We start from the raw sequence: 72,089 nt of genomic DNA, 5'->3' as shown, positions 1-72,089 counted from the left end.
AAATAATGAGCCATAAACCGAAAAGTCATCCATGCAACTTTCCAATGGTGGTGGATCGGATTGCTCCCATCGAGGATTAATGTCATCCACATAGAAACATTCATCATTTTCTGTCGTTATCATGGCAGTATTAAAGATGTTTAATCACATTTTTTTATTTCCAAATTAGACATCCATTGCCCTAGTATGACAATTAATGCAACCATTGACAGTGGCCAAGAATGGTCCGCCCAAAATAATAGGGTCCTGGAGGATGATATCAATGCCTTCCATGTCTAGAACAATAAAATCAACACAAAAAAAAATCCTCGACCTTGACTAATACATCCTCCAATATTCTTCGAAGAAACTTGGTCGATCTGTCGATCAACTGTAGGGTGGTCAAGGTGGGTTTTATGTCCTTAATCCCAAAAGTATCATACAAGGAACCCAAAAATATATTTACACTGGCCCCAAGATCGATCAAAGCACGCTCGATGGTTATATTTCCTATAATACAAGAGATGATCGGTGCCCCAAGATCCTTGAGTTGGTGGAGCTTGGTGCCGAAGCACTGAGCTCACCTGCTTAGTCAAGAAGATCTTCTTGGGCAACAATCTTGATTTTTGTTTCTGGGTGCAAAGTCCTTTAAGAAACTTTACATATGCATACACTTGTTGGATAGCATTTAACAGGGGGAGGTTTATTTGTACATGCTTGAATATCTCAAGCATCTCTTGTATTTTTGCCCCCTACTTGCCAAAAAATCTTGGTTTCTCTATGGCCTAAGGAAAGGGGCTCTGGGTATGTAGGAAGTAGATGGAGCAGGTTGTGGGCCCTGACCACTTTCCGTAGACCTAACAAGAGAACCCGACTGATTTATAGCTCTATCCTTGGATTTTTTGGTCGTCTCCTGAACTGGGTGAAATTTTTTCTCACTTTGAAGGGTCATAACAGACTTGGCTTGCTCTTGATGTGACTCTGTCATATGCAGGCCATGGTGCATGGGTTCCTTACCCCTCGGGTTGACAACAGGCTGACTATGAAGGTTCCCCTCGTTGCTCCTGCTCAAAGCCTCTGCCAGTTGTCCCATATAAGTTTCTAGCTTCACTATCAACTGTGTGTGAGAGTTAAGGTTGTTGTCCTTGATATCAAAAAAGGTCTCAAAGAGCTTCTCCTAAAAGGATTGGCTCGATGTGGGTTTCTTGGGAGAAGGATGGCTAAATTGGGGTGGAGCCAAGTTACCTGGTCTAGCCTATGTCTGGGCAGGAATAGGAGATGGGTCTTATGGATTTCTCTACAAAAAATTGGTGCGGTTTCGCCATTTCGGATTATAAGTAGGTGCATATGGGTCATGCACCAGTCTGGCGAACCCTCGGACAACATTCACCTGCTCCTAAATAAACTCATGATAGTGAGGTGCTGTCGGACAGTCAGTTATACAATGTGCAGGGCTAATGCATAACTCACACACTTTACTCACTTGCTTTATTGTAGTTGGGCCGGCTAATAGTTGGTCCACTTTGATTTACAATTCTTGGTTGAATTTCTTCTAAAATCTTTCTCTTTTTAGGACCACTAGGATAAGAGGTGGTCCTATCAAACCTCAAAGATAAGGCATGGTGCATAGAGTTTTCACTCAAAGTTTCAAACAGAGTCCATGTCTCATCCTCACTCTTGAGCATGAATGTGCCCCCACACAAGGAATCAACAATTTGCTTGTCTTTCTCAGTCAGGCCATCGTAGAAATACTACATCAACTGTCATTTGGGCACTTGGTGGTGGGGACACTTTCTGAGTAGGTCTTTAAGCATATCCCAGATCTCATGAAATTGTTCTCCTTTAATCTGAGTAAAACTAGTAAGGGTCTTTCTATACTAGTTTTTCTTGCTAATAGAAGAGTATTTTTTAAATTTTTTTATATTTATTCTCATGTGGCAATCATTACCGTATCTAAGGATTTTAACCAGTGTTTCACTTTGTCCTTAAGGAAGAACATGAAGAGGGTCAACCTTTGAGTGTCATCTCCAAAGTTGTTGATCCCCATTGTGGAGCATATTTCAAAAAATTTGTCAAGATCATGATAAGGGTCCTCGTTACTAAGGCTGTAAAATGATGGGAGCATCTTTATGACACTGACATTAATCTCAAACTGATTCGCTCCTACATCAGGTCTCATAATGCATGATGTGGGAGTATATTTATTAGGGATGAAATACTTCCTCAGAGTATGGTTGATCTGCTGATCTTCAGACATTGTGGCCGGATCTACGGGCTCACCTAATGATGGATTCTAGGTTCTCTAAAGGTTCAATGAGCTCGAGGTCTTGCAAGCATCGTCCTTGCATACACATTATATAGAGACCAGTGTAGCAACCATCCTAAAGGTTTTGTTTTCTACCTAATCTAGCGTGCCAACGCGATCAAATCATACCATGAAAGTAGGCAAAGCAAAAAAATAAACAAGCAAGCAAATACTTGCACCCAAACAGTTATCTTGTAGAAATTAAACTAGATGCACAATTACCTATGAAATGTATACCCTATTAGATGGTCCGAGCAAGAAAAGTAAGATAACTCTAGGGATTTCAAGTAATGCAGTCCTAACAATCCTAAATAACTTACAAAAGCACACTAAGCAATCCTAGATAAAATAACAAGAAAATAAACTAAGCAGTTCTAAATAAATACAGAAAATCAAATTAGCAGTCCTAAAATCATGTGAACAAACACTCACAATAAAGTGAATACTTATTCCTCAATCATTGTACCCTGGGAACAATGCCAAAATTTGGTGTAAGTTTTATAAAAGATATTTTTAAAGGAATATCTTCAATAAAAATGTTTGTGTAAACCGAACACCAAATAATAAAAACTGGTTCACACTAATGGTGAAATCCGGGTCCAACTCAAAGAACAGGACAAAATATAAGTATTCCAAACAACACACCTTTATTGCCTTAAAAATAAAAAAATTAAAGTGCAGCCAACAAACGCATAAACCCTATTACAAAATGTTGAGCAGAAGAGAAATTAATATAACCCAATTAAATATGGCCTAAGGCCCTACTTTAACTAAATAAAAAATAAAAAAAAAGAAATAGAAGATGAAGACACCTCTACTCGTGAACCACGATCCATGAAATTTGTTGTTATTATCCTTTTCATTTCATGCAATTTGTTTCATGATGAGCAAACTTTTTCTAAAATACTATCTTTTCCTAAAATTTTAGAATGTCTTCCTAATTGATAAGGAGACTAGTCGTCAATCCTTCAATCATGTCAAAGCCTGCAAAGATTTATCAAATTAAGGCAAGAATAGATGACAGTAAGACGATAAAGCCGTCAGAAGAACTTGCAGAATTTGATTCATCTCTTCAAGAATTGCCAGAATTCACAGCGATTCAAAAGCAAGATGAGCCATCATCTCCAGTTCATGATCCAACTGAAGACATCAATATTGGTTCAGAGGATAGTCCGAAGATTCTCAAGGTCGGCACTAGTCTGAGCACAGATGAGAAGGAAAGGCTCGTCGATTTTCTCAAGTAATATCAAGAAGTGTTCGCATGGACTTACGAGGATATGCCAGGTTTAGACCCCAAATTGGTGGAGCATTGCCTTATTTTGAAACCGAACGTCAAGCCAGTTAAGCAGAAGTTGAGAAAAATGAATCTCCACATCGAGCAACAGGTCAAGGAAGGACTTGAGGATTTACTCAAAGTTGGATTCATTCCGGTGATAGATTATCCAGATTGGTTGGCAAATATTGTAGCAGTTCCTAAAAAGAATGGTAAAGTTCAAATTTGCATCGACTTTTGTGATCTCAACAAAGCTACTCCAAAAGATGACTATCCGCTCCCAAACATCGATCTTCTAATTGACAACACAACTGGTCATGCCATGTTCTTCTTTATGGATGGATATTCCGGGTACAATCAGATCAAGTTGGCTGCTCGTGACCAATCCAAAACATCCTTCACTAAGCCATAGGGCATCTTCTGTTATACGGTTATGCCATTTGGGCTCAAGAATGCCGGAGCAATCTATCAACGCGCAATGGCCGTCATTTTCCATGATCAGATGCATAAGATTATGGATTCATATGTCGATGACATCCTGGTGAAATCCAAGGAGGAAGAAGACCATATTGATGCTCTAAGTCAAGTCTTTAAGCGACTCATTTTATTCAAGCTGCAACTCAATCCTCAGAAATGTGTTTTCAGAGTAGAGTCAGACAAACTACTTGGTTTTATGGTCAACAAAAGAGGGATAAAAGTAGATCTCACCAAGGCAAAGGCTATCATTGATATGCCACCCCCGACCAATCTCAAAGAGTTACGCTGTCTTCAGGGACGTATGCAGTCGATCCGATGATTCATATCCAATTTAACCATGAGGTGTGAACCTTTCAATCATCTACTCAGAAAAGGAGTGAAGTTCGAATGGGGGCCAGAGTGTCAGCAGTTGTTCGAGCGCATCAAGAAGTATCTTCTCAATTTTTCCATTCTAAAGCTGCCAGAATTGGGAAAGCCCCTTTTGTTATATGTTTCAGTCAATCAAATTGCTTGTGGCGGATTCCTAACGCATTACGAAGAAGACAGTCTGATAGAGCACACCATCTATTATGTGAGAAAAACCTTCATTGACTATGAAAAGAAGTATTCTCAGATAGAGAAGACATGCCTAGCACTGGTTTGGATGTGTTAGAAATTGAGGCATTACCTGTTAGCATCAAAAGTTAAGGTTTTATCAGAACTTAATCCTCTCAAGTATATTCTTAAACAATCGTTTCTCAGTGGATGGATTGCCAAGTGGAAAGTTTTGTTGATGCAATATGACTTGAAATATCTCTCTCAGAAGTCAATTAAAGGTTAGGCTATTGCCGACCAGCTAGCATATTTTCCTTTGTCAGAAGATGTGAAAGTCGAGGATGATTTCTCCGATGAGCGCATTCATAATGTTCAACAATCTCCAGTTTGGAGTCTATTCTTCAATGGTTCCAAGAACATGGCCGGTATAAGGATCGAGATCTTATTGATCATACCCGAGAAAAAGATGATTCCTTTTTCTCTCAAACTCGATTTCCAATGCACTCATAACATGGCTGAGTATGAAGCTTTAATACAAGGTCTAAAGATTTTGCAAGACTTCAATGTTAAGAGAGTGCACGCTTTTGGCAACTCGTTGCTCGTCGTTAGCCAAGTAAAAGCCGAATGACAAGTAAAAGATCAGAAGTTACTTCCTTATCAGAAGATTGCTCTAGCTCTCATCGATAGCTTCAACAAATTTCAGTTTTTTCATATCAAAAGAGAGTTTAATCAAATAGCTGACGGTTTGGCCAACCTAGGCTCCATCATGTCCTTCAGAAATGACGAATCATGTCGCTCTTTCAAAATTGGCAGACTCGATCAACCTGCCTTCATTCCAGTAATGCAAGTCAACCAGGCGGAGCAAAAGAAGAAGCCTTGGTACCAAGATATCAAAAATTTCATCAAAACCAGTGAGCTTCCACCAGAATTGTCAAAGAGAGAACAAAAAGTGATTCAACGCATGTCTGCTCGTTATTTTATTCTTACCAATGTTCTTTCTCGTCGTGGGTTCAGCGCCGAGTATTCTAAATGCCTGGATGAAGAAGAAGCCAAGAAAGTCGTCCGAGAAGCGCACGAAGGCATTTGCGGTGGCTATGTCGGTTATCAAACTCTTGTCAAACAGATCATTCGGGCAGGGTATTATTGGAAAACCATGTAACAAGACTGCTATCACTTTGTGAAGAAATGTGTTCAATGCCAGATGCACGCACCTTCCATCCATGCGCTAGCCACATATTTACAATCAATTGTATCTTCGTGGCCATTTTATATGTGGGCTTTCGATGATGTAGGCCCAATTACTCCTTCTTCCTCCAATGGCTATAAATATTTTCTTGTTGTGACAGAGTATTTCACCAAGTGGGTCAAGGTTGTCACTTTGCGTATAGTGGAAGGCCGACATGTGGTCTCATTCATCCACAAGAATATTTTTTGTTGTTTTTGTCATACCACATGACATATTTTTAGATAATGGGACTCATTTCAAAAATGAGAGAATGAAAACCTTTTGTTCAAAATTCAGAATTCATCATCATTTCTCAGCTCCCTACTATCCTCAAGGGAACGGTCAGGCGGAAGATACAAATAAAATTTTGATTCATATCTTGGAAAGAACCATTGAGACGAGTTGTGACTGGCACGAGAAAATCCATGATGCACACTCTGGGCATACCGAACCACCATTCAGACCCCGACCAATGCAATTCATTCAGAGCTCGTTTATGGGACCAAAGTGGTACTACCTCTTTATGTTCAGAAGCCTTCCCTCAAGTTTGCATATTTACTAGAGTTATAACTCGATTAGTATCAGCAACAGAGGTTGGTATAACTTGATCTACTTGATGAAAGAAGACTCAAAGTGGCAGAGCATGCTTAGTATTTTTGTCAGAGGATAACTAGGCAATATGCCAAATCAGTTATCGAAAGAAGATTCTGAGTTAATGATTTGGTTCTTAGATCAACGGGTCATCTCAAGCACCGCCCGCGTGGCAAATGGTCACCAAACTAGAAGGGTCCCTACGTGGTCAAAGAAGCCTTACCACACAATTCATATCGTCTGATTAATGCAGACGGGGTAGAATTACCTGATCCTATCAATGCCCGACATTTAAAGAAATTCTACACTTAGAAAACTTCTATTCTATCTTTTGTATTCCTCAATAAAATCTCTTTAATAAAGATGAATTACTCTTTTATCTGAATGTTGTTCTCCCAGAATACATTGGGGCATTTTTGTTATAAAACTCGTCTTTTATTCAAAATATCATGTATGCAAGCAGGATCTAAAAAAATCTTTCACCATTCATTAACATTCATTGGCATTCATTTGCACTTTGCATTCATTTGCATATTCGCATTCATTAGCATTTGTTTGTATTCGATTATATCCATTTTGCATTTGAGTCAAATTCCCAGTCAAGGCAGGGGATAAATCCTAAGACCCCGACAGTCATTTATGACGATCAGTCATAAAGCTAAAGATTGAAAATCTTCCATCATAACCAATTGGTGAGTTTTCAGAATCCAGTGTTCGTACTGGTAATTTTTTAAAACCCAGTGTTCGTGCTGGTAATCTTTCAAAATCCAGTGTTCGTGCTGGTATTTTTTCCAAAATCCGGTGCTCGTGCTGGTACTTTTCAAAATCCAGTGTTCATGCTGGTACTTTGTCAAAATTCGGTTGTCATACTGGTCGCAATCCAAACATTAGTCTCACATTGAGATTCAGGTTTGATGTCAATCTTCAGAACGGTGAACCAAACGATTTTCAACAGGCTTGCGGGTCACCTATTGGGTCAGTCAGACCTCCGGTCATCAATTTTTATCAATCAGACCTTCGAGTCAATCAATTTTTGTCAAACTGACCTTCAGGTCAATCAATTTTTGTCAATCTGACCTTTGGGTCAATCAATTTTGTCTAGTTGACCCTTGGGTCAACAATTTTTGTTAATCGAACCTTCGGGTCACTCAAGTCTATCAATCATATCTTCGGGTCACCAATTTTGTCAGACCTCTGGTCATCAAGCAAACCTTTGGGTTATCGAATTCTATCAAAGTCAATCATATATGTCCAACCTTTGGGTCACATCCAGCAATTATGGTCTTTCAAGATTCGACCTTTGTGTCGAACTCGTCTGCCAATTAGCTCATAATCACTTATCAATCATTTTTCTTGCGAGGGACCCTTTTTCCAGGGAGAGTTCGAGGGAGCTCATCCTTCTCGCATGTCTTTATTGTTCGTTCATTGAACCCATTTTTCTAGGGAGAGTTTAAAGGGACTTGCGCTTCACAATTAGTTTGCAAAATAATCTTTATTGTCACACAAGGAACCCTTTTTCCAGGGAGAGTTTTGACGGAAACTCATTCTCCTTGTAACCCTAAATGTCTTTTATTAGGTCATCCCATCATCGACGACCCTTTTTTAGGGAGAGTGTGAATGACTCGCTCCTCTATGATATCCTTCCCAACTTTTGTCATCGGACACCTTTCCACAAGAGAAGCCTATAGATAGGGAGTTTTGATGAAAACTTTATTTCTCTTCAAAAGTCATTTTTCAAACACCTCCTCTTCAGGGAAGAGAGGAGTATCTTTTATTACTCGTTCAGGTAAGGGTCAAGCCTGAGTCTCTCCATTGGGGAAAGGAAAGGAGAATCTAGCCAAGGATGTGTCATTTAGACCTCAAGCAATTTCTTTCACCAAGGATTCAAAGAATATTTTGCCAATTTGTCATGAAAGACAATTGTTGATCTCAAAATTTTTATTGCACAAAAGTTTACCTTATATTACCTTCAGTAGTCTCTCCAAAAAGACAAAACTTTTGTAAAGAAAGAAGAAAATTTAAGCTTTTCTGTTGGTCAACCAAAAGAATGAAGAAAAATCCTCAATATGACTGGCAAAGGAAGAATTCAATGATGTTGAGAAGCCATAAGTGAATTGATATTGATCATAGCTATGGCACATTTTTAAAGATCATTCTTTTGGTAATAAGGCAGTGAAAATATCCTGGGCGATATAAAAAGAATTCACTCAATCTTAATATCTCTTTAATCAATCAAGCTATAATCAACTATCTGCAAAATGGATCTCTCAATCATTGTCAAGTTGAAGGCTGATGGATGGGTTAGACCCCCGAGGCCAAAGAAGATGCAGAACATCTTTGAGTTGAAGGAGTATACGACGTGTCCTTCCAGGGAAAGTTTAAATCATCATCAAGTTTAAGGCTGATGCAATAAATCTCCTCGTCAATCCCTAAAAGATATTTAATTACTGTCATCATAAAGAGATTTTCAACCGAAGAGACCATTTTATTAATTTTCTTCCTGAGAATAAAAAGGATGCAAAACATCTCTAAGTTGAAGGAGCTTGTGGCGTGTCCTTCCTAAAAAAAATCAGAACACAACTAAGTTGAAGGCTGATGTGACGAGACTCTCGTCCAATCCCAAGAAACTCACTTTTCATGTCTCCAAAGCGCACAAAAGATTAGCAAGATACTTCAATTAAAAGAGACAACATCCTTAATATAATTCTTGGGACTAAAGAAGATGTGGAACATCTCCGAGTTGAAAGAGTTTGTGATGTGTCCTTCCAAGGAAAATCAGAACACGGTTAAGTTGAAGGCTGATGTGATGAAGTTCTTGCCAAACCCCAAGGAAAACTCATTCTCTATGTCTTAAAAGAGTGCAAAAAGATCATCATGGGTAAACCCCAGATATCAAACTGCCAAGAATTATCTTTATTTATGTGAAATTCTTTTATCAATATCCTTTTCGTCAATTGCTTTTATGATACTGAAAACAAATTTCTTTCTTTTCATATCAAGGAAATGGATAGCTTCCTCGAAGAAACTCAACAGCAATAATTTGATTTTGATTTTGGATTCTACCGAGTTAGCCCAGTTGGAGGTAATATTCAAGGTAGAAGATGGAATATTTTCATATAAATGTGCTTATTTTCAATTATCCTGAAACAACTATAATTTTTATCTTATTGATGATCTTTTCAAGTTATACTGACATGAAGTGAGAGCTTGATGTCTATCTTGATATATCCTGGCGTTGGTTTTTATCTCTTTTTAGGACTTGATAACGGGAGTTTTCAAGGTCCTTCCCTTCTTGTTTTAATCTGAGCGCTTGAGCTCTCAGATTCACACACTTCCTTATGTACCCCACTGTCCCACCATAGACAATTCCCGTTCAGGGTAAGGGTTAAACCTAAATTGTTTATGCAAAAGGTCATCTGTCTTAAAAGCCATTCAGTCTTAGCAATGAGACGTTCAAGATCAACCCCTTTTCAAGCTTTAGGGAACCTCCCTTCTTCCTTTTGCAAACCCCTCTCAGATTTATTGTGCAAAATTCGAAGGTCCCATCGTGATTTCTTCTCTCAAGGATTCCATTTTCCCTTTCAGGTTAAGGGTTATGCCTGAACCTCATTTTTCCATGAGGTATTATCCTCTTCAGGTTAAGGGTTAAGCCTGAACCTCATTTTTCCATGAGCTATCATCCCCTTCAGATTAAGGGTCAAGCATGAACCTCATTTTTCCATGAGGTATCGTCCCCTTCAGGTTAAGGGTTAAGCCTAAACCTCATTTTTCCACGAGGTATCGTCCCCTTTCAAGTTAAGGGTCAAGCCTGAACCTCATTTTTCCATGAGGTATCGTCCCCTTTTAGGTTAAGGGTTAAACCTGAACCTCAGTTTTCCATGAGGTATCATCCCCTTTAGGTTAAGCATCAAGCCTGAACCTCATTTTTCTATGAGGTATCATCCCCTTTCAGGTTAAGGGTCAAGCCTGAACCTCGTTTTTCCATGAGGTATCGTCCCCTTCAGGTTAAGGGTTAAGCCCGAACCTCATTTTTCTATGAGGTATTGTCCCCTTCAGGTTAAGGGTTAAGCCTGAATCTCATTCTTTCATGAGGTATTTTTTGTCCCATCCAGGTTAAGGGCTAAACCTGAGCCTCGTCTCGATGATGTGAATCATCTTCTTTATTTTCCATTTCATATCTACCACTATCATCCGAGCCTATTCTTTCATACCCATTTAGATTCTTCTAACTGGGGCATTTTTATAGTCCAAATTTGGTGTGTGTGTTTTTGCCACTAAGCTCGGCTTTCAACCGACTTAGTAGAAAAAAGGAGCATCTGTAAACACCCCAAATTTTCACCCTTATTTAGTGTTTGCATTTTATATGCCATTGCATATCACTGCATGCATTTGGCATATCATTTCAATGCATTGCATCACATTGCATGTCATCATATCTCATTATCGAGATCCAGTACTCCTGTTTTCAAAATCTTTTAATCCAGATTCGATTTTAAAACTCATCTTTCAAAGGCAATTTCAAATACCTAGGTTTTGAATCGACATTTTGCCATTTGCCAACCCCCAGGATCTTATATTTTAGATGTTTTTCTCAGAAAAACAATCTGAATTCTTTTTAAACTCAATTTTAATTGATTTCAATTCTCAGATGAGACCCATTTAGGTGGTGTCACTTCTGGAATATGTTATTTATCAAAAATTCCAGAGTCCTAGTTGAATCAGGACTCTGTCTTTTCATCTTTTTAAATCTTTTCAAAACTCCATTTTGATTTTAAACCAGATGTAGTCACATCCCTTGCCCATTCTTGTCATTCTTGGCCAAAATCTCAGAATCCTAGTCCAATCAGGACCCTTTTTCCAGAGTCCTAGTTGGATCAGGACTCTTTTTTAAAGTCCCAATCGGATCTGAACTCTACCATTTTCATCTGTCTTTGAGAAAACCTTCAAAATCCTTCATTTTGACCAAAATTCTAGAGTCCCAGTCGAATTAGGACACTTTCCCAGAATCCTAATCAAATTAGGACTCTATCCCGATTTCACCCTTTACTCTCGATCTTCACTTGTTTTCAAAACCTTCTCATCTGATTTTCAAAATCTTCCATTTTATCCAAAATTCTAGAGTACTAACTGGATCAAGACTCTTTTTTCAGAGTTTCAGTCGGATTAAGACTCTATCTTTCATTGCTATTCTGCCTGTTTTAAACCAAATCTTTCAAAATCTTTCAAAGAGAAGTCAAAAACTTAGAATTTTAGTTGAACTAGGACTCTGTTCAAAGAGTTCCAGTTGGATCAGGACTCTGGCCCTGATTTCAATTTTGAGAGAATCTTTCTAAAATCTCATCATTTATCTTTCCAATTTTTAAAATTGTTACACTTCTATCACAGAGCTCCAAAATTCTGGGATTCTATTCCAGAGTCCTGATCGAATCAGGACTCTATCTCAGAGTCTTAATCAAATCAGGACTCTATCGTGAGTTCATTTTCTCACTTCATTTTCACTGGTTTTCAAAAGTTCTTTTTAAAATCTCATCATTTTCTTTGCAGAAAACCAAAATTCTCAGAGTTTTAATCGAATTAGGACTCTTCCTCAGAGACCTAATCGAACCAGGACTCTAACCTGACTTCAATATTTACCTCATTTTCACCTGTTTTCCAAAATCCTCTCATCTGTTTTCTCAAAAAATCCAAATTTCTGAGAGTCCTAGTCAAATTAGGACTCTGCTTCCAGAGTCCCAGTTGGATTAGGACTTTGTCTTGATTTCATTGTTTATTGCTATTTTCACTGGTTTTGCAGAAATTTTCATCTATTTTTTAGAAAAGACTCAAAAACTAGAGTTTCAATCCGATCAGTACTCTGTCTCAGAGTTCTAATATGATCAGAACTCTATTTTGAATATTGTTTTGCCTCCATTTTCACCTTCTTAACTTGTTTTTTAAAAGAATTAGGTCAATTTGCAGAGTTCTGGTTGATTCATGACTCTATTTCAGAGTTTCGATTGAGTTAGGATTCTAACCCTTACTGTATTTTCTGACTAATTTTACCAGTTCTGATAAAATCTTTCAAAAACTTCTTTATTTAGCTTTCAAATTTCTAAAATCTCAGAGTCCTAATTGGTTTAGGACTCTGGTTTAGAGTTTCAGTTCGCTCAGAACTCTATTTTCAAAACCTTTGAATTTCATCTATTGATTTTAACCCCTTTTCAAAACCATTTTCAGTCTTTATTTCAACTTTTTTTTCAAAACTTTGATGTGAGGCCCACTTAGTTGGCGCCATCTGGAGGAGTTCTGACCCAGTTAGGATTCTGTGTCATTTCAAAACTTTCAATCTCAAGTCTACTTTTGAATCTCTTTTATAAAACCCCTCAGTTTCAAGTTTTAAAATCGTTCTTAAAAATTCAAGTGGGGCCCACTCGAGGTGTCGCCACATTTGAAGAAATCAGGGTTAGACTAGGGTTAGTCAGTGTCCTAGTTAGATTAAGGGTTTAGAAGAGTCAAAATCAATTTTGAAAATCCATTTCATTTAGGTTTTTAACCATTTATTTTTAAAAGTTTTAAATTAAAAACTTTACCCACATTAGGTGGTGCCACATTTGGTGTTTTCTAGGTCAATCAGAAGTCTAGTTAGAGGTTAATTAGGTTAGTTAGGGCTAGGGGTAGGATAGAAAAAAATCCAAAAAATTGCCCCCCCCCCCCTAGACAATCCAATTAAAGAAGAATTTGTTTTTTTTTGGACTCATTGGCTAAACCTAAAAATTTCTATTTAAGAGAGCCAAAGGGGGGGGGGGGGTCTACCCCTATTCTTCTCCTCTTTGAATCTTGGAGTTTCTCTCTCCTCTCCAGCACCTCCTCCTTGTCCATTACAGCTGCAGCCCCCAAGGTAAATTCCCTTAACCTTAGTTCATATTTTTTTTATTGAAATACATGTATTTCCTCATTGCCCCCCCCCCCCCCCCCTTGTTCATGGTTTTTAACCATGGATCTCATCAAAGAACCTCAAGTTCGATCAAAGAAGATGATCTAAACCTGTTTAATGCTATTTTTCTGGATTTTAATCCATTAGAATAATTTATATTGCTGTTTTTTATATTCTTAATCAATGAAATATGAGATTTACCCGTTAAATGGGTTAAATCCATATTTTCAAAGGGTAAATCAATTCCATCAATAGATTCCCTGTATTTTTTTTATTTTATTATTATATTAGTGTTTATTTTATATATTTCATCATTAAATTAAGTTTTGTTAGGTTGTTCATGTATTTTTTATTAGTTTCCATGTTTAAATTAGTTGTTTTTAGTGTTTTATTAGATTTTTGTATGTTTTGATTCTAAGTTTGTAGAAATCATGCTCTTTCACGTTTAAATATTCAATAGAAAATTCTGATTTTTTTATGTTTAATCCAAGGATTTGTCAGTAAGTCTTTGTAAAAAAAATCAGAAGCTTTTGGGTTCGAGAACCCTATCAAAAAAATAAAAAGTCAAATCGTGATTCCTGTAACTTAAAATCGCTATTGATATTCAGGTATTAGTTGCAGATGTGATATTTTTGTCATCCAAGATCTGATTCTTGATCTGTAAATTGCAGTAGCTTCATACTAGAATATATTATTTACTTTAATTTTCTCATAATTTTCTGTCATTGTCTTCTACTTTTCCTATGTCAGAAAGTAGGACCAACTTCTTAGAACTCGTTATGCTTTATTCAAACCCTAAGTGAACTTTCGTTGATTGTATCTCCCTAACTGGAGATTTGATCTATGATTTGTAAAAAGAGAAACTCTTTATCTATCTATCTATCTGCTATTTACTTCTAAAGTTTTAGAATTTTCGAATGTGGTTTGTTATTTTTATCTGTATTTAAAACCAGAAGTATCTATTTTGATAGATTTTATATTTGTTAAATTCAAATACAGATTGCCAGAACGATATCTCCCTAACCAAAGATGATTTTTCTGGTATTTAAAAAGGAAAATCTTTGTTGTTTTGTCTATTAGTTCTCTGTAAAATGTTATGAATTTCCATGGTGAATTGGCCCCTGGTTCGGGTCTGACTCTGGGACAGGTACGTGCCCATGAGTAGAAATAGCATATTTTAAGGTTTTTATGCAAATTTCATATTGGAATAATGTCAAAAATAGATTTTTTTGATTCAAATTTAATTTTAGGGTTATCAAAAGTACAGGTGTTGATTTTTATCAATTTTGAAACTCATTTGATGCTTGAATGGATTATATTGCAAAACAGGGTGCCCGTAGGATCCCGAAACACTGGCAAAATCGTGTTTTTCTTGATATTTTTAATTTTTTTCATAAAAGTTCATATTTTTAGGGTTTACACATATTTATAATCATGCTAGGACATTTCATATTTGATTTGGCTTTGATTTAAGTCTTTTTAAACCCTAAACCCAAAGTTTTACCAAAATATTTTCTAAAAAACCCTGATTTTAAGGCCATAGTCTTGTTTTTAAGGGTATTTTTGTTATTTTTCCTTAAATTTCGAATTTCAAAGTTATTTATTTTTATTATTTCTTTAATTTTATTTCATATTTCATTATGTTTATCTCAGGGAAATCATGAAAAAAGGCTTATATCTAGATAAATTTAGTAATTTCCAGATATTACTGGATAAATCTAGAAAAGCCAACATATCTTCAGTAACATGCTTTCTAGTTTTGTAGGGATGTTCAAGGCTGTATTTTTCTTTATTTTTCTTTATTTAAATTCAATTAGTAATGTAAATTGTAAATAAATTTGGAATAAGAATTTCAATTCCTGCTTAGAATTAGGGTTTGCTTTGCATATAGTTTAAATTTTGCTATATAACTGTCATGTTTGTCATTCATACACATATTTCAATTCCACTATGGTCTACATGAATGACACGTGCACTAGCTTCTAGGGAGTTGGTAAACTCGATCGATTTCGTATTTATGGCCATAGTCAGAATATGAACGAAATCCAGATTTACCTTCTTCTTTTAAGCCATAATCAGCCTACACTCTTAGGCTATCTTTAAAATCATTGCATATTTCAAAGTTTTATAAATATTTTCTCCTTGTACAATCAAATGAGATATATTTAATCCATATCTGTGGTCATAGTCAGGGATATGAGGCAAATTTATTTCATTAAAGTTCTATAAGTCACATAAAACTTTCTTTTTCAAACAATTTTCTCAGAAATCTTCAGAAAATCTTTTCTCAAAATCATATTCATCCATCATCTAGGTTTAGATTACATCATGAACATAACTCACAGGGCCACACGCCCATTCTTCTGATGTTTTTTCCAAATTCCATCTCATAAAATCGATTTTCTCAAATTTGCTCTGGTTTTCCTCAAAATTGATTTTCTCAGGAACCTTTGGTTTTCAAGGATATTTCAAGTATTTACCAAGTTCAAAATCATGATTTCCCAAGCTCTAGCATCTTCAATTTTAAAGTTCAAATTCAGAGAAATCAACTTTCTCTAAGTCATTTTGAATTTTCTCAAAAATTGATTTCTTCAAAACTTCTAGATTTCTTTAGAAATCGATTTTCATTTTCTTCATAAATGCTTTCTCACCATGATTCACAATTTTCAAAGTGTTATCTTTTCCAATAACTTTTGAAGTATTTTAAATCTTTGAAGCATACATCATGTTTTTCAATCAAAAATTTCTTTAAGTCATAGCACATGCCTGATTCTTTGTGCATTCAGGAATAGAACACCGATTTAGACAAGTTGAGCAAAGCAAAGCACCAGATTGATCCTTGGTTCAATTACCTCTGGTAAAGGTGCCAGAAATGGTTAAACATTATACCGACAGGCAAGTCCCATTCTTTAGAATTATTTTGCATTTTAAAACGGATGTGAGTTATTTTCAAAATCTTTTTCAAAGATTAGTTTGACTTGCAAAAGTAAAATTTTGCAATGATAACAGTATGAAAATTTTTAGGGTCATGAGTATACTAAAGCTCGAAACTAAGCATGTGGTTCTACATAACCTTTGTAGTGTCACACAAGCACTTATGAGATTTTTATGTGTGACATGCTATGCATGTGTTATGATGCAATGGTGTGATACCTGTGCCTGTGTGTTTTACCATAACTGGTCATATGGTAAAAAATGATCAATGGGGTACGATACATACAATCAAACTTATAAAATTGAATAATTTATGCACAAGTGCTCAACTCATATATGAGCCTATGATTCTGAGATTTTTTGTTGGTGCTTAATGTGGATTAGGTTGGTAATGTGCATACACTTGATCACCCCGAGTGTGGGTTTGGGATTTTGAAAATCCCTCGTGGTGCAATAATTCACACAAAAAAAATAAACAAGATTTAATATATGCACATAGCATTCCCTCCCTCTTGAAATGTTCCTAGTCCTCTAGGAAGGAATCTTGAAAACTTCTTTCTTAAATTAAAATCTCATTCCCATGAGGTCAATGCTTTGCCCTCATGATTTCATTCAACCAATTACATTGTGTGCGGGGTTTCCTTACGTTAAGAACCCTAGTAGGTTGTCATGGTAGAGCTGCTGGAGGTGTCTCATTAGGGGTCGGGTTGTGGTATGCTTTCAATCGAGAAAGATAAAAAATAGGGTGCACATGTAGACCATTCGGTAACTTCAACTTATAAGTCGCAGGGCCAATGCGCTCTATAAATTGGTAGAGGCCAAAGTATCACGAAGTTAGCTTCATAATGAGCGCTCTACTCAAAGAGAACTGACCATGGGGAATGCGCTTTAGCCACACCCAATCACCCACATTGAATTCCATGTCTTGCCTTGGTCGGTTATGGACTTGTATCATACGGTTTTGTGTTTGCTCTATATTTTGCTTTAGGACCCTCAATATCTCATCTTGATGTCGTAATTTCCTATCCACTATAGGTGTAACGCCCCAAATATTTAACTCAAAAAATTTAGAATAATTTTTTTTTTAAACTACAGTGAAAATATTTTATTAATCCCTCAGTCAAATAATTTGGGCGGGTTACAAGTGATAACACAAACTCAATATCATTATGCAAATTAAAGCCTTGCCTTGAAATATTACAAGTCATAAATAATACAATTAATGAATTTAAATTCAGAGTTTCTCAGAACATCCACATAAGATATGGTCTCATGGCACCGCTCGCAACGACGACCACAATTGCTCCGACATCTTTATTTGTTTTATGAAAAGTAATAATTCAGATGGGGTCAGACTACTCTCTGTCTGAGTAAGAAGCATAATATCAATATGAATGTGCCCAGTGTCATGTATACAAGTATATGTGCAACATATTTGAATATTGATATAAGAAATGCCAAAATTCATGCAAGTTCTATGCGGTTCACCCAATACAAAACAACTCATTGTTTAATACATAAAAGAATACATTAATGAGCTATGCATCTCATGAATGAATCTTATTTATATTGTAATAATTGAAATATTAAGGAAAACATGAATAAGCTATGCATCACATGAATGCAACATCAAACATTATATGTACTTAAAGACATTCAAAAGTGATCTGACTTCATGTTTCTCTTGTTAATTCCTTTATGGGTACGCACAGACATTCAACATCATAGCAGACCGAGACCACAAGGGGGTCTGATATGCCTTTTCAATTCATACCCTGTGTGACTAACCGTACGAAGACCCAAAGGGGACGGTTCACAACCGAGAGAGTACTCCCCAATAGCTAGAACTAGAAATAGGATGCACCTTTAAAACTTATGCAGAAGACTTGGATCTACCACCTAGGACGTATTGGTAGTCCTAGCCCCTTAACTTCGAGGACTGGAGACCGGGTGAGAGGCTTCGCTCTCACAAAAATATAATTGTCCCATGGAGCTTGTACCATCTACCCTCTACAAGGTAGACCATGGGTCCAGTAACATAAATTGTCTTTCAGGTATACCCAGAACCTTGAGAAATCGGTAATATATACCATTTTTGGGTATACCTAGAATCCCAAAAAACCGGTAACATATACCGACTTTCAGGTATATCTAGAATTCTACAGTTTTCAACATTGGACACACCACTCAGTGTGCACAACATAGACCTGCCTGCATGTGCTCACTCGACATGCGCATGTCACAATCACAGCGTGATGCATGCCAGCTCCTAAGGCCTTGCCCAAGGATGGCGAGGTCTTAGCAACATGTCATAAGGATATGTCCAGCAGGATTTGATGCATGGGCCACCCAAGCTTGGCGCCAACTCACTTGTAGGCACTATAAATAATGTCACTCTTTATATTTTGGGGATTATGGAATGTTTGAAGTTGAAATTCAATTGCCTCCAGATTTCGAGATTGACCTCATTTCAGGATCGTCTTTAGATCTTTTAAGTTCTAATAAAGAGATTTATTTCTTCTTTAGTCTTTCACCGATATCTTCTCCACTTGACGCGACACTTCAACTGTTGCTGCTGATCACATCTGCAATAGCATCAACACAACATGCTCCCATCGATCTGCATCAAAGCAACTGCAGACACACTACTGCAGCAAATTGACGCAATCTTCATGCTGATCGCAGCACAGGTGCTCCCTGTGCTTGTGTAGCAGACGTATATAAGAGCAGCCTGCCTCTTGATCGTCTTGATCTTTCGTGCATATGAGTGCATTCACATATCTTGTCAATTTCTTGTTGATCAAAAGCTTTAAATTGCATATTGCATTCTTTTGCTACTGTAGATCGAATCAGGCCATATCAATGCACGCTGTGCTAATACACATGGATCGGTGCAATGTCACCGCATGGTAGATCACTACATCAGACCTTTGTCTGTGTGAACCAAGCCTCTGATGCTTGTCGTGCCTATTGATCCAGCTAAGTGCATTCACATTTAGATCGCAGATGATTCTTTACATTTCTGTATGCTTCATTGTGTGCTGTGTGCGCTACTGTGACATATGCATCCCTGCACACTATGACGCTGCTGCAGGTCCCTTGTTGCGTGCTCTGGACTGTGCTCACCTGTGCACCAGAATTGCTTGACTATGCTGACGTGTGATAGACTCCCTATCAACATCTTTACTCGCGGGACAGCTAAGTGCATAAGCACTGCATCTCAATACATGCATTATTGTTCTTCGCATATGATAACACTGTTGTGCCTATGCCTGTAACAGTGATGCTTGTGTCTGTGCGGGTGTGCCGAAGAGTGCCTGCACTTCACCTGGCGCGTGCCTATGAGTTGCAGCTGCCATATGCTTGTGCGCATGATGCCATGTTTGCATCTGCCTAATGCAGCACCTGTGCGCGATAAGCCCACACCTATGATAAGGCCCTTGCTGAAGATCGTCACCGCCGACTCAATTACATGAGAGGGTGGTGTATGTTCGCCCCAGATGATTCACTGAATCCCGCGTCTGTGTTCGGGGGGTCGAATGAGCGCCACGTATTCATGCACATGGGTCTCGTATTCCCGTGTAAGTTGACATAACTTTGCATCGGACTCTGGTGCTGTTGCAAAGACCTAATCACCCTTACTTGCTTTTCATGCCCTGAAACGACGGTTTGAGGAAATGACAAAAATATCCTCCATTCAAAAGTTGTCAAACGATGGTTCGAGAAGCGGACAAAAAAGTCCTCCATCCAGAAAGTTTGATGTTAACTATTTAAAGTGGAGACGTTCCCTATTCATTAAACTCCTGCGCCATCTGCTGTAATAGTAGCTCCCATTATCAACCCAAACTTTGCCTTCGTCTCCAGTCGAGTTTTCCGCCTTGTTTTTTACCCTGTTTTACAACACATTGTTTCCTTCTCGTGCCTGCCTTGTGTTACAAAACATTCCCGTGTCTTCTCTTCATGTTTGCTGTCGTTAGGCATCATGGAAGAAGGCAATGATGCACAAACATTCCAACCAGTGCCATTAAGGCAGCGTGAGTAGCTTTTCATCTCATCATGCTATCGATGAAGAAGGCATGTCGTGTTGTGTGCCATTAAGGCAATGTTTGTTTATTGCAGGTAGATCTTCTCCTTACGATGGTTGGAAACTTATCGATATTTGTAAGACGCTGGGACCTGTTGACAAGAATGCTTGTTTACAAATGCTAGGAAGGGCCTCTACCCCATCAGGTATCCTACATTGTATGTCAAACCCTTGTATTAGTAACATACTCCCGTTTTTGTGAGACACATTTTTGTTAGTTAATATCAATTTGTTTGCTATTATGCTCAATTTCTTCCTTATCGATTTGTAGTTTATTGTGCGATATATTTATCCACCTTTTAGACAGTATGGTTTTGTATTGTCGAGTTGTAAGTTATTATGCTCATCTGCCGTATCGATTTTCAATATCTTACAAATCGATTAGTATATCGATTTATTCGATATTATATGTTTTGTAATATGTATTTGTAAGATATTTGTACACAAACTTTGAAAACGTGTGCGTGCAGAAACACATCGTTACACGTATTGGAGGGTGATTTTTGCATGCATATCGCTGCTCTCTCAGCGACTTCTATTGAACTCGCGTTATAGCCTCGTGGATATAATGAGAGTGTTATCGTCAACACACATGTACGACATGAGTATTCTATTGGCATGGTAAGCGACAACTCGATGCTCATTATAAGCAAACATCAAATCGCATACTGTCATTCATTAAATCGTTGCTTTGACTTGCTTAACCTTATCGATATCCGTTGTTACATGCATCCTGATTAAATCGTAGTAAGCGTATGTGTTTGCTAACACAAATTGATATATTGGTTACAAAACATTCCACTATCTTCTCTTCTTTTTCGTTGTTGTTAGGCATTATGGAAGAAAGCAATGATGCACAAACATTCCAACCAGTGCCATTAAGGTGGCGTAAGTAGCTTTCCATCTCATCATGCTATCGAGGAAGAAGGCATGTCGTGTTGTGTGTCATTAAGGCATTGTTTGTTTATTGCAGGTAGATCTTCTCCTTACGATGGTTGGAAACTTATCGATATTTGTAAGATGTTGGGACCTGTTGACAAGAATGCTTGTTTACAAATGCTAGGAAGGGCCTCTACCCCATCAGGTATCCTACATTCACTCATTATATGCATTGTATGTCAAACCTCTGTATTAGTAACAGACTCCCATTTTTGTGATACGCATTTTTGGTAGTTAATATCGATTTGTTTGCTATTTTGCTGCAAACACAAATTGATATATTGCTGTAAACACCCCAAATTTTCACTGTCATCCAGTGTTTGTCCATTTCATATGCAATTGCATATCATTGCATACATTTTGCATCTCATTTCATTGCATTGCATTGCATTACATGTGATTGCATTTCATTCTTGAGATCCAGCACTCCTGTTTTCAAAATATTTAATCCAGATTCGAGTTTTAAAGCTTTTCTTTCAAAATCAATTTCAAAACCTGGGTTTTTATTCAACATTCTGTCATTTTCCAACCCCAGGACTTTATATTTTGAAATATTTTCTCAGAAAACAATCTGGATTCATTTTAACTTCAAATTTTAATCGATTTCAATTCACAGATGAGGCCCATTGAGATGGTGTCACTTCTGAATTCCTTTATTCATCAAATTTCTCAAATTTCTGAAAGTTTCAGTCCGATCAGGACTCTGTCTCAGAGTCCTAATCCGGTCAGGAGTCTGTTTTACTTCCATTTTCAATATTTTCCGTTTGTTTTCGAAATTTAGGTCATTTTACAGAGTCCAGTTAGTTCAGGACTCTATTTTAGAGTTCGGTCGAGTTAGGAGTCTAACCCTGACTGTGTTTTCTGACTTATTTCACCATTTCTTGATAAAATCTTTCAAAAATTCTTACATTTGAATTCTAAAATTTAAAATCTCAGAGTCCTAAGAGTTCAGGACTCTAACTCGGAGTTCCAGTTCGCTTGAGACCCTATTTTCAGAAATCTTGAATTTCAAATATCGATTTTAACCCCTTTTCAAAGCCATTTTCAGTGTTTATTTCAAAATTTCCAAAACTCGATGTGGGCCCACTCAGTTGGCACCATATCCAGAGGAATTCTAACTCAGTTAGAACCTTATGCCATTTCAAAAATTCTAATTTTAAGTTTACTTTTGAAAATCTTTTGAAAACTCCTTCAATTTCAAGTTTTAAAATCGCTTTTTGAAAAACTCAAGTAGGGCCCACTCGGGGTGGTGCCATATTCGAGTCAGTCAGGGCTAGACTAGGGTTAGTTGATGTCTTGGTTAGTGTTAGAGGTTTAGAAGAGTCAAAACCATTTTGAAAAACTCATTTTGAAAGTTAGTTTTTAAAACTAGTGTTTTTAAAGGTTTTTAAAGGTGTTTTAAAAAGCCAAATGTAGAAAATGCCAAGTGGCATTACATTTCGGAATTTTTTAGGAAAGTCTAGGGGTTAATTAGGCATTAGTTTAGATAATTTAGGCTAGGGGTAGTTAGGTCTTTCCACCCAAAAATCACCCCCCCTTAGAAGAGTCCAATTTTTTTAAAACATTTGATTTTTAACCTAAATTTTTTTTATAAATAGAAGGCCATAGGGGGTCGATTTTTCCATCTCTCTCTCCTATTGGATTCTTGGAGCTTCTCTTTCCTCTCCAGCCCTTCCTCCATTGCAGCCACCTCAAGGTAATTATTTTGATTAATTTTTAGCTTTTATTTCATGTTTTTAATAGTTTTAAATCAATTTTAGCCATTAATACCTCTTATTGTATGGATTAAACCAAGATCCAACCTCAAGAACCATCAAGAATCAGCAAGATCAATCCAAGAAGGTGATCTAACCCTGTTTTGGGTGATTTACAGGGATTTTAATCCATTAGAATTAATTTTAATATGATTCTTTGCATTATTAACCTATAAAATACATGATTTACCCTTTTAATGGGTTAAATCTATGTTTTAAAGGTGATATCAAATTCCAGCCATTGATTCCCTGTTTTTATTTTATTTTTATGGTTTATTCATGCTTGTTTTACGTTATATAGCATAGAAATAATTTTTATTTACTGTTTTATGGTTTATTTTATTGATTTACATTAATTAATGCATGGTTTTTCAAGTTTCTTAAATTTCTGTGTGTTTTAGTTTTAGAACAGTAAAGATAATGTTATTTCGGAATGAAGTACTCATTTTTTATTTCTGATTTTTTTATATGTGATGCATGCATGAGTTATTGAGTTACTGTAGAAAAATCAGAGGTTTTGGATCTCAAGAACCCTGTCAAAAAAATTAGACATCAAATCGGGTTTTTAAAGCTTTAAAATCGTGGTTAAAATCAAGAAGGTAACTTGCTGTTATGATATTTCTCTCATCTTATATCCGATTTTAGATCTGTAAAGTGCTATGAATTCACATTGAGTATATCTGTCTGCTGTAAAATTTTCAGAGTTTTAATCTCTGTTTAATATTTTTCCTTATTCAGAGAATCTGTTTTTAAATTTAAAACTCGTTAGGGTTTACCAAAACCCTAATCAGACTTGTGTTAGTCATAAATCCCAAACCACAGATTCGATTCATGATCTGTAAAAAATGAGTATTACTATTTTTCTGTCTACTGTTCACCACTAAAATTTCAGAGATTTTTGTTTAGGATTGCTATTTATGTCTGTATTTTCAATCTGAAGTAGCTGTTTTAAGTCCTGTTAAAAGTGATATATTTTAGCTCAGATTGCCAGAAAAGTTTCTCCCTAACCAGAGATGCTTTTTCCGATCTGTAAATTGGAAAATCTCTGTTTTTCTTCTTAGCTAGTCTCTGTAAAATTTCATAAATTTGCATAGAGATTTGACCCCTAGTTCGGGTCTTGGATTGAAACTGGTTGATGAATTAGGTCAAAAATAGCATATTTTTAGGGTTTGATGCAATTTTCGGGTTGATTTAATGTCAAAAAATTATTTTTATAATTCTAAGTCAAAACTAGGGTTATAACAAGTGCAGGTACCAAATTTGATGGATTTTGTAAGCCATTTGATTTCTGAATTAATAAAATTGCAAAATAGGGCCCCTGAAAGATCCAAAAACACTGCAAAAATCACAGTTTTTGTGATATTGTTGGATTTTCGTGTATAAGCATATAGTTTTAGGGTTTAATTATGTTTTTAAGCATATTAGGATGCTTTAGGTTTAATTTGATGCTCATTTGATTTCATTTAGTGCATAAAACCTAAGTTTTACCAAAATATTTTCTAAAAACCTTAATTTCAAGGCCATAGTCTTGTTATTAGGGGTATTTTGGTCATTTGGACCCCAATTTCGAAATTCCATATCTTATATTCATTATTTGCTTAATTTGATTTTATATCTTTATTATTTTTATTTAAGGGAATCAAGGAAAAGGCTTATATCTAGCAAAATCCAGCAATTTCCAGATATTGCTGGATAAATCTAGAAAAGCCAACATATATTCACTAACCAAGTTTTCTAGTTTTACAGGTACATTGAAGACTTTATTTTCCTTTAATTTCTTGTATTTAAATTTCAATAGTGATGTAATTTGTAATTAAACTTTGGAATAAGAATTTACATTTCCTGCTTAGCTTAGACTGCATTGCATATAGTTTATTTTTTTTAAATAATGTTAATGTGTGATGGATGATGATTCATGCATATTCAAACTCACCATGGTCTACACGAATGGCATATGCACTAGCTTCTATGAAGTTTATAAACTTGGTGGAATTTGTATTTATGGCCATAGTCAGAATACGAATGATACTTAGATTTATGATCTTCACGTTAGCCACATTCAGCCTACACTCTTAGGCTACTTCAAAATGCACTGCATTTCTCAAAAATACAAAAAGTATTTCTCAAATCCTCAAATCCATATTCATTCATTTCATGCATTTGCCAATTCCAATTCAAATTCCAAGTCAAAGAAATTGAATTTCTCAAAATTTCCTAAGTCATATGGAGAAATCGATTTTCTCAGAATATGAAAATTTCAAATATAATTTCAAGTGTTTTCTCAAATTCAAAATTCAATTCTTCAAGTTAAGCAGTCAATTTCAAAGTTTGAAGTTAGAGAAATCAAAATTTTTCTAAGTCTTATTCAAAAACAAAAAAATCGATTTTCTCAAAATATGGATTTGCCAATGATATTTCAAGTATTTCCCAAGTTCCAAATTCGATTTTCTAAATTAGAATTTCAATTTTAAAGTTTGAATTCAAAGAAATCAAGCTTTCTAGAGTTAGTTCACATTTCTCAAAATCGATTTTCACAAAAACCTCTAAATTCTGCAGAAATCGATTTTCACTTTCTCAAATACAGTATTTCAAATCCCAATTCACGATTTTCCATGTGATGTCATTTCCTAAATTTCCTAAATATTTCAATTATTCACAGCAAACATCATGTTTTCAAATGTGCATTTTCTGAAAATTCATAGCACATGCCTGATTCTATGTGCATTTAGAAATTAGAATATGATTTAGACAAGTTGAATAGAGTAGAGCATAAGATTGATCCTTGGTTCAATTACCCCTATTAAAGGTGGCAAGAACGGTTGAACCTCGTACCGACAGGCGAGTCCCATTCTACGGAATTTTCCCGCATTTTAAAAACGGAGGTGAGTTATTTTCAAAAACTTTTTCAAATGTCAGTTTGATTTGCAAAAGTAAAATTTTGCGATGATAACAATTGCTTAAAACATTGTTGAGCTTATCATCAAGTTGTAATGAAGATGATGTAGCTCAATCAATGGAAAGATTTGAAGAATTGAATATCTATACTAATGACGCAACTGAAGAATTGAACATCTGCACTAACGATGCACATGAAAAGAATGGTGCAGGCATTAGACCCACTATTGACTTGAATGTTCCAGTAGAAGAAATGCAATTCAATAGTGAGGTAGACTACGATTATTCCAGTTTAGGCACCGATAATGTACATGGAAGTATACTTGACTTGAATGTTCCAGCAGAAGAAATGCAAGTCAATAATGAGGTAGATTTTGATGTCAGTACACACAATAAAATCGTAGGAACTGGGAATTCACATGGAATTACACTTGACTCTGTTCCCGTAGAAGGAATGCAGTTTAATAATGAGGAAGCTGCATATAAATTTTACAATGATTATGCCTTAAAAGTTGGCTTCAGTGTTAGAAGGTTTTCTTGGTCAAAAAATGCAAAGGGTGTCTTGGTTAGAAAGACATATGTTTGTTCCAAGCAAGGTTGGAAGAAATCAATGGGAAATCCAACAAGGAGCATGCCAGAATCAAGATGTGTATGTCAAGCGAGAATGGTTTTGAGAAGACATCCGAATGGGAAATTTGTCGTGCGCACTTTAATCAGTGATCATAATCATGATTTATCTGCATCATTTATGACTCCTATGCTAAGGTCACATCGCAAAGTAACTGTAGCGCATGCTGCAATGGCTGAAATAGCCGATAGCGCCAACATTGCACCAAGAAAGACATACAATTTGTTTACCCGCATAGATGGTGGTCGCGAAAATGTGCCATTCACACCTTTGGATCTAAGAAACCACTTGAGAAGGAAGAGGATAGATAACATGAAAAACGGAGAAATATGTTCTTTGGTTCATTACTTACAGAATAAATCAAGCAATGAACATGGTTTCTTTAGTGCAATGCAAGTGGACGAAGATGGATATGCTGTGAATATGTTTTGGGCATATTCAAAGTCAAGAGTAGATTATGAATGCTTCAATGATGTGCTTGTGTTTGATACCACAGTAAAGATTAATACTGAACAGTGGCCATTTGCGTAGTTTGTCAGAGTGAACCATCACGCACAGAGTTGTATATTAGGCGGTGCGTTTTTGTATGACCAGTCCAAGCAAAGCTTTGAGTGGTTGTTCAGAGTATTTACACAGGCAATGAATGGGAAGCATCCTGAAACTGTACTTACAGATGGTGTTCACGCAATTGCGGCTGCAGTGCTTCAGGTGTGGCCAGATGCACATCATCGCCTATGTTTGTGGCATATCTGTGACGCCCCAAACCCCGACCTTGTAAAAACCCTTGTTTTTTGAGCAAAATTTTTTTTTTGAAGGATATACAGAGTGAAAAACAACTAGCGGAAGTAAAGGAGGGAAACAGAGATAAAGCAAAGGTCGCAAGTCTGAGTGAGCCACAGTGAGAAAACCAAACCATAGTAGACAAGTAAAGTATTTTTTATTTCCACACTATTTATAATGATACAAAAACGATACTAGGTACAAAAAGGGACAGTCTCACAAAAAGGAGAGGTACAACCCCTCAAACCCCAAAACCAGAAGAAGCCAGAATCTGCTGCAAAGTGTGGGTCTCAAGGCTCCTGCTATGCGCTGTCGCATCGCGCTGCGTCTACTCATCACCTGTATCCCCATAAAACGGGGTCAGTACTCTTGCGAGCTGGTGAGACAAACCATCCATACATTTTCATTTTTAAGGAAAAACAGAAGTAGGCAGCATGATACAAGTATGCTAAGTACCAGACTATAACTATTATAATGGAACAATTAGAAATAATTGAAATAAAAGTACAAGTGCGTGTCAGGTAGGTGCACGTGCCACGAGACTGTAAAACTACAAGTAACAGTGCAACCACTAAAGTAACAAAGCAGAAACTGAACAACAAAAAGTAGCAGCTAAAGTAACAAAGTAGGAACTGAACAGAAGTATATACGGCTCTAGAGTATCAACTACAGTAAGTCAGTGTGATTGGTTAGTCCTTATATTTATCTTTTTACCTCCTTCGGGTACGCGAAGGAAAACCCTCGAGTTCTGTGAGACATGCACCCGACGTCTGTTATTCAATTTCTAAGGTGGTAACCGGGGATGCTGCAGAACGAGAAAACCACCTGCTGGCGACACGCACCCAGGAGAAACCTTTCGTAGGGGTAAAGGATTGCAATCCATGCTACTACAGTAGCAACGGTCCCTGTAGAGGGCAACCTTGACCTCCCTAACTCCGAGTGACTGGAGGTCAGAGGGCACATCGCCTCCTCTAAAGAACAAGTCGTAGTAACGACACGTCACTCGAGGTTGTACCATTCACCCTCTCCCTGGGTGGCCAAATTGTGAATGGGGCGCGACAGGTTTATCTTATTTAGGCTCAAACTTCCAGTCATACCTCCTCTCGAGGTAGTCGTGCCTCGTGTTCCCCGCGGGGTACGCAAACGAGGACTTGGCCTGCCCATTCACGTGCTCAGCCTCACATGGCCACCATGAGCACATCGCCAGTGAAGACGATAATATACCATTTTATTTTATGCCTAAGGCGACACGAACATGTGAGCACATTCTCACCAACCCGGGCCATTGCCCGTAGACTCCAACCGAGTCTTAAGACCTCAATAGGTCCAAAGTGTCAAACCCTACAGTATGTTCTGTTCTTTCCAAGTGTAGGTCATGTCGGGTGCAAAGCACGTCTCTGATGCAGCATATATCCATCGATATACGAATGGAAGCCAAACAGGAAGGCACTCGACACCGGAGCCAGTGACATACTTGTCAAAACATGCCGGCTTGCATGTACGAAACAAGACAACCCACACAAGTGTAATTTCGTCCATGTATCGTGCTGTGAGCAACGATACGTCGATAAGCAGGTAAGGTACCGCTAACTACAAGTTCTGAGCGGCACAAGGCTCAAAATACATATATTGTAGTTATGGGGTAAGCGAGGAGCGTCCCGAGCCTGGACTACGTATTTCTTCCAAATACGCGTACAATTATCATAACACGGCAAAACTCACGTAGCGAAGCCATGCGCCAGGGATACTCGTGAACCCGACACTCACGAGTGTCAAGGGATAGAATCTCCCTTGCTAATGGGAATAACATTGGCATATCCAGATGCGCGGCCGCACTCTGTCCGCACAACTGGGGTACGAACAAGACTGAGGCCCCAAAGGTCCGCAATACCAGAAAAAACCCACGCGGGCATGTGTCACGACACCGCTTGCAAGCTCAACCGCACGGCCACCCCTACGGGGATGCGAGGTACGAGTAACCGAAGCTTGAAACGGCAACATACGTTGCTAACAAGCGACGCATTCCGCTATAAGGCTCGAACATTGCCTATCGGCACGGAAGAGCAAATGTCACCACGGGGGAGTTCCCGTGGGACTCCATGGGGTAGTGCCAAACTTGCCGAAACCCGTGAGTGGTCCGGACCCCCATGCCGGAGTCCAACAAGGCTGCTCACACTGGCGGCAAGGGTGCCGGGTGACTTGGCACCCGGTACCGATTTGGCGCCAACGGGGGACCAAAAACCCCGAGGGGCTGAACAAGTGGCCAGACCACGGGGGCCCTGCCATCCTTGTCCAAGCCCAGCGGCAGTCCAAGTGGGGCTGACAGCCACTATGGCTTCAGCCCACACTGGCAAACCCGGGTGTGTCAACACCCGGCTAAGCCTAGAGTGTCCCCAAGGGTGCTAGGCTTAGCCCAGGGCCCAACCAAGACCTCAAGCGAGGTCTGGTCCGCACATGACCAGACCCAACTGGGTCACAAAAAACCTTGGTCTGAACCCAGCCGTGGGTTCGGACCAGGGTGTTGGGCCTTAGCCCACACCCTTGAGGGTGCGGCTAACCCAAACACACCACCAAGTGGGTTAGACCCACCGCTCTGGCCGGGGCCCTATTGGTCCAGGCCCGACCGACAAAGAGGGGGCTGGGGCACATGGGAGTGTGCCCCATAGGCACCCTTGGTCTGGCCCACAAGTAGGTCCAGACCCAGGGCACCCGCTGGGTGCGCAACAGCCCAGAAGGGGCGCCAAAGGAGGGATTATGGTGCGGCGCCCACCCGGGTTAGGTGGCGCCACACCAAGGTGGGGCTCTGGACCACTGGGGGTCCAGACCCAACCTGACTACCCCAGCAACTGAGGTTGCTGGGGGCAGGCCACGCCTGGTCCGACCCAACCATGGGTGCAGACCAGGCCCACAAGGGGCCAACGCGCCACCAAGGGGCGCGCCCTTGTTATCATCGCAAAATTTTTAACTTTTTGCGAATCAAAATGACCTTTGAAAAAGATTTTGAAAATAACTCGCCTCCGTTTTTAAAATGCGGGATAATTCCGAAGAATGGGACTCGCCTGTCGGTACGAGGTTCAACCGTTCCTGCCACCTTTAACAGGGGTAATTGAACCAAGGATCAATCTTATGCTCTACTCTATTCAACTTGTCTAAATCATATTCTAATTTCTAAATGCACATAGAATCAGGCATGTGCTATGAATTTTTAGAAAATGCACATTTTTGAAAACATGATGTTTGCTTTGAGTGATTGAAATATTTAGAATAGGTATCGCATGGAAAATCGTGAATTGGGATCTGAAATATACTTCTGAGAGAAATAAAAATCGATTTTGAAGAATCCTTGACATTTGGTGAAAATCGATTCTGAGATACTTGGTTTCTCTGAATTCAAACTTGGAAATTGAAATTCTAACTTAGAAAATTTGAATTTGGAACTTGGGAAATACTTGAAATATTCTTTGAAATTCAATGCTTTTGGGGAAATCGATTTTGCTATAAGACTTAGGAGATTTTGAGGAATTCAATTTCCTTGACTTGGATTTTGAATTGGAGTTGACAAATGAATGAAATGAATGAATATGGATTTAAGGAATTGAGAAATACTTTTTTGTATTTTTGAGAAATGCAGTGCATTTTTGAAGTTAGCCTAAGAGTGTAGGCTGAATGTGGCTAATGTGAAGATCATAAATCTAAGTATCATTCGTATTCTGACTATGGCCATAAATACAAATTCCACCAAGTTTATAAACTTCATAGAAGCTAGTGCATGTGCCATTCGTGTAGACCATGGTGAATTTGTAAAAATATGCATGAATCATCATCCATCACACATTAAAATTATAAAAATAAACTATATGCAATGCAACCTAAGCTAAGCAGGAAATGTAAATTCTTATTCCAAAGTTTAATTACAAATTACATCACTATTGAAATTTAAATACATGAAAAATAAAGTCTTCAATGTACCTGCAAAACTAGAAAACTTGGTTAATGCAAATATGTTGGCTTTTCTAGATTTATCCAGTAATATCTAGAAATTACTGGATTTTGCTAGATATAAGCCTTTTCCTTGATTCCCTTAAAAAAGAATGATAAAGTATAAAATAAAATTGAATAAATAAGGAAGATAAGATATGAAATTTCGAAATTGGGGTCCAAATGACCAAAATACCCCTAATAACAAGACTATGGCCTTGAAATTAGGGTTTTTTAGAAAGATATTTGGATAAAATGCAAGTTTTGAAATTTGAATGGAATAAACTAAGCTAAATATGATGTGACATGCTTAAAAATATGAAAATTAGGGTTAAGGATTTCGAAATTTAGGTCAAATGACCAAATTGCCCCCGATAGCAAGACTATGGCCTTGAAATCAGGGTTTTTAGAAAGAGATTTTGGTAAAAATTTTGTTTTTTTTTTACCTAAATGAAATCAAATAGCTACAAAATTAAACCTAAAGCATCTTAATATGATTATGAACATGATTAAACCCTAAAAATACATGCTTATACACGAAAATTCAAGAATATCACAAAAACTATGATTTTAGCCTTGTTTTTGGATCTTTCAGGAACCCGGTTTTGCAATTTGCTTGATTCAGCCATCAAATAGATTCCAAAATCCATAAAAATTGGTACCTGCACTTGTTATAAACCTAATGTCGAATTGGAATTATAAAAATAATTTTTTGACATTAAATTAATCCGAAAATTGCATTAAACCCTAAACATATGCTATTTTTGACCTAATTCACCAACCAGTCTCAATCCAAGACCTGAACCAGGGGTCAAATCTCCATGGAAATTTATGAAATTTTACAGAGACTAACTAAGAAGAAAAACAGAGATTTCCCAATTTACATATTGGAAAAATCATCTCCGGTTAGGGAGAAACCCTTCCGGCAATCTGAGCTAAAATATATCACTCTTAACAGGGATTAAAACAGCTATTCCAGATTGAAAATACATACATAAATAGAAATTTTAAACAAAAATCTCTGAAATTTTAGTGGTGAACAGTAGACAGAAAAATAACAATACTCACTTTTTCTAGATCATGAATCGGATCTGTGGTTTGGGATTTATGACTAACACAAGTCTGATTAGGGTTTTGGTAAACCCTAACGAGTTTTAAATTTAAAAACAGATTCTCTAAACGGGGAAAAATACTAAACAGTGATCAAAAAATCCAAAAATTTCACAGCAGACATATCTACTCAATGTGAATCCATAGCACTTTACATATCTAAAATCGAATATAAGATGAGAGAAATATCATAACAGCAAGTTACCTTCGTAATTTTAACCACGATTTTAAAACTTTAAAAACCCGATTTGATGTCTGATTTTTTTGACAGGGTTCCCGAGATCCAAAACCTCTGATTTTTTTACAGTAACTCAATAACTCATGCATGCATCACATATAAAAAAATTAGAAATAAACAATGAGAACTTCAATCCGAAATAACATTATCTTTACTGTTCTAAACCTAGAACACACAGAAATTTAAGAAACTTGGAAAACCATGCATTAACTAATGTAAATAAATAAAATAATCCATAAAACAGTAAATAAAACTTATTTATATGCTATAGAACGTAAAACAAACTTGAATAAACCATGAAAATAAAATAAAAACAGGGAATCAATGGCTGGAATTTGATATCACCTTTAAAACATAGGTTTAACCCATTAAAAAGGGTAAATCATATATTTTATTGGTTAATAATGTAAAGAATCATATTTAAATCAATTCTATTGGATTAAAATCCCTGTAAATCACCCAAAACAGGGTTAGATCACCTTCTTGGATTGTTCTTGCTGATTCTTGATGGTTCTTGAGGTTGAATCCATGGTTGATCTTCCATAAGGAGGGGTATCTAAGCCTAGATCTAGGTTTAAAACATTAAAATCATTAAATAAAATATGAAAAAGCAAAGGAAGTCATACCTTGGAGTTGCAGAAATGGAGGAAGGGCTGGAGAGGAGAGAGAAGCTCCAAGAATCCACTAGGTGAGAGATGAGAAAATCGACCCCCCTTATGCATCTATTTATAATAAAAAATTAGGTTTAAAAATTGACAATTTTGAAAATTTTGGACTCTAAAGGGGGGGGGGCGATTTTTGGGTGGAGTTACCTATATGCCCTTGACCTAAATTATCCTAATTAATCCCTAATTAACCCCTAGCTAAACCTAAGAATCCCCCAAATGTGGCGCCACATGGCGTTTTTCCACATTGGGTTTTTAAAACACCTTTAAAAACAATAGTTTGAAATCAAGTTTTAAAAATGGGTTTTCAAAATGGATTTTGACTCTTCTAACTTTCTAAAACTAACCAAGACATCAACTAACCCTAGTCTAGCCCTGACTGACTCGAATATGGCGCCACCCCGAGTGGGCCCTACTTGAGTTTTTTTCAAAAAGCGATTTTAAAACTTGAAATTGAAGGAGTTTTCAAAAGGATTTTCAAAAGTAATCTTAAAATTAGAATTTTTGGAATGGCATAGGGTTCTAACTGAGTTAGAATTCCTCTGGATATGGTGCCAACTGAGTGGGCCCACATCGAGTTTTGGAAATTTTGAAATAAACACTGAAAATGGTTTTGAAAAAGGGTTAAAATCGACATTTGAAATTCAAGATCTTTGAAAATAGGGTCTCAAGCGAACTGGAACTCTGGGTTAGAGTCTTGAACTTTTAGGACTCCGAGATCTTAGATTTTAAAAGCCAAATGAAAGAATTTTCAAAAGATTTTATCAAGAAATGATGAAATAAGTCAGAAAACACAGTCAGGGTTAGACTCCTAACTCGACCGAACTCTAAAATAGAGTCCTGAACTAACTGGACTCTGTAAAATGACCTAAATTTTTAAAATAATCGAAAAAAAGACTGAAAATGGAAATAGAACAGACTTAAAAACAGACTCCTGACTGGATTAGGACTCTGAGACAGAGTCCTGATCGGACTGAAACTTTCAAAAATTTGAGAAATTTGATGAATAGAGGAATTCAAAAGCGACGCCACCTCAATGGGTCTCATCTGTGAATTGAAATTGATTAAAATTTGAATTTAAAATGAATCCAGATTGTTTTCTTGAGAAAAGATTTCGAAATATAAAGTCCTGGGGTTGGAAAATGACAGAGTATTGAATAAAAACCCAGGTTTTGAAATGGATTTTTGAAATAAAAGCTTTAAAATTCAAATATGGATTGAATGTTTTGAAAACTGGAGTGCTGGATCTCGAAAATGAGATGTAATGACATGTAATGCCATGCAATGCTATGCAATGCAATGAAATGGTATGCCGAATGCATGCAATGATATGCAATGACACATGAAATGGACAAACACTGGATGAGGGTGAAAATTTGGGGTGTTTACAAATGCCCCTCTTTGCTGCTAAGCCGGTTGAAAGCCGAGCTTAGTGGCAAAGAAAACACACCAAATTTGGATTATAAAAATGCCCCAGTTAGATAAATTTGACTAGGTATGAAAGAATTAGTTCAAGTGATGATGGTAGATATGAAATAGAGAATAAGGATAAAATTTTATTTCAAAAGAAGTGAGATTCAGGTTTTGCCCTTAACCTGGATGGGACGGGAAATACCTCGTATGGAGTGAAGCTCAGGCTTAACCCTTAACCTGACCGGGAAATGAAATACCTCATCACGTGAGGCTCAGGTTTGTACCCTTGACCTGATTGGGCAGAGAATGGAATACCTCATCAAAGGAGGCTCAGGTTTGTACCCTTGTCCTGATCGGGCAGAAAATGGAATACCTCATCAAAGGAGGCTCAGGTTTATACCCTTATCCTGATTGGGTGGAAAATGGAATACCTCATCAAAGGAGGCTCAGGTTTATACCCTTAACCTGATTGGGTAGAAAATGGAATACCTCATCAAAGGAGGCTCAGGTTTATACCCTTAACCTGATTGGGCAGAAAATGGAATACCTCATCAAAGGAGGCTCAGGTTTATACCCTTAACCTGATTGGGCAGAAAATGGATGGAATCCTCGAAAGAAGAGACCGTGATGGAACCTTCGGATTTCCGCACAATGAATCCGATAGGGGTCTTGCAAAAGGAAGGAAATTGGGGTCCCTAAAGCTTGAAAAGGGTTTGATTTTGGGCGTCTTATTGCTGAGACTAAATAGCTTTTGAAATTGCCTTTTGCTGAAATTAGTGGCTTAACCTCAAGCCGAAATTGGACTGTCTATGGTGGGACAGTGGGGACACAGGGAAGTGTGCGAATCTGAGAGCCCGTGCGCTCAGATTATACCAAAGAAGGGAAGGAATCTTGAAAACTCCTGTTATCAAGTCCTAAAAGGGATAACAACTGATGTCAGGATGCGCCAAAGATGAACCTCAAGCTCTCGCTTCACGCCAGGATAGCTAGAAAACATTGTCAAAATGTTGAAAATCATTGTTGATTCAAAATAATTTAAAGTGATGTGCATTGTTTTGAAAGTATTCCCTCTTTTCTACCTGAAGTATTACCTCCGACTGGGCTTAACTCCGTAGAATCAAGATTCAAATTCAAATTGCTTGCGATTGACTTTCTTTCAAGGAAGCTATCAATTTACTTGATATGGACGGGAAAGAAAATATTCTTGATATTGCGAGAGCTATTGGTGAAAGAATATTGATAAAAGAATTTCACAAAATTAAAGAAAATTCTTGATAGATTTGACAGTCTGATATCCTGGGATTCTTTTCTCATGATGATCTTTCTGCACTCTTTTTTTAGCAGATTGGAGCTCTCTTGGATTTTCGGGAATTACATCATCCTTCATTTTGGAGATGTCCTGACTTTTCTCTCTTTTTTTTTTTCTTGGGAAGGGTACGTCACAAACTCCTTAATCTCAGAGATGTCCCGATCCTTCTTTTCTCTCAGGGATTATCTTGATAGTTATTGGCTCATTGGTTGGGAATCTCTTGATGATAGCAGAAATTAAATATCTTTTAGGGTTTGTCGGTATGCTCATCACACTCACCTTCATCTCGACGGTGATCTGAACTTTCCCTGGAAGGATCCGTCACAAACTCCGTCATCTTGGAGATGATCCAAATCTTCTTTGGCCCCGGGGGTTGACTCGCTTAATTCGCCTTCATCTTGACGACAATTGAGAGATCCCTTTTGCAGATATTTAATTGCAGCTTAGGTGATTGAGGAGATATGAAAATTGAGTGGATTTTTTTGTATCACCCAGGACATTTCGACTACTTTATTTTTCAAGAATGATCTTTAAAAATGTGCCATTGACTGCGATCAATATCAATCACTCATGGCTTTGCAACAACATTGAATTCTCTTTGCTGGCCATATCGAGGATTTATTCTTCATCCTTTTGGTTGGCCAATAGAAAGATTTTGAATTTTGAATCCTTTTTTGCAAAAGCTTTGTCCTTTCGGTAGTAATACTAGGGTATTCTGAGATAATAATTTTGTGTAATATAGATTTTTGAAATCAACAAATATTTAATGACAAATTGGCAAAATTTTCTTGAAATCCTTTGTGAAAGCGACCATTTGAAGCACAACGCAATACATCCATAACAAAAATTCTCTTCTCCTTTCCCCAAAGGAGAAGATTCAGAAATTAGAATTGGGAATTACTCCTCTCTTCCCTAAAGAGGAGGTGTTTGCAAAACGAACTTTCGAAGAGAAATTAAGCTTTCGTCAAAACTTCCTAACATTAGGCTTCTCTTATGGAAAGGGGGCCGGAATTGGTGAGGTTGAAAAATTGGTCATGAAAGAACGAGTTCATCACACTCTCCCTGAAAAGAGGGTCCTTCATGATGAAATGGCCTAGTCTGAAATTATGGGGCCACAAGGAAAGCAAGTCTCCGTCGAGTCTCTCCCTATAAAAAGGGTTCCTTGTGTGAAATTTGGAATTTTGTTTTGCAAACGGTTCACAAAGACACGAGTCCCTTCAAACTCTCCCTGAACAGGGGCTAAGTGAACGAATTGGATAGCATGCGAAAAGAACGAGCTCCCTTGAACTCTCCCTATACAAAAGGGTCTCTCGCAAGAGAAATTCTTGGCATTGGGTATTGGGTGACCAACAGGTCGAAATTTGGAAATTGGAATTTTGAAATTTGATATTTGGAATGGGAAATTGAAAATTGGAAATTTAGACATTTGGAAATTGATAATTGGAAATTGGAAATTGGAAATTGGAAATTGATAATTTGGAAATTGGAAATTTGGAAATTGGAAATTGATGAGTGATCAACACGAGGACTGAACTCAAGAGGTCGGCTGACATGACCATTCAGTGGAACACTAACACGAGTGCTCGATTTTGAAAGGATACCGGTATGCATACCGGTTTAAAAATGTACCAGTTTGGATACTGGATTTTGGAAGATTACCAGTACGAGCGCTGGATTTTGGAAGGTTACCAGCACGAGCACTGGATTTTAAAAGGTTACCAGTACGAGTGCTGGATTTTAAATGGTTACCAGTACGAGCACTAGGTTTTGGAAATTTACCAGCACGAACACTGGATTTTTGAAAAATTACCAGCACAACACTAGATTCTGACGAATTACTAATTGATTTTGGTAGAAAATTTTCAGTCTTCACCCTCACGATGACTTGGGCAACTGTCGGGGTCTCAGGATTTATCCCTTATCCTGAATGGGTAATCGATGCAAACGCAAATTGATGCAGATGAATGCGAATAAATGCTTGCAAATGCAAATGAATGCAAATGGGTGCACATGCGTGCACAAGTGCATGAAATGAGAGATTTGTTTATCCTGCCTGCATACGGAATATTTGTAGATAAAAACAAAATTTTAAAATGCCCCAGTGTAACTGGAAAAAAAAAGAATTTTGATCATTATTGAAGAAAATTTGGAAGAATTACAAAGAATAGAGAATTGTTCAAGTATAGAATTTTTTCAAATGTCGAGCATTGATGGGATCTGGTAATTCGATTCCATCAGCATTGATGAGCCGATATGAATTGCGAGGTAGTGCCTCTTTGACAACATAAGGACCTTCCCAATTTGGCGACCATTTGCCACCCGGGCGGTGCCTGAGATAAGCTGTTGATCTGAGCACTAGATCATTGACCCGAAATTTTCTCTCAATGACATATTTTGCATATTGTCGGGCTATCCTCTGGCGATAGGATTGAGCATGCTCTGTTGCTCTGAGCCTTCTTTCATCGAGCAAATCAAGTTGTACCAGTCGCTGTTGCTGATACTGATCAAGAGGTAATTCTAGAAGTGATGCAAATTTCAGAGCAAGTTTCTAAACATGTAGAGGCAGTACTACTTCAGTTCCGTAGACAAGTTCTAACGGAGTAGCATTCGTTGGAGTTCGAATGGTGGTTCTGTATGCCCATAATGCATCATGAATCTTTTCATGCCAGTCACGGCCCGTTTCTAAAGTTCGCTCCAGGATTCGAATCAGAATCTTGTTGGTGGCCTCTGCCTGACCATTCCCTTGAGGATAATAAGGAGCGAAAAAATGATGATGAATTCTGAATTTTGAGCAGAATGTCCTCATTCTCTCATTCTTGAAATGACTGCCATTATCCGACACAATATCATGCAGTATACCGAAACGGCAAAGGATATTCTTATGGATGAAAGAAACCACGTGTCGACCTTCTACTGTGCGTAGAGTGACTGCTTCTACCCATTTAGTAAAATATTCTGTTGCGGCCAGAAAATATTTATGACCATTGGAGGCTGAAGGAGTGATGGGGCCTACAACATCGAAAGCCCACATGGAAAATGGCCATGGCGAGACGACAGATTGCAAGTATGTCGCTGGCGCATGTATGGAAGGCGCATGCATCTGACATTGAACGCACTTCTTCACAAAACGATAGCAATCTTGTTGCATAGTTCTCCAATAATATCCTGCTCGGATGATTTGTTTGACGAGAGTCTGATAGCCGACATGACCATCGCAAATGCCTTCATGTGCTTCTTGCACAACTTCTTTGGCTTCTTCTTCGTCCAAACATCTGGAATACTCAGAACTGAATCCACGATGATAAAGGACGTCGGCAAGAATAAAATATCGAGCAGACATGCGTTGAATTGCTTGCTGCTCTCTCTTTGATAATTCTGGAGGAAATTCGCCGGTTTTAATGAAATTCTTGATATCATGATACCAAGGCTTCTTCTTCTGCTCAGCCTGGTTTATCTGCTCTATTGGGACGAAAGCAGGTTGATCAAGTCTGCCAATTTCAAATGAGCGACAAGATTCTCCACTCCTGAAAGACATGATGGATCCTAGATTAGCTAAACTGTCTGCAACTTGATTAAAATCTCTCTTGATATGAAAAAGTTGAAATTCTTCGAATTTGTTGGCAAGAGCTGAGACAATCTTTTGGTAAGGAAGTAATTTCTGATCTTTCACTTGCCATTCACCCAGAACTTGATTGACGATTAACAAAGAATCGCCATAAGCATGCACTCTTTTGACATTGAAGTCCTGTAGAATTTTCAGACCTTGTATCAAAGCTTCATACTCGGCCATATTATGAGTGCACTGAAAATCCAGTTTAAGAGAAAAGGGGATCATCTCCTTCTCTGGTGTAATTAGCAGAATTCCGATTCCTATGCCTGCCATATTCTTGGAACCGTCGAAGAATAAATTCCAAATTGGGGATTGTTGAATATTGCAGATCCGCTCATCGGGGAAATCATCCTCAGCTTTAACATCCTCTGCTAGAGGAAAATCTGCTAATTGGTCTGCAATTGCTTGGCCTTTGATAGATTGCTGAGAGACATATTCTAAGTCGTATTGCATCAATAGGACTTGCCACTTGGCGATTCGTCCGCTGAGAAATGGTTGTTCAAGAATGTACTTGAGAGGATTTAATTTAGATAGAATCTTGACTTCAGACGCCAATAGATAATGTCGCAATTTCTGACACATCCATACCAAAGCTTGGCATGTCTTCTCTATCTGAGAGTATTTCTTATCATAATCAATAAAGGTCTTGCTCACATAGTAAATGGCATGTTCTATCAAACTGCCTTCTTCGTATTGTGCCAAGAATCCGCCGCAAGCAACTTGATTAACTGAAATGTATAGCAATAGGGGTTTCCCTAATTCTGGCGGCTTTAAAACAGGAGGATTGAGAAGATATTTCCTGATGCGTTCGAATGACTGCTGACACTCTGATCCCCATTCGAACCTCACTCCTTTTCTGAGCAAATGATTGAAAGGCTCACATCTCATTGCCAAATTAGAAATGAATCGCCGAATTGATTGCATGTGTCCTTGAAGGCTACGCAATTCTTTGAGATTAGTCGGGGGCGGCATGCCAATGATAGCTTTGGCCTTAGCGGGATCCATCTCTATCCCCTTCTTGTTGACTAAGAAGCCTAGCAACTTGCCTGATTCGACTCCAAAGACACATTTTTGTGGATTGAGTCTTAGCTTGTAAAGAATGAGTCCTTGAAAACTTGATTGAGAGCTTCGATGTGATCTTCCTCTTCTTTGGATTTCACCAGAATATCATCGACATATGCATCCATGATTTTGTGCATCTAATCATGGAAAAAAACAGCCATAGCACGCTTATAGGTTGCCCCAGCATTCTTGAGCCCAAAAGGCATGACTGTATAACAGAAAGTGCCCCATGGCGTGGTGAAGGATGTTTTGGATTGGTCACGAGCGGCCAATTTGATTTGATTATATCCAGAATATCCGTCCATGAAGGAAAACATAGCATGCCCGGTTGTGCTATCGACTAGGAGATCAATGTTTGGGAGCGGATAGTCATCCTTCGGAGTGGCTTTATTGAGATCACGAAAGTCGATACAGATTCGCACTTTCCCATTCTTCTTAGGAACTGCTACGATATTCGCCAACCAATCCGGGTAATCAATTGCTCAAATGAATCCTGCTTTAAGCAAATCCTCAAGTCCTTCCTTGACCTGTTGCTCGATTCGAGGATCCATTTTTCTCAACTTCTGCTTGACTGGTTTCGCCTCAGGCTTCAAAACGAGGCGATGTTCCACCAATTTTGGATCTAAACCTGGCATATCCTCATAAGTCCATGCAAATACTTCTTCATGCTGCTTGAGGAAATTAGTGAGCCTTTCTTTCTCTCCTGGACTCAAACCACTGCCAATCTTGAGAATTTTAGGATCGTCTTCTGATCCGATATTGATATCCTCAGTCGGATCTTGAACTAAGGATGATGGCTCATCTTGCTTCTGAACCGATGCAAATTCTGGCAGTTCTTGAAGAGCTTAATCGAACTCTGCGGATTCTTCTGACTGCTTTGCAGTTTGACCACATTCTGTTCTTATTCTGACCTGATGAATTATTGCTGATTTCGAACAAGCTTTTGGATTAAAGACGAGCTTCTTGATAGATCGGGAAGACATTCTGAAAATTGGAGGATAAATTGATTTAGGGAAATTGCTCATCATGAAATAAATTGCTTTTATTGAAAATAATTAGAAAGATAAAAGAGCAAAATGATTTCAATTTTGTGAAGATCTAATATTGAGGAGTAAAGAGACAAATGGCACCAAGATAGACAAAGGAAACTGGCAACTTTATTGAAAGATAGAATTAATCAAAATGACAAGGATGAAAATGAAATGGGATATCATCCCGACAAAAGAATAGAAAAGGAAAGACAAAGGAATTCTTCTAATGCGCTCCCTTAATAAAAACAGTCCCTTTCTGAGATCTTCGGCCATTAAAGCCCAATCTGGTGCTTTTAGGGCAATGCTGAGGAATCACTGGTTCAAGATGACCATCTTCATTTTTGCCTAAGCCTTGAAAAGGCTGGTAGCCGTGCTTCACTAGTAAATCAAATCCCTTCTTAGCTTTCATAAATTGGGGGAATAGCGGATGATCCTTAAGTGTGCTGTAATCAATTCGTCCTCCAATCTTGAAGAACTGTGGACCTCCCCATCGGGTCGCAGCCACTGTATGCTCGGGTTGCTCTACCATCTGCATTATTCCCGAATTCTTTTCAAAGCTGACTTCTTTGATACCCCTAATGCTAGGGATATCAGTAGTGAAAGAGGGCCTGGGAACCATGGGCTGTGCTAGCCTCTGCTCTGGATCTTCGCCTAAGACCGTCGTGATCATACCACCTTTTGACCACTTGATGCACTGATGAAGAGTAGACGGTACTGCGTTTGTGTTGTGGATCCATGGTCTCCCGAGAAGCAGATTATAACTGGGTGGCACATTGACTACGTGAAAGAGAATTGAATGGACCGAGTAGTCAATGAAGATTTCTAGGAATATTTTTCCTTTCGCTGTCTGGCCGTGATTGTCGAACCCATAAATGGTGACTGGGTCTGGAATGTATTCTTCTTCTTTTATGCCCAAAGATTTGGCGGTCATTTCCGGACATATATTGAGGTTGCTGCCTCCATCGATCAGTACATGAGGAACTGTCATCCCTCTGGTTCGAACCACAACATACAAGGCGTTGTTATGGAACACATGAGGCTTAGGGAGATCCTCATCGGAGAAAGTAACTGGAGCATTAGTCATGGCCTGATTGACTATGTGGGCCATGTCTTCCGGAGTTATGCTTGGTTTCACCTTGATTTTCTGCAACAAATTATTTAATACTTGCTGATGTTTAGCGGAAACTTGGGTTAAGTCCAAAATTGAGACATTGGATAATGCTGTAATAGGCTTTAGAGTGGATGTCTCGCTTTTATTTGGGGTGGACTTAATGAGATGCTTAGGGAGCCATGGCATACTTCTGGCTACCTCGGGAGATATCCCAGCGGGCTTGTCAGATACTTTCAATTTGCCGAAAGCTGAAATAAGGTCCATCTTCTGGGCCTTGGACCGAGCCTGCTGCAATACCAGGACTTGATGCTGAGCTTGCATGTCATTTTCAGAGTACGGCCTGATATGCTCCTGTGGTTGAAACGACTGTTCGGTGATGACTACTGTAGAATGACGAGGAAATGACTCTTTTAGAATATCTATATTTTCATCTTCCGCACCTTCTACCAGAAGATTCTTGTCAATGAGATCTTGAACTATGTTCTTGAGAACAAAGCAATTCTCGGTATTGTGCCCCACTGTTCTGTGGAACTTGCAGAATTGGTCTTTGAATTTTCCCATAGGAACGGGAGGATCGGCCAGCCTTGGCAACTTGACCATCTCCTTGGTCAACATGTACTCGAGCACAGTCTCGAGTGATTGATCTAATGGAGTGAATTTTCTGTCATAGCTCCATCCTTCGTGCTTCACTTTCTCTCGGGGTTTTGGTCCCTGCTCTAGTTGAAGCGGCTTGCTGAATTGCGGGATCGACTTTCCTTTCTGATCATTCCTGTTTGAACCTCCTGCCCCATAACAGAAGTCTCTATTCTGCCCCTTGCGATGATTCCATTTATTATTACTGACAGAATTAGTGAAGTGAGTCTTCTTCTTTGACTTGTTCTGGCCGCTGTTCTTGGTGAAAGTGAAACCTTCATAGAAGCCATTCTCCATACTTAATTCGAGCCACTCGGCTTGCTCTGTTAATTCAATAAAGGTTCTGGACGGTGCGGTGGAGATGAGGCCTTTCAGTGGTTGCGAGAAATTGCTTAGAATTAAGGACAAAGCATGTCCTTCTGATATGGGGTCTCTCATCTTGTTGCAAGCTGACCTCCAACGATGGATAAAATCTCAGGCCTTTTCATTTTCTCTCTGTTTCAGGCCACAGAGGTGGCTGAGGGTCGGGAGCGCCTCAGCATTGAACAAAAAGCGCTCAATGAACATATTCACCACCTTATCAAATTCTTTCATCTCTATGGGGTTGATGTGCTCCGAGTACCATTTAGCTGCCGTTCCCTCCAGACTGCGAGGGAAGCAAAGGAAGAGTGCCCAATTGTCACGCTTGAATCGTGAACACTCAGCGAAAAACATGGCGAGATGAGCCTTACGGTCGCCAGAACCATCAAACTTGATAAATTTTCTGGGGAGATTATCCAGATTGTCGTCCCCATCTAAACCATCATAGAAGTCTTCGCTGGTGAAGACTTTCTTGCCCTTGTCGCGGGCCTGCAGATCTTTGACCATTTTCATCATGTCTTTTAGCTGTGACTGAGTAGGGTCATTAACAGACTGATTTTTGGATTTGTAAGCCGACCCCTGACCCTGAGTCGACCTTTTGAATTCATATTTATTTTCACATTCCTTGTCAGCATCGTCAGCTGATTCTGACTCATCAGATATTTCCTCGTGACGACTCTGCTTTTTGCTGATCTTCACATTCTTGACGGCATAACCCTTATCTTTCTGTTTGGTCTGAATTTGCTCAGTACTGGCCTCAGCTTGCTCTGCCAGCATCTTGGTCATCATTTTTTTGAACATGACGTACATTTGGGGATCGATGCCATCATCCGCCTGCTGACCCTGACTCTGGATGGATCGAGGTGAGTCCATCTCTTCTTCTGAAGCTACTGAGTACGCGACGCCTTCAACTGATGTGGTTTTCTTTCTGGATCTTGTATGAACCATCGGGTATCACAAATTTTCTCTTGGATATTGTTGATGCTCTCTGCAAGGTAGAACTGATGGTTAGGCTTCTGAAGGAAATTTGGTTTGGAGGAAAATATTTGTTGAGAATTTTGGTAGACAATTGAAATAATATCCCATTACTAGGGATTGAGTCATCGCTGGGATTACGACAATTGCGTTGCTATTCTTTGCAAGATAAACAACTGAAAATATGCCTTGTTACCTAGGCGAGGTTGTCAAACCAAAGTGAAATATAAAATAATGGAATTTTATTGAGGGGAAAAACATGATTTTATCAATAATACACTTGACAGAGGGGAGAGGGACAGACAATTTTCCACCACTCTACAAAATCAGAAGACACACGAGGACCAGGAAAAATAGTAAGACTGACAAAGGAATCCCAGCCATGTCTGGCAGAATGGTATGCTCCGGACCACTGGTCTGATGCGAGATCGAATTCTGGCAGAACCCCTGCTAGTGGACGAATCTCTACGCGCTTCTGCCTCTGAGAGAACTGCCTGACACACCGCTCGGGATGATAGTATGCGCAGAAGAACGGGCCAAGTAGTCTAAATCGCTTGTCGTAAGCATAAGTGTATCTCGGGGGTGATTCCTGACGATCAAAGTAGTCCCATACGACTTCTTCCTCCTGAAGGTTGTCGATCAAGAACCGGTATCGCGCAACTGAAAGAAGCTTCTCTCTATTGTATCTGAACGAACTGGCTCGGACTGGCACATGTCGGAGGAACCAAGACTGCAAGGCATAGGTGCACCCTTCGACTAGGATCGACTCTCCGAGTGCGAAACGAGTCAACCCTCAGTATAGAAAAGCGAGTGCGGCCATGGCTATTGAGAGGCGGCTGGTCTGTCGACTTCCCTATCTCCTTAGAAGCTGAACTATTCTGATATCCATGTAATTCCGTCCATCGGGAAAGAAAGCTAATCCCACCGTGCATAGAACCATCCCGTGCTGAATTCTCTCTCGAGCTGTTCTGGACAGCGAGCTGACTTCCACAAATGTCCCATACTGTCGGTAGATTTCGAGCAGATCCACATATTCGTTTCCATCCTCCTCTATCAATGGCCAAGACTTGCATCCTGTCATGCGAGCTAAGGCATCCTTAGGGTCCAGACCCTTAACATTAATCAGAAACTGTTTCTCCAATGGAACTCCAGGCTGACCGGCTGGCTCGGGCAATCCCATAATCTCTGAAAATTCATCCATCAGTACTGTCATCTCGCCCCACGGGAACCAAAAGGTAGAAGTGCTCAGATTCCACCGCTCTGCTAGTGCATGAATCAAGTTGTCGTTGACTGTCTGCTTTCCCACTGCGGACGCCAGTTCCAATCCACACTCGTCCAGATGGTTCGGAGACATACGAGAGAAGTTCTTGAACCATGAATAATACCACCGGGGAAAGAAGGATCTGGTGCTGAGGAATCGATGTTCGGGAAGACTTTGTCGCACCTCGTAGGAGATGTGACCCTCAGGGAAGACTGAATCAAGCTGACTGGATGCCATCAGACTGGAAGACATGGAAATTGGAATAAGACTTGGAAAATACAGGAATTTTGAGGAAAATGCAGGCAGGATAAAAATAAAGCAGGAAATTCGAGATCCAGAAGACAGGAAAGATGGGAAATCACCTGGAGTTTTGAAGGAAATTAAGGGAAATTTGGAAAATCGTCTAGGGTTTGATGAAATATGAAGAAATAAATGGAAAATGAAGTATTTTGGAAAATCGTCCAAGGTTTAAAACATGGACAGTACATGGACATGGATTGGGGAATTTTGAGAAAATCATCCAGTATTTTAGAAAATTGGGAAAAATATGGAAAATAAAAAGGAAATAACATATTCAATCAAATTCTGCATAAACAAGTATGCACAAACAGCATTCCCTAAAAGCTGACTCTAGATGCACAAATTTTGAAATGGCTGTGGGACCTTAATCCTGACTCTAAGGTTCAGATCATCTGTATCCAATCCAGTTATGCCTATATACTCGAGCCAAGGCCCGATGTACGTGGCATAAAATCCAATTCTCCGGTTCTAGGTTCAAGTTTTCCAACATCCTTGAGCACCTGCCGATATACGTTGGACTATGGCCCTTGGTACGTGGCAGGGGGGGTTTCACCCAAATAGGTGGCCCAGTTGTGAGGCTCTGTCCCGAACTATGGTTCTGGAAGAGAGCCCAGCAACGTGAAGACCGGGACAATATAGGTAGGGTGACTTTTGAAAACATGAGCACATGCAATCAAATCAGAAGGCTCTAAAACCTAAAGAGATAGAGATTTTGAAAAATTTGAAGAAACAAACATTGTTTTCAATGAAACCTAGATTGAGGAGGGTTGTATTAGACCTAATTCTATGTGAGCATGAAAATTTCCTCCTCAATATGGTCCTACCAAACCATACCTAGTCTATATGAGATCCATGTCAGCTGGGTTCAAGTCTAGGCTCCTAGGTTCACATGATAGCATAAATTAAAAGCTGACATTCCATTGAAATCGATTTTGACAATTTGAACTAAGTAGAGCATTAGATTGATCAGGCAAAGACAGGTCCCATCACGGTCTTCAAACCTGTTATCATCGCAAAATTTTTAACTTTTTGCGAATCAAAATGACCTTTGAAAAAGATTTTGAAAATAACTCGCCTCCGTTTATAAAATGCGGGATAATTTCGAAGAATGGGACTCGCCTGTCGGTACGAGGTTCAACCGTTCCTGCCACCTTTAACAGGGGTAATTGAACCAAGGATCAATCTTATGCTCTACTCTATTCAACTTGTCTAAATCATATTCTAATTTCTAAATGCACATAGAATCAGGCATGTGCTATGAATTTTTAGAAAATGCACATTTTTGAAAACATGATGTTTGCTTTGAATGATTGAAATATTTAGAATAGGTATCACATGGAAAATCGTGAATTGGGATTTGAAATATACTTCTGAGAGAAATAAAAATCGATTTTGAGGAATCCTTGACATTTGGTGAAAATCGATTCTGAGATACTTGGTTTCTCTGAATTCAAACTTGGAAATTGAAATTCTAACTTAGAAAATTTGAATTTGGAACTTGGGAAATACTTGAAATATTCTTTGAAATTCAATGCTTTTGGGAAAATCGATTTTGCTATAAGACTTAGGAGATTTTGAGGAATTCAATTTCCTTGACTTGGATTTTGAATTGGAGTTGACAAATGCATGAAACGAATGAATATGGATTTTAGGAATTGAGAAATACTTTTTTGTATTTTTGAGAAATGCAGTGCATTTTTGAAGTTAGCCTAAGAGTGTAGGCTGAATGTGGCTAATGTGAAGATCATAAATCTAAGTATCATTCGTATTCTGACTATGGCCATAAATACAAATTCCACCAAGTTTATAAACTTCATATAAGCTAGTGCATGTGCCATTCGTGTAGACTATGGTGAATTTGTAAAAATATGCATGAATCATCATCCATCACACATTAAAATTATAAAAATAAACTATATGCAATGCAACCTAAGCTAAGCAGGAAATGTAAATTCTTATTCCAAAGTTTAATTACAAATTACATCACTATTGAAATTTAAATACATGAAAAATAAAGTCTTCAATGTACCTGCAAAACTAGAAAACTTGGTTAATGCAAATATGTTGGCTTTTCTAGATTTATCCAGTAATATCTAGAAATTACTGGATTTTGCTAGATATAAGCCTTTTCCTTGATTCCCTTAAATAAGAATGATAAAGTATAAAATAAAATTGAATAAATAAGGAAGATAAGATATGAAATTTCGAAATTGGGGTCCAAATGACCAAAATACCCCTAATAACAAGACTATGGCCTTGAAATTAGGGTTTTTTAGAAAGATATTTGGATAAAATGTAAGTTTTGAAATTTGAATGGAATAAACTAAGCTAAATATGATGTGACAAGCTTAAAAATATAAAAATTAGGGTTAAGCATTTCGAAATTTAGGTCAAATGACCAAATTGCCCCCGATAGCAAGACTATGGCCTTGAAATCAGGGTTTTAATAAAGAGATTTTGGTAAACATTTTGGTTCTTTTTTTTACCTAAATGAAATCAAATAGCTACAAAATTAAACCTAAAGCATCCTAATATGATTATGAACATGATTAAACCCTAAAAATACATGCTTATACACGAAAATTCAAGAATATCACAAAAACTGTGATTTTAGCCTTGTTTTTGGATCTTTCAGGAACCCGGTTTTGCAATTTACTTGATTCAGCCATCAAATGGATTCCAAAATCCATAAAAATTGGTACCTGCACTTGTTATAAACCTAATGTCGAATTGGAATTATAAAAATAATTTTTAGACATTAAATTAATCAGAAAATTGCATTAAACCCTAAAAATATGCTATTTTTGACCTAATTCACCAACCAGTCTCAATCCAAGACCTGAACCAGGGGTCAAATCTCCATGGAAATTTATGAAATTTTACAGAGACTAACTAAGAAGAAATACAGAGATTTCCCAATTTACAGATCGGAAAAATCATCTCTGGTTAGGGAGAAACCCTTCCGGCAATCTGAGCTAAAATATATCACTCTTAACAGGGATTAAAACAGCTATTCCAGATTGAAAATACAGACATAAATAGCAATTCTAAACAGAAATCTCTGAAATTTTAGTGGTGAACAGTAGACAGAAAAATAACAACACTCACTTTTTACAGATCATGAATCGGATCTGTGGTTTGGGATTTATGACTAACACAAGTCTGATTAGGGTTTTGGTAAACCCTAACGAGTTTTAAATTTAAAAACAGATTCTGTAAAAGGGGAAAAATGCTAAAAAGTGATCAAAAATCAGAAAATTTCACAGAAGACAGATCTACTCAATGTGAATCCATAGAATTTTACATATCTAAAATAGAATATAAGATGAGAGAAATATCATAACAGCAAGTTACCTTCCTGATTTTAACCACGATTTTAAAACTTTAAAAACCCGATTTGATGTTTGATTTTTTTGACAGGGTTCCCGAGATCCAAAACCTCTGATTTTTCTACAGTAACTCAATAACTCATGCATGCATCACATATAAAAATATCAGAAATAAACAATGAGAACTTCAATCCTAAATAACATTATCTTTACTGTTCTAAACCTAGAACACACAGAAATTTAAGAAACATGGAAAACCATGCATTAACTAATGTAAATAAATAAAATAAATCATAAAACAGTAAATAAAACTTATTTCTATGCTATAGAACGTAAAACAAACATGAATAAACCATGAAAATAAAATAAAAACAGGGAATCAATGGCTGGAATTTGATATCACCTTTAAAACATAGGTTTAACCCATTAAAAAGGGTAAATCATATATTTTATTGGTTAATAATGTAAAGAATCATATATAAATCAATTCTAATGGATTAAAATCCCTGTAAATCACCCAAAACAGGGTTAGATCACCTTCTTGGATTGTTCTTGCTGATTCTTGATGGTTCTTGAGGTTGAATCCATGGTTGATCTTCCATAAGGAGGGGTATCTAAGCCTAGATCTAGGTTTAAAACATTAAAATCATTAAATAAAATATGAAAAAGCAAAGGAAGTCATACCTTGGAGTTGCAGCAATGGAGGAAGGGCTGGAGAGGAGAGAGAAGCTCCAAGAATCCACTAGGTGAGAGATGAGAAAATCGACCCCCTGTAAACACCCCAAATTTTCACCCTCACCCAGTGTTTGTCCATTTCATAAGTCATTACAGATCATTGCATATCATTGCATGTATTCTGCATAGCATTGCATGTCATTGCATAGCATTGCATGTCATTACATCTCATTTTCGAGATCCAGCACTCCTATTTCAAAACATTCAATCCAGATTTGAATTTTAAAGCTTTATTTCAAAATCAATTTCAAAACCTGGGTTTTTATTCAATACTCTATCATTTTCAACCCCAGGACTTTATATTTCGAAATATCTTCTCAAGGAAACAATTTGGATTCATTTCAAATTCAAATTTTAATCGATTTCAATTCACAGATGAGACCCATTGAGGTGGTGTCGCTTCTGAATTCCTCTATTCATCAAATTTCTCAAAATTTTGAAAGTTTTACTCCGATCAGGACTTTGTCTCAGAGTCCTGATCCGGTCAGGATTCTATTTTGGAGTTTGGTTGAGTTAGGAGTCTAACCCTGACTGTGTTTTCTGACTTATTTCATCATTTCTCGATAAAATCTTTTAAAAATTCTTTCATTTGGCTTTTAAAATCTAAAATCTCAGAGTCCTAAGAGTTCAGGACTCTAACCCGGAGTTCCAGTTCGCTTGAGACCCTATTTTCAAAGATCTTGAATTTTAAATGTCAATTTTAACCCTTTTTCAAAGCCATTTTCAGTGTTTATTTCAAAATTTCCAAAACTCTATGTGGGCCCACTCAGTTGGCACCATATCCAGAGGAGTTCTAACCTAGTTAGGACCCTATGCCATTTCAAAAATTCTAATTTTAAAATTGCTTTTGAAAATCCTTTTGAAAACTCCTTAAATTTCAAGTTTTAAAATCATTTTTTTGTAAAAAACTCAAGTAGGGCCCACTCGGGGTGGTGCCATACTCGAGTCAGTCAGGGCTAGACTAGGGTTAGTTGATGTCTTGGTTAGTGTTAGAGGTTTAGAAGAATCAAAACCATTTTTGAAAAACTCATTTTTGAAAGTTAGTTTTTAAAACTAGTGTTTTTAAAGGTTTTTAAAGGTGTTTTAAAAACCCAATGTGGAAAAACGCCAAGTGGCGCCACATTTGGGGGATTCTTAGGTTTAGCTAGGGGTTAATTAGGGATTAATTAGGATAATTTAGGTCAAGGGCATATAGGTAACTCCACCCAAAAATCGCCCCCCCCTTTAGAGTCCAAAATTTTCAAAATTGTCAATTTTTAAACCTAAAAAATTTTCTATAAATAGTTGCCATAAGGGGGGTCGATTTTCCCATCTCTCTCCTATTGGATTCTTGGAGCTTATCTCTCCTCTTCAGCCCTTCCTCCATTGCTGCAACTCCAAGGTATGAATCTCTTTGCCTTTTTCATATTTTATTTAATGATTTTAATGTTTTAAACCTAGATCTAGGCTTAGATACCCCTCCTTATGGAAGATCAACCATGGTTTCACCTCAAGAACCATCAAGAATCAGCAAGAACAATCCAAGAAGGTGATCTAACCCTTTTTTGGGTGATTTACAGGGATTTTAATCCATTAGAATTGATTTTAATATGATTCTTTACATTATTAACCGATAAAATATATGATTTACCCTTTTTAATGGGTTAAATCTATGTTTTAAAGGTGATATCAAATTCCAGCCATTGATTCCCTGTTTTTATTTTATTTTCATGGTTTATTTATGTTTGTTTTACGTTCTATAGCATAGAAATAAGTTTTATTTACTGTTTTATGGTTTATTTTATTTATTTACATTAGTTAATGCATGGTTTTCCAAGTTTCTTAAATTTCTGTGTGTTCTAGGTTTAGAACAGTAAAGATAATGTTATTTCGGATTGAAGTTCTCATTGTTTATTTTTTATTTTTTTATATGTGATGCATGCATGAGTTATTGAGTTACTGTAGAAAAATCAGAGGTTTTGGATCTCGGGAACCCTGTCAAAAAAATCAGACATCAAATCGGGTTTTTAAAGTTTTAAAATCGTGGTTAAAATCAGGAAGGTAACTTGCTGTTATGATATTTCTCTCATCTTATATTCTATTTTAGATATGTAAAGTTCTATGGATTCACATTGAGTAGATCTGTCTTCTGTGAAATTTTCGGATTTTTGATCACTTTTTAGCATTTTTCCCCTTTTACAGAATCTGTTTTTAAATTTAAAACTCGTTAGGGTTTACCAAAACCCTAATCAGACTTGTGTTAGTCATAAATCCCAAACCACAGATCCGATTCATGATCTGTAAAAAGTGAGTGTTGTTATTTTTTTGTCTACTGTTCACCACTAAAATTTCAGAGATTTCTGTTTAGACTTGCTATTTATGTCTGTATTTTCAATCTGGAATAGCTGTTTTAATCCCTGTTAAGAGTGATATATTTTAGCTCAGATTGCCGAAAGGGTTTCTCCCTAACCGGAGATGCTTTTTCCGATCTGTAAATTGGGAAATCTCTGTTGTCCTTCCTAGTTAGTCTCTGTAAAATTTCATAAATTTCCATAGAGAGTTGACCCCTGATTCAGGTCTTGGATTGAAACTGGTTGGGGAATTAGGTCAAAAATAGCATATTTTTAGGGTTTAATGCAATTTTCGGATTAATTTAATGTCAAAAAATTATTTTTATAATTCCAATTAGATATTAGGGTTATAACAAGTGCAGGTACCAATTTTTATGGATTTTGGAATCCATTTGATGGCTGAATTAAGCAAATTGCAAAACCGGGTTCCTGAAAGATCCAAAAACACTGCTAAAAACACAGTTTTTGTGATATTATTGGATTTTCGTGCATAAGCATATATTTTTAGGGTTTAACCATGTTCATAATCATATTAGGATGCTTTAGGTTTAATTTGATGCTCATTTGATTTCATTTAGGTCATAAAACCCAAATTTTTACCAAAATCTCTTTCTAAAAACCCTGATTTCAAGGCCATAGTCTTGCTATCAGGGGCAATTTGGTCATTTGACCTCAATTTCGAAATCCCTAACCCTAATTTTCACATATTTAAGCATGTCACATCATATTTAGCTTAGTTTATTCCATTCAAATTTCAAAACTTGCATTTTATCAAAATATCTTTCTAAAAACTCTAATTTCAAGGCCACAGTCTTGTTATTAGGGGTATTTTGGTCATTTGGACCCCAATTTCGAAATTACATATCTTACCTTCCTTATTTATTCAATTTTATTTCATATTTCATCATTTTGATTTAAGGGAATCATGGCAAAAAGGCTTATATCTAGCAAAATCCAACAATTTCCTGATATTGTTGGATAAATCTAGAAAAGCCAACATATATTCATTAACAAGTTTTCTAGTTTTGCAGGTACATTGAAGACTTTATTTTTTATGCATTTAAATTTCAATAGTGATGTAATTTGTAATTAAACTTTGGAATAAGAATTTATATTTCCTGCTTAGCTTAGGTTGCATTGCCTATAGTTTATTTTTATAATTTTAATGTGTGATGGATGATGATTCATGCATATTTTTACAAATTCACCATGGTCTACACGAATGGCACATGCACTAGCTTCTATGAAGTTTATAAACTTGGTGGAATTTATATTTATGGCCATAGTCAGAATACGAATGATACTTAGATTTATGATCTTCACATTCAGCCTACACTCTTAGGCTAACTTCAAAAATGCACTGCATTTTTCAAAAATACAAAAAGTATTTCTCAATTCCTCAAATCCATATTCATTCATTTCATGCATTTGCCAATTCCAATTCAAATTTCAATTCAAAGAAGTTCATTTTCTCAAAATCTCCTAAGTCTTATAGCAAAATCGATTTTCCCAAAGACATTGAATTTCAAAGAATATTTCAAATATTTCCCAAGTTCCAAATTCAAATTTTCTAAGTTAGAATTTCAATTTCAAAGTTTGAATTCAAAGAAATCAAGTTTTCCAAAGTTATTTCACATTTCTCAAAATCGATTTTTATTTCTCTCAGAAGTATATTTTAAATCCCAATTCACAATTTTCCATGTGATACCTATTCTAAATATTTCAATCATTCAAAGCAAACATCATGTTTTCAAAATATGCATTTTCTTAAAATTCATAGCACATGCCTGATTCTATGTGCATTTAGAAATTAGAATATGATTTAGACAAGTTGAATAGAGTAGAGCATAAGATTGATCCTTGGTTCAATTACCCCTGTTAAAGGTGGCAGGAACGGTTGAACCTCGTACCGACAGGCGAGTCCCATTCTTCGGAATTTTCCCGCATTTTAAAAACGGAGGCGAGTTATTTTCAAAAACTTTTTCAAAGGTGAGTTTGATTCGCAAAAAGTTAAAAATTTTGCGATGATAACAGGTTTGGCGACCGTGATGGGACCTGTCTTCGCCTGATCAATTTAATGCTCTACTTAGTTCAAATTGTCAAAATCGATTTCCATGGAATGTCAGCTTTGCTTTATGATATCATGTGAACCTAGGAGCCTAGACTTGAACCCAGCTGACATGGAATGCATATAGACTAGGTATGGTTTGGTAGGACCATATTAAGGAGAATTATTCATGCTCACATAGACTTAGGTCTAATACAACACTCCTCAATTTAGGAATTGTATGAAAACAATGCTTGCTCCTTTAAAATTTTCAAAATCTCTATCTCTTTAGGTTTTAGAGCCTTCTGATTTGATTGCATGTGCTCATGTTTTCAAAAACCACCCCACCTATATTGTCCCGGTCTTCACGTTGCTGGGCTCTCTTCCAGAACCATAGTTCGGGACAGAGCCTCACAACTGGGCCACTTATATGGGTGAAAACCCCCCTGCCACGTACCAAGGGCCATAGTCCAACGTATATCGGCAGGTGCTCAAGGATGTTGGAAAACTTGAACCTAGAACCGGAGAATTTGATTTTATGCCACGTACATCGAGCCTTGGCTTGAGTATATAGGCATAACTGGATTGGATACAGATGATCTGAACCTTAGAGTCAGGATTAAGGTCCCACAGCCATTTCAAAATTTGTGCATCTAGAGTCAGCTTTTAGGGAACGATGTTTGTGCATACTTGTTTATGCAGAATTTGATTGAATATGTTATTTCCTTTTTATTTTCCATATTTTCCCCAATTTTCTAAAATACTGGACGATTTTCTCAGAATTCCCCAATCTATGTCCATGTACTGTCCATGTTTTAAATCTTGGACGATTTTCCAAAATACTTCATTTTCCATTTATTTCTTCATATTTCATCAAACCCTGGACGATTTTCCAAATTTCCCTTCATTTCCTTCAAAACTCCAGGTGATTTCCCATCTTTCCTATCTTCTGGATCTCGAATTTCCTGCTTTATTTTTATCCTGCCTGCATTTTCCTCAAAATTCCTGTATTTTCCAAGTCTTACTCCAATTTCCATGTCTTCCAGTCCGATGGCATCCAGTCAGCTTGATTCAATCTTCCCTGAGGGTCACATCTCCTACGAAGTGCGACAAAGTCTTCCCGAACATCGAGTCCTCAGCACCGGATCCTTCTTTCCCCGGTGGTATTATTCATGGTTCAAGAACTTCTCTCGTATATTTTCAGACCATCTGGACGAGTGTGGATTGGAACTGGCGTCCGCAGTGGGAAAGCAGACAGTCAACGGCAACTTGATTCATGCACTAGCAGAGTGGTGGAATCCGAGCACTTCTACCTTCTGGTTCCCGTGGGGCGAGATGACAGTACTGATAGATGAATTTTCAGAGATTATGGGATTGCCCGAGCCAGCCGGTCAGCCTGGAGATCCATTGGAGAAACAGTTTTTGATCAATGTCAAGGGTCTGGATCCTAGAGACGCTTTAGCTCGCATGACAGGACGCAAGTCTTGGCCATTGATCGAGGAGGATGGAAACGAATATGTGGACCTGCTCGAAATCTACAGACAGTATGGGACATTTGCAGAAGTCAGCTTGTTGTCCAGAACAGCTCGAGAGAGAATTCAGCACGCGATGGTTCTGTGCTCGGTGGGATTAGCTTTCTTTCCCGATGGACGAAATTACATAGATATCAGAATAGTTCAGCTTCTAAGGAGATGGGGAAGTCGACAGACCAACCGCCTCTCAATAGCCATGGCCGCACTTGCTTTTCTATACCGAGGGTTGACTCGTTTCGCACTCGGAGAATCGATTCTAGTCGAAGGGTGCACCTATGCCTTGCAGTCTTGGTTCCTCCGGCATGTGCCTACCCGAGCCAGTTCATTCAGATACAATGAAGAGAAGCTTCTTCCAGTTGCGCGATACCGGTTCTTGATCGACAACCTTCAGGAGGAAGAAGTCGTATGGGACTACTTTGATCGTCAGGAATCACCTCCCAGATACACTTATACTTACGGCAAGCGATTCAGACTACTTGGCCCATTCTTCTGCTCGTACTATCATCTAGAGCGGTGTGTCAGGCAATTCTCTTAGAGGCAGAAGCGCGTAGAGATTCGTCCACTAGCCGGGGTTCTGCCAGAATTCGATCTCGCATCAGATCAGTGGTCCAAAGCATACCATTCTGCCAGACATGGCTGGGATTCCTTTGTCAGTCTTACCTTTTTTCCTGGTCCTCGTGTATCTTCTGATTATCCGGAGTGGTGGAAAATTGTTTGTCCCCCTCCCCTCTGTCAAGTGTATTATTGATAAAATCATGTTTTTTCCCTTAATAAAATTCCTTTATTTTACATTTCACTTTGGTTTGACGACCTCGCCTAGGTAACAAGCCATATTTTCAGTTGTTTATCTTGCAAAGAATAGCAACACAATTGTCGTAATCCCAGCGACAACTCAATCCCTAGTAATGGGATATTATTTCAATTGTCTACCAAAATTCTCAACAAATATTTTCCTCCAAACCAAATTTCCTTCAGAAGCCTAACCATCAGTTCTGCCCTGCAGAGAGCATCAGCAACATCCAAGAGAACATTTGTGATACCCGATGGTTCATACAAGATCCAGAAAGAAAACCACATCAGTTGAAGGCGTCGCGTACTCAGTAGCTTCAGAAGAAGAGATGGACTCACCTTGATCCATCCAGAGTCAGGGTCAGCAGGCGGATGATGGCATCGATCCCCAAATGTACGTCATGTTCAAAAAAATGATGACCAAGATGCTGGCAGAGCAAGCTGAGGCCAGTACTGAGCAAATTCAGACCAAACAGAAAGATAAGGGTCATGCCGTCAAGAATGTGAAGATCAGCAAAAAGCATAGTCGTCACGAGGAAATATCTGATGAGTCAGAATCAGCAGATGATACTGACAAAGAGTATGAAAACAAGCAAGAATTCAAAAGGTCGACTCAGGGGCAGGGGTCGGCTTACAAATCCAAAAATCAGTCTGTTGACGACCCTACGCAGTCACAACTGAAAGATGTGATGAAGATGGTTAAGGATCTTCAAGCTCGTGACAAGGGCAAAAGAGTCTTTACAAGTGAAGACTTCTATGATGCACTGGATGGGGATGATGATCTCGATAACCTCCCCAAGAAATTTATTAAGTTTGATGGTTCGGGTGACCCAAAGTCACACCTCGCCCTTTTCTTTGCAGAGTGTTCCAAGTTCAGGAGGAATAACCGAGCCTTATTTCTTTGTTTCCCTCGCAGTGTGGAGGGTATTGCAGCAAAATGGTATTCAGAGCATATTAATCCCATAGAGCTGAAAGAGTTTGATAAAGTGGTCAATTTGTTTATTGAGCGCTTTTTATTCATTGTTGAAGCACTCCCGACTCTCAGTCATCTCTGCAGCCTGAGGCAGAAGGAAAACGAGAAGGCCAGGGATTTCATTCACAGATGGAGATCCACTTGCAATAAGATGCGTGAGCCAATAGCAGAAGGACAGGCACTATCTTTGATCCTGAACAACTTTTCGCAACCCTTGAGGGGACTGATTTCTACATCTCCATCGAAGAGCTTCATAGAACTGACAGAACGAGCTGAATGGATTGAGTTGAGTATGGAAAATGGATCTTATGAAGGTTTCATATTCACCAAAAGCAGCAGTCAGCAGGAATCTAACAAGAAAACCCATTTTACCTACTCTACCAGCAACAACAAGAACCATTATAAGGGAAATGTGAAAGATCACAGCTCTGGCCCAGGGGGACCAAACCCCAACAAAAATGAGCAAAAAGGTGAGTCGATTCCCCAGTATGATAAGCAACCTCAGCGATCTTTTGAGCAAGGGTCGAGACCTCAAGAAAAGTCGAAGCACGACAACTGAAGTTTTAAACGTGACTTTACTCCCCTAGATCAACCGCGTGAAGAAATCCTTGAACATATGTTGGCCAAAGAGATGATTAAGCTCCCAAAAGTCGATGATCCTCCTATCACTAGGGGAAGATTTAAAGATCAATTCTGCAAGTTTCATCGGGCCATGGGGCATGATACCGAGTACTGTTTCGTTCTCAAGAATATTATTCAAGACTATATCGATAAAAATATCCTTGTGGAAGGCAAAGAAGAAGATAAAGCAACCAGCTCATCAGCCCCTTAAGAGAGACAAGGCCATCACTCTTTCATTCTTGCATTTTGCTTTCGTCATTTTGTATGGATGGCATGGTCTCATCTCTTTCATCAATAAAAGTATTAATCTTCCTTATAGTTTGGCATCATCTTTTGTATTTCTCCTTTTTTTTACAAAATGTCTTTTTTACAAGGAGTAACCTCTTTCAGAGTGTCTCCCGAATTCATCAAGAAGCACATTGTCAATCTTTCCACTATTATCTTCAGAGAACATTCCTCAAATATCAATTATTTATCCTTTCATCAAATATCTTACTCCCCCATTACACTGGGGCATTATTTTAAAAATTGTCTTCAAAACATCCTGTATGCAGGCAGGATCAAGCAAATCTCTCATTTTGCACACATGTGTACTCATTTACATCATTTTGCATTTGCATGCATTCATTTGCATTTTTGCATACATCAACTTGCATCAATCCAATACCCATTTAGGATAAGGGACGAATTCTGAGACTCGTGGCATTTGTCTAGGTCAGCGTGAGGGTAAAGATTGAAAATCTCACATTACAATCATCAAGCGCTTTCTAAACACCAACCTTTTTCAAGTTCGTCGTGCGGGCCGAGTTTTAATCAAAACCATTTTTACCGGTCAACCTTCGGGTGGAGCCTACTTTCTAAATCCGGTTTTCACTGGTCGAACTTCCAAAATCCAGTTTTCACTGGTAGAACTTCCTAAATCCAGTTTTTACTGGTCGAACTTTCTGAATCCAGTTTTCACTGGTCGAACTTCCTAAATCCGGTTTTCACTGGTCGAACTTTCTAAATCCAGTTTTCACTGGCCGAACTTCCTAAATCCAGTTTTTACTGGTCGAACTTCCAGAATCCAGTTTTCACTGGTCGAACTTCCAAAATCCAGTTTTCACTGGTCGAACTTTCTAAATCCAGTTTTCACTGGTCGAACTTCCTAAATCCGGTTTTCACTGGTCGAACTTTCTAAATCCAGTTTTCACTGGTCAAACTTCCTAAATCCAGTTTTTACTGGTCGAACTTCCAGAATCCAGTTTTCACTGGTCGAACTTCCAGAATCCAGTTTTCACTGGTCGAACTTCCAGAATCCAGTTTTCACTGGTCGAACTTCCAGAATCCAGTTTTCACTGGTCGAACTTCCTAAATCCAGTTTTTACTGGTCGAACTTTCTAAATCCAGTTTTCACTGGTCGAACTTCCTAAATCCGGTTTTTACTGGTCGAACTTCCAGAATCCAGTTTTCACTGGTCGAACTTCCTAAATCCGGTTTTCACTGGTCGAACTTTCTGAATCCAGTTTTCACTGGTCGAATTCCTAAATCCGGTTTTTACTGGTCGAACTTTCAGAATCCAGTTTTCACTGGTCGAACTTCCTAAATCCGGTTTTTACTGGTCGAACTTCATGAATCCAGTTTTCGCTGGTCGAACCCTCTAAATTCAGTATTCACTGGTCAGACATTTTCGAAGCCCAACGTTCATGCGAGTACTTTTTTTAAATCCAGTGCTCATGCTGGTATCCTTCCAAAATCAAGTGCTCGTACTGGCAGCCTTTTAAAGTCCAGTGCTCGAACTGGTATCCTTTTAAAATCCAGCGCTCGTACTGGTAACCTTTTAAAATCCAGTGCTCGTACTGGTAAGCTTCCAAAATCCAGCGCTCATACAGGTAATCTTCCAAAACCCGGTATTTGTACTGGTAATTTTTCAAAACATAATGCTTGTATTGACACATTTTCAAAATCCGGTGTTTGCACTGGTACACTTTAAAATTCAGTGTCCACTAATTTAGTTTTCCTTTAGGATTCGAGTTCCGACTCGAATCTTCTTTCCTTCTGGTTAACCTAGTTTTCCTTCGGAATTCGAGTTCCGACTCGAATTTCCTTTCCTTCCACACCGGTTTAAGTTTTCCTGCGGGACTCGAGTTCTGACTCGAATCCTCTTTCCTTTTGGTTAACCTAGTTTTCCTCCGGAATTCGAGTTCCGACTCGAATTTCCTTTCCTTCTAACCGGTTTAGTTTTCCTTCGAGATTCGAGTTCCGACTCGAATCTTCTTTCCTTCTAGTTGATCCAGTTTGCCTTTGAGATTCGGGTTCCGGCTCGAATTTCTTCTCCTTTCACGATGGATCTAGTTTTCCTTCAAAGATTCGGGTTCCGATCCGAGTTTTCCTTTCCTTCAGAGTTGGTCTAGAAGATTCGAGTTTCGATTCGAATCTTCTTCCAAATCCAATTCAGAATTGGTCTAGAAAATCCAAGTTCCGACTTGAATTTTCTTTCAAATCCAATTCGCTTAGCTTTCCTTTACAAGTTTGAACTTCTACTCAAACTATCCTGCGAATTGGTCTAGAAGATCCGAGTTCCGACTCGAATTGTCTTTCAAAATCCAATTCATCTAGTTTTCCTTGAAGAATTGAATTCTGATTCGAATCTTCCCTCAAAAACCCAGTTTAGCACCTGGTCCAGTCAAAGCTCACAAGTTGGAATCATTCCTTCTTAAGCTATGATCCTTATGTTGAATTCCTATGAAATTGATAGTTCGTAGGTCGAACCCCTACGGGACCAATGCCGTTCTCAATTGAACCAATGTCGTTCTTAGGCTGAATCCCTATAGAACCCATGTCATTCTCGGTAAACCAATTCACAATTTTGACGTTCGGGTCAATCAATTTTCAATTATCAATTTCCAAATTCCCAATTTTTCAATTTCAAATATCAAATTTCAAAATTCCAATTTCCAAAATTTGACCCTTTTGGTCATCCAATACCAATTTCAAACATTTTCTCTTGCGAGAGACCCTTTTTATAGGGAGAGTTCGAGGGAGCTCGCTCTTTTCGCATGCTATCCAATTCGTTCACTTAGCCCCTTTTTAGGGAGAGTTTGAAGGGACTCGTGTCTTTGTGAACCGTTTGTAAAACAAAATTCCAAATTTTACACAAGGAACCCTTTTTATAGGGAGAGACTCGACGGAGACTCGCTTTCCTTGTGGCTCCATAATTTCAGACTAGGCCATTTCATCATGAAGGACCCTCTTTTCAGGGAGAGTGTGATGAACTCGTTCCCTCATGACCAATTTACCAACCTCACCAATTCCGGCCCCCTTTGCATAAGAGAAGCCTAATGTTAGGAAGTTTTGACGAAAGCTTAATTTCTCTTCGAAAGTTCATTTTGCAAACACCTCCTCTTCAGGGAAGAGAGGAGTAATTCCCAATTCTAATTTCTGAATCTTCTCCTTTGGGGAAAGGAGAAGAGAATTTTTGTCATGGATGTGTTGCGTTGTGCTTCAAATGCTCGATTTCACAAAAGGATTTCAAGAAAGTTTTGCCAATTTGTCATTAAATATTTGTTGATTTCAAACATCTTTATTGCACAAAATTATTACTTCAGAATACCTCCACTATTACTTCCGAAAGGGCAATGCTTTCACGAAAAAGGATTCAAAGTTCAAAATCTTTTTATTGGCCAACCAAAAGGATGAAGAATAAATCCGCGATATGGCCAGCAAAGAGAATTCAATGTTGTTGCAAAGCCATAAGTGATTGATATTGATCGCAGTCAATGGTACGGTTTTAAAGATCATTCTTGAAAAATAAAGCAGTCGAAATATCCTGGGTGATACAGAAAAATCCACTCAATTTTCATATCTCCTCAATCACCTAAGCTGCAATCAAATATCTGCAAAAGGGATCTCTCAATTGTCGTCAAGATGAAGGCGAATTAAGCGAGTCGACCCCCGGGGCCAAAGAAGATTTGGATCATCTCCAAGATGACGGAGTTTGTGACGGATCCTTTCAAGGAAAGTTCAGATCACCGTCAAGATGAAGGCGAGTGTGATGAGCCTACCGACAAACCCTAAAAGATATTTAATTCCAGCTATCATCAAGAGATTTCCTACCAAAGAGCCAATAATCATCATGATAATCCCTGAGAGAAAAGAAGGATCAGAACATCTCTGAGATGAAGGAGTTTGTGACGTACCCTTCCCAAAAAAAAAAAAAAAAAGAGAGAGACAAGTCAGGACATCTCCAAAATGAAGGATGATGTAATTCCCGAAAAATCCAAGAGAGCTCCAATCTGCTAAAAAAAAAAAGAGAGCAGAAAGATCATCATGAGAAAAGAATCCCAGGATATCAGACTACCAAATCTATCAAGAATCTTCTTTAATTTTGTGAAATTCTTTTATCAATATTCTTTCACCAATAGCTCTCGCAATATCAAGAATACTTTCTTTCCCGTCCATATCAAGGAAATTGATAGCTTCCTTGAAAGAAAGTCAATCGCAAGCAATTTGAATTCGAATCTTGATTCTATGGAGTTAAGCTCAGTCGGAGGTAATACTTCAGGTAGAAAAGAGGGAATACTTTCAAAACAATGTGCATCACTTTCAATTATTTTGAATCAACAATAATTTTTAATATTTTGACAATATTTTCTAGCTATCCTGACGTGAAGCGAGAGCTTGAGGTTCATCTTTGGCGCATCCTGACATCAGTTGTTATCCCTTTTAGGACTTGATTATGGGAGTTTTCAAGATTCCTTCCCTTCTTTGGTATAATCTGAGCGCACGGGCTCTCAGATTCGCACACTTCCCTGTGTCCCCACTGTCCCACCATAGACAGTCCAATTTCGGCTTGAGGTTAAGCCACCAATTTCAGCAAAAGGCAATTTCAAAAGTTAATTAGTCTCAGCAATGAGGCGCCCAAAATCAATCCCTTTTCAAACTTTAGGGACCCCAATTTCCTTCCTTTTGCAAAACTCCTATCGGATTCATTGTGCGGAAATCCGAAGGTTCCATCACGGTCTTTTCTTTCGAGGATTCCGTCTATTTTCTGCCCGATCAGGATAAGGGTATAAACCTGGGCCTCATTTGATGAGGTATTCCATTTTCTGCCCAATCAGGTTAAGGGTATAAACCTGGGCCTCATTTGATGAGGTATTCCATTTTTCAGCCCAATCAGGTTAAGGGTACAAACCTGAGCCTCCTTTGATGAGGTATTTCATTTTCTGCCCGATCAGGATAAGGGTATAAACCTGAGCCTCCTTTGATGAGGTATTTCATTTTTAGCCCGATCAGGTTAAGGGTACAAACGTGAGCCTCCTTTGATGAGGTATTTTATTTTCTGCCCGATCAGGATAAGGGTATAAACCTGAGCATCCTTTGATGAGGTATTTCATTTTCTGCCCGATCAGGATAAGGGTATAAACCTGAGCATCCTTTGATGAGGTATTCCATTTTTTGCCCAATCAGGTTAAGGGTACAAACCTGGGCCTCCTTTGATGAGGTATTTCATTTTCTGCCCAATCAGGTAAAGGGTATAAACCTGGGCCTCCTTTGATGAGGTATTTCATTTTCTGTCCAATCAGGATAAGGGTATAAATCTGAGCCTCCTTTGATGAGGTATTTCATTTTCTGCCCGATCAGGATAAGGGTACAAACCTGGGCCTCCTTTGATGAGGTATTTCATTTTCTGCCCAATCAGGATAAGGGTACAAACCTGGGCCTCCTTTGATGAGGTATTTCATTTTCTGCCCAATCAGGATAAGGGTACAAACCTGGGCCTCCTTTGATGAGGTATTTCATTTTCTGCCCGATCAGGTTAAAGGTATAAACCTAAGCCTCCTTTGATGAGGTATTTCATTGCCCGATCAGGATAAGGGTATAAACCTGAGCCTCCTTTGATGAGGTATTTCATTTTCCGCCCGATCAGGTTAAGGGTTAAACCTGAGCTTCACTTTGATGAGGTATTTCATTTCCCGGTCAGGTTAAGGGTCAAACCTGAGCTTCGTTTCTACACGAGGTATTTTATGTCCCATCCAGGTTAAGGGCAAAACCTGAATCTCACTTCTTTTCGAAATAAAATTTTCTCCTTATTCTTCATTTCATATCTATCATCATCACTTGAACTAATTCTTTCATACCCAGTCAGATTCATCTAACTGGGGCATTTTTATAATCCAAATTTGGTGTGTTTTCTTTGCCACTAAGCTCGGCTTTCAACCGGCTTAGCAGCAAAGAGGGGCATCTGTAAACACCCAAAATTTTCACCCTCACCCAGTGTTTGTCCATTTCATAAGTCATTACAGATCATTGCATATCATTGCATGTATTCTGCATAGCATTGCATGTCATTGCATGTCATTACATCTCATTTTCGAGATCCAGCACTCCTATTTCAAAACATTCAATCCAGATTTGAATTTTAAAGCTTTATTTCAAAATCAATTTCAAAACCTGGGTTTTTATTCAATACTCTGTCATTTTCAACCCCAGGACTTTATATTTCGAAATATCTTCTCAAGGAAACAATTTGGATTCATTTCAAATTCAAATTTTAATCGATTTCAATTCACAGATGAGACCCATTGAGGTGGGGTCGCTTCTGAATTCCTCTATTCATCAAATTTCTCAAAATTTTGAAAGTTTCAATCCGATCAGGACTCTGTCTCAGAGTCCTGATCCGGTCAGGATTCTATTTTGGAGTTCGGTTGAGTTAGGAGTCTAACCCTGACTGTGTTTTCTGACTTATTTCATCATTTCTCGATAAAATCTTTTAAAAATTCTTTCATTTGGCTTTTAAAATCTAAAATCTCAAAGTCCTAAGAGTTCAGGATTCTAACCCGGAGTTCCAGTTCGCTTGAGACCCTATTTTCAAAGATCTTGAATTTCAAATGTCGATTTTAACCCTTTTTCAAAGCCATTTTCAGTGTTTATTTCAAAATTTCCAAAACTCGATGTGGGCCCACTCAGTTGGCACCATATCCAGAGGAGTTCTAACCTAGTTAGGACCCTATGCCATTTCAAAAATTCTAATTTTAAAATTGCTTTTGAAAATCCTTTTGAAAACTCCTTCAATTTCAAGTTTTAAAATCATTTTTTTGTAAAAAACTCAAGTAGGGCCCACTCGGGGTGGTGCCATACTCGAGTCAGTCAGGGATAGACTAGGGTTAGTTGATGTCTTGGTTAGTGTTAGAGGTTTAGAAGAATCAAAACCATTTTTGAAAAACTCATTTTTGAAAGTTAGTTTTTAAAACTAGTGTTTTTAAAGGTTTTTAAAGGTGTTTTAAAAACCCAATGTGGAAAAACGCCAAGTGGCGCCACATTTGGGGGATTCTTAGGTTTAGCTAGTGGTTAATTAGGGATTAATTAGGATAATTTAGGTCAAGGGCATATAGGTAACTCCACCCAAAAATCGGCCCCCCTCTTTAGAGTCCAAAATTTTCAAAATTGTCAATTTTTAAACCTAAAAAATTTTCTATAAATAGATGCCATAAGGGGGGTCGATTTTCCCATCTCTCTCCTATTGGATTCTTGGAGTTTCTCTCTCCTCTCCAGCCCTTCCTCCATTGCTACAACTCCAACGTATGAATCCCTTTGCCTTTTTCATATTTTATTTAATGATTTTAATGTTTTAAACCTAGATCTAGGCTTAGATACCCCTCCTTATGGAAGATCAACCATGGTTTCACCTCAAGAACCATCAAGAATCAGCAAGAACAATCCAATAAGGTGATCTAACCCTGTTTTGGGTGATTTACAGGGATTTTAATCCATTAGAATTGATTTTAATATGATTCTTTACATTATTAACCAATAAAATATATGATTTACCCTTTTTAATGGGTTAAATCTATGTTTTAAAGGTGATATCAAATTCCAGCCATTGATTCCCTGTTTTTATTTTATTTTCATGGTTTATTTATGTTTGTTTTACGTTCTATAGCATAGAAATAAGTTTTATTTACTGTTTTATAATTTATTTTATTTATTTACATTAGTTAATGCATGGTTTTTCAAGTTTCTTAAATTTCTGTGTGTTTTAGGTTTAGAACAGTAAAGATAATGTTATTTCGGATTGAAGTTCTCATTGTTTATTTCTGATTGTTTTATATGTGGTGCATGCATGAGCTATTGAGTTACTGTAGAAAAATCAGAGGTTTTGGATCTCGGTAACCCTGTCAAAAAAATCAGACATCAAATCGGGTTTTTAAAGCTTTAAAATCATGGTTAAAATCAAGAAGGTAAATTGCTGTTATGATATTTCTCTCATTTTATATCCGATTTTAGATATGTAAAGTGCTATGGATTCACATTGAATATATCTGTCTACTGTAAAATTTTCAGAATTTTTTATTACTGTTTAGTATTTTTCCCATTCAGAGAATCTGTTTTTAATTTTAAAACTCGTTAGGGTTTACCAAAACCCTAATCAGACTTGTGTTAGTCATAAATCCCAAACCACAGATCCTATTCATGATCTGTAAAAAGTGAGTATTATTATTTTTATATCTAATGTTCAACACTAAAATTTCAGAGTTTTTTGTTTAGGTTTGCTATTTATGTTTGTATTTTCAATCTGAAGTAGCTGTTTTAATCATTGTTAAAAGTGATATATTTTAGCTCAGATTGCCGGAAGGGTTTCTCCCCAACCGAAGATGATTTTTCTGATCTGTAAATTGGGAAATCTCTGTTGTCCTTCCTAGTTAGTCTCTGTAAAATTTCATAAATTTCCATGGAGATTTGACCCCTGATTTAGGTCTTGGATTGAAACTGGTTGGGGAATTAGGTCAAAAATAGCATATTTTTAGGGTTTAATGCAATTTTCGGATTAATTTAATGTCAAAAAATTATTTTTATAATTCCAATTCGTATTAGGGTTATAACAAGTGCAGGTACCAATTTTTATGGATTTTGGAATCCATTTGATGGCTGAATTAAGCAAATTGCAAAACCGGGTTCCTGAAAGATCCAAAAACACTGCTAAAAACACAGTTTTTGTGATATTATTGGATTTTCGTGCATAAGCATATATTTTTAGGGTTTAACCATGTTCATAATCATATTAGGATGCTTTAGGTTTAATTTGATGCTCATTTGATTTCATTTAGGTCATAAAACCCAAATTTTTACCAAAATCTCTTTCTAAAAACCCTGATTTCAAGGCCATAGTCTTGCTATCAGGGGCAATTTGGTCATTTGACCTCAATTTCGAAATCCCTAACCCTAATTTTCACATATTTAAGCATGTCACATCATATTTAGCTTAGTTTATTCCATTCAAATTTCAAAACTTGCATTTTATCAAAATATCTTTCTAAAAACTCTAATTTCAAGGCCACAGTCTTGTTATTAGGGGTATTTTGGTCATTTGGACCCCAATTTCGAAATTACATATCTTACCTTCCTTATTTATTCAATTTTATTTCATATTTCATCATTTTGATTTAAGGGAATCATGGCAAAAAGGCTTATATCTAGCAAAATCCAACAATTTCCTGATATTGTTGGATAAATCTAGAAAAGCCAACATATATTCATTAACAAGTTTTCTAGTTTTGCAGGTACATTGAAGACTTTATTTTTTATGCATTTAAATTTCAATTGTGATGTAATTTGTAATTAAACTTTGGAATAAGAATTTACATTTCCTGCTTAGCTTAGGTTGCATTGCATATAGTTTATTTTTATAATTTTAATGTGTGATGGATGATGATTCATGCATATTTTTACAAATTCACCATGGTCTACACGAATGGCACATGCACTAGCTTCTATGAAGTTTATAAACTTGGTGGAATTTGTATTTATGGCCATAGTCAGAATACAAATGATACTTAGATTTATGATCTTCACATTAGCCACATTCAGCCTACACTCTTAGGCTAACTTCAAAAATGAACTGCATTTTTCAAAAATACAAAAAGTATTTCTCAATTCCTCAAATCCATATTCATTCATTTCATGCATTTGCCAATTCCAATTCAAATTTCAATTCAAAGAAGTTCATTTTCTCAAAATCTCCTAAGTCTTATAGCAAAATCGATTTTCCCAAAGACATTGAATTTCAAAGAATATTTAAAATTATTCCCAAGTTCCACATTCAAATTTTCTAAGTTAGAATTTCAATTTCAAAGTTTGAATTCAAAGAAATCAAGTTTTCCAAAGTTATTTCACATTTTTCAAAATCGATTTTTATTTCTCTCAGAAGTATATTTCAAATCCCAATTCACAATTTTCCATGTGATACCTATTCTAAATATTTCAATCATTCAAAGCAAACATCATGTTTTCAAAATGTGCATTTTCTTAAAATTCATAGCACATGCCTGATTCTATGTGCATTTAGAAATTAGAATATGATTTAGACAAGTTGAATAGAGTAGAGCATAAGATTGATCCTTGGTTCAATTACCCCTGTTAAAGGTGGCAGGAACGGTTGAACCTCGTACCGACAGACGAGTCCCATTCTTCGGAATTTTCCCGCATTTTAAAAACGGAGGCGAGTTATTTTCAAAAACTTTTTCAAAGGTCAGTTTGATTCGCAAAAAGTTAAAAATTTTGCGATGATAACACCCCCCTTATGCATCTATTTATAATAAAAAATTAGGTTTAAAAATTGACAATTTTGAAAATTTTGGACTCTAAAGGGGGGGGGCGATTTTTGGGTGGAGTTACCTATATGCCCTTGACCTAAATTATCCTAATTAATCCCTAATTAACCCCTAGCTAAACCTAAGAATCCCCCAAATGTGGCGCCGGCGCCACTTGGCGTTTTTCCACATTGGGTTTTTAAAACACCTTTAAAAACAATAGTTTGAAATCAAGTTTTAAAAATGGGTTTTCAAAATGGATTTTGACTCTTCTAACTTTCTAAAACTAACCAAGACATCAACTAACCCTAGTATAGCCCTGACTGACTCGAATATGGCGCCACCCTGAGTGGGCCCTACTTGAGTTTTTTTCAAAAAGCGATTTTAAAACTTGAAATTGAAGGAGTTTTCAAAAGGATTTTCAAAAGTAATCTTAAAATTAGAATTTTTGAAATGGCATAGGGTTCTAACTGAGTTAGAATTCCTCTGGATATGGTGCCAACTGAGTGGGCCCACATCGAGTTTTGGAAATTTTGAAATAAACACTGAAAATGGCTTTGAAAAAGGGTTAAAATCGACATTTGAAATTCAAGATCTTTGAAAATAGGGTCTCAAGCGAACTGGAACTCTGGGTTAGAGTCTTGAACTCTTAGGACTCCGAGATCTTAGATTTTAAAAGCCAAATGAAAGAATTTTCAAAAGATTTTATCAAGAAATGATGAAATAAGTCAGAAAACACAGTCAGGGTTAGACTCCTAACTCGACCGAACTCTAAAATAGAGTCCTGAACTAACTGGACTCTGTAAAATGACCTAAATTTTGAAAATAATCGAAAAAAAGACTGAAAATGGAAATAGAACAGACTTAAAAACGGACTCCTGACTGGATTAGGACTCTGAGACAGAGTCCTGATCGGACTGAAACTTTCAAAAATTTGAGAAATTTGATGAATAGAGGAATTCAAAAGCGACGCCACCTCAATGGGTCTCATCTGTGAATTGAAATTGATTAAAATTTGAATTTAAAATGAATCCAGATTGTTTCCTTGAGAAAATATTTCGAAATATAACGTCCTGGGGATGGAAAATGACAGAGTATTGAATAAAAACCCAGGTTTTGAAATGGATTTTTGAAATAAAAGCTTTAAAATTCAAATCTGGATTGAATGTTTTGAAAACTGGAGTGCTGGATCTCGAAAATGAGATGTAATGACATGTAATGACATGTAATGCCATGCAATGCTATGCAATGCAATGAAATGGTATGCCGAATGCATGCAATGATATGCAATGACACATGAAATGGACAAACACTGGATGATGGTGAAAATTTGGGGTGTTTACAGCCCAACACCAAGCCCAGGTGCTCTAAGCACCCGGCCTCAAGCTGCATAGCAGCAAAACAGGTCAGGGGGGGGGGGGGTTATAGCCACTTGCTACAGACCCTAGGTCTGTAGCACCTGGCTCAACCCAGCCATGGGCTGAGCCGAACCGCACCTACCTGGCGCGCCCTCCAAGTGGGTGTGCCAAGAAGGTGGCCCGGGTGCCACGCGCACCGGGCCCCCAGCTGCTCCTAGGCAGCGAGCAAGGGGCAAAAAGGGGACCCACATAGGCCTCTGGTTCGAGCCAAAGGGTGGCTCGGACCAAGGCTGTGGCCCCTTTGACCATGCAGGTCAATTCCCACGCAAAAAACACCGGGTGCTAAGGCACCCGAGTGGTTCGGTTGGGCCAACAAGGGGAGAGAGCACTCCAATGGTAGGCTCACCTATAGGTGGGTCCACTCCGGGTGGGTCTGGGCTCAGGGTGGCCCAGACCACCCTGCCAAGCCATGGGCTGCAGCAGTCCTACCAGGACTGTTGCATGTCCAACTGCAGCCTAAGCTGCAGCTGGCCCAGCCGAGAAGAAAAAAAAAAGGGGAGCCGGACTGACCAGCTTTGGGTCAGTCTGGGGCTCGTGGCAGGGCCTGCAACGGCCCAGCCCACACGTTGTGGGCTCAACCAAGCCACCAAGGACCTGGGCTGGCCATGGAAAGGCCCAGCCCAACACCCTACCAAGCATCAGCTTCCAAAGGGGCGTTGAATCCAAAAAAAAAAAAACAACGAACATAAGAAAATTTTAAAACTAAAATGAATAGGCATGGGAGGGGTGCTCACCTTGCTGTGTAGGGTTGACCCAGCTGGAATCGCAGCTCAAGTGGGAGGGAGAGAGAGAGAAGTTGGGGAAGAGAGGAAGAAGAGAGAGGGTGTCGACCCGCTCTCTCTTCCCTTCCCTTGTTTAAAAAAGGGGGGAAAGGAGATGGACGGTGGGGAGGGAAGGAAGGGAGATGGGAGGTCTCCCTCTCCCACGCCCCACCCTCCTCTAAAGACCTATGGGGGGGGGGGGGTCTAAGGTACAAAGTAGCCCCCCCCCAACCACTCCCCTTAATCTAAGGGGAGTGGTTGGCCTTGACCTTTCAATGTCAAGGTCAAGCCACCCAAAAAAAATCGCCATTTTTTTTAATTAATTAATTTAATTTTTTTTTTGAAATGAGTAGGGGCTACCCCCTAAGGGGGCGCCCAGCCTAATCCCCCAAAACGTGGGCTGAGCCCACCCACTTCTTAAAATGCCATTCTAAGGCCCCAAGTTGAATTTTTTTCTAGCTTTTCAAAATCTTCTTTTTGAAAAGAGGTTTTTTGTAAATATATTTTTCATAAACCTTTAAAAGGGACATGGGCTGAGGTGGATCCCATGCCAAACCTTTCTAAATGTCAAAACCCACCTCATCTAAAAGTGTTTTCAAAAACCCTCTTCTAGGTTTTT

The sequence above is a fragment of the Nuphar pumila genome, chromosome 3, assembly GCF_984573655.1.
Source record: "Nuphar pumila chromosome 3, dmNupPumi1.hap1.1, whole genome shotgun sequence".
Classification (NCBI taxonomy): Eukaryota; Viridiplantae; Streptophyta; class Magnoliopsida; order Nymphaeales; family Nymphaeaceae; genus Nuphar; species Nuphar pumila.
The sequence above is the reverse complement of the archived record's forward strand: the minus strand, read 5'-3'. Positions refer to the sequence as shown.